This window comes from Bidens hawaiensis, unplaced genomic scaffold, assembly GCF_021521415.1.
Source record: "Bidens hawaiensis isolate Kalapana, Puna unplaced genomic scaffold, B.hawaiensis_p1.1 tig00003570_1, whole genome shotgun sequence".
NCBI classification, from domain to species: domain Eukaryota; kingdom Viridiplantae; phylum Streptophyta; class Magnoliopsida; order Asterales; family Asteraceae; genus Bidens; species Bidens hawaiensis.
Genome location: NW_027491203.1, coordinates 1,550,882 through 1,621,267, shown reverse-complemented (window position 1 = coordinate 1,621,267; position 70,386 = coordinate 1,550,882). Strand labels below are relative to the sequence as shown.

At 36.5% G+C, this 70,386-nt stretch overlaps 1 protein-coding gene and 1 long non-coding RNA gene across 2 annotated transcripts; one reads left to right on the top strand and one right to left on the bottom strand.

Annotated features, from left to right (window-relative positions):
* Positions 1 to 28,341: 28,341 nt before the first annotated feature.
* Positions 28,342 to 28,533, top strand: LOC143623862 (uncharacterized). Its single transcript, XR_013151984.1, has 2 exons — positions 28,342 to 28,425; positions 28,474 to 28,533. It is a non-coding gene; the product is annotated as an uncharacterized LOC143623862 (long non-coding RNA).
* Positions 28,534 to 56,492: 27,959 nt separating this feature from the next.
* LOC143623852 (uncharacterized) lies at positions 56,493 to 60,206 on the bottom strand. The gene is made up of 4 exons (XM_077094662.1): positions 58,616 to 60,206; positions 58,111 to 58,520; positions 56,975 to 57,437; positions 56,493 to 56,920 (listed from the first exon to the last, which is right to left on the bottom strand). The coding sequence occupies exons 1-4, from the start codon at positions 60,204 to 60,206 to the stop codon at positions 56,493 to 56,495; spliced, it is 2,892 nt and encodes a 963-aa protein (XP_076950777.1).
* Between the last annotated feature and the right edge of the window lie 10,180 nt (positions 60,207 to 70,386).

Genomic DNA, 70,386 nt, shown 5'->3' with positions numbered 1-70,386 from the left:
CTGGCACACCGCGTCACACGGCCAGAAAGGAAGACACGGTCGCGCGGCGCCTAGCTACATCTGCAGTCACCAAATTCGTTTTGTTGTTATTTATCACATGTTTGACCCTCTAAACCAATCAAAATGCTTGGAAATATCTAAAGCAACCTTATGGATAACCCTAAGACCTTATCCTTCTTAAAACCAAGCCTCACCACTCATTTGAACCTGTTCATACTCACCAAACACACTCAACCTAAGCTCCAAACTTCATCTTTCAAGTTCTTGCTTGTTTGACCTTTAAGAGTCAAACAAGAACCTTTCTTTGATTCAAACTAACTCCATATAATTAAAGCTTCTTATTACAACATTTATATAATATTTACCCCTTGTTTCCTTCGGCTTTCACTTCTCTGGTCATGGTCGGTTGAGGTGAGATGCTTATAAGGCAAGGCTACATGGAGGATTAATGCAATCCTTGACTAACATTCTAACTTGTTTAATGCTTACTAACCGTGTTTAGTTTCTAGTTATTTTAGTGTGTAAACTCATTTTTGTAAGTTCCATGGTATTGGGTATGTGGTGGCTAGCCTCGGGTTCGTCCTGAGTTGATAACCGAACTTTCGTTTAAATGCTTTATTGTTGACTTATTGTTTGCAAAACTCGAACATTATCATTTCTAAGTTTATTTAATAAGTTCTATGGTATTGGGTATGTGGAAACCATCCTTGGTTTCATTCCGAGTCAAGGACCAAACCAAAACCGAACTCTTGTTTAAACACTTTATTATGTCTTTGTTAACACTTTAAATTATGTTTAAGTTTATTATTATTGTTTAGTTCCTAACCATTTTAGTTTCCAAATCATTTTACATAGTTCAATGCTATTTCGGTATGTGGAAACCATCCTCAGTCTTATACCAAGTCAAGGACCGAACCAAAACCGAACTAAACCGAGTTCATCCGCTTAAGACACACTAAATGTGTTTTGGGCCACCGAATCTCATTTTTCTTTAAAACTATATTATGAAACTAATTTTAATTGTTTTCTCAAAATACTTGGTATGTCGGATCCAATTTGATCTTATAACAAGTTTGGACCGAAAAAGCCAAGCACTCGCTTAACGGACGTTGAGGTTCTTCCTAATAGAACTACACACTTGGTTAAGTTTCTTTAAATTTTATTAAGTTATCTCATGACATGTATCACTTTGGAAGTGTCGGGCTCGGGTTTGACTATTTATCAAGACCTGAACCGACTAACCGAACACTCATTAAAATCCCATTTTGGTATAACTAACAAAGGGTCGTGCACTATTGCGTTAAACCAATCCCCACATATTTATTTAACAAAGGTTAAGTAAAAACTAATGAGTAGAATACCGAGACCCGATTTCGAGCAAACTTACTTTTCAAAAACCGTTACTTCAAGTTCTTAATTATTTACGTCTTAAACCTCAAACTTTGATTCATTATTTAACTTGTCATTTATTTTATTTTAAAGTCTTTCAAGACCATCTTCTAAACCAAAACCCTTTTAACCTAGACCTCACTCGTTGAACTTATTATCCCGGTTTATCACAACAACCCTTCAAGTTATTTGTTTCAATTGAGTACTTTTCATCCCCCGTTTCTATCTTACTTTTTGGGGTGATATTGCATACTTATTCAAATTCAAATGTTTTATACTTGTGTCTCAAACCACAAACTGTTTAGTATATGTTACTTAAATAAATGCTCTATTTTGAGTTATATGCTTTAAATGATTATATGCTATATGTTTATTGCTTTAAGGCGGGTTGGCCTCTATGAAAGTTTTAAGTATGATCATACGCACCCCTAACTACTTTAGCCTCGTGCTAGTAGCATAGAGCATCTAGTCTGAGTATATTTGGTTGTTACCATTTAGAAAGGTGTCTCAAACTATTTACTATTTGCATATCTAAATTGTTGCTATTATTTATTGGTCCATATACGAGTTGTGAATTTCATCTATTATTGTAAGGCCCTGTTCCCATGTGTCTCACTTTAGCGTCGGATTTACTCATAAACGCAGTTCTTACAAATCAGAGGTAATTAAAACTTTCGCGGAATAAATAAAATTTCAATTATTCGTTACAAAATATTCAATCTTCTCTTTAAAACTATAACATAAAACATCACATTTAAAACATCCTTTCTTCCATCTTCAGATGCCAGCCGTTCCATTCATGCCATGTGCCATTCTCATGCTAGCTCCCCAGTCTACTCACCTGCGTGCATACTAAAAGTCAACTACGCTGAGTGAGTTCTAGTTAATCAAGCAACTTACCATACAACCATCACATGAAATTATATACGAGTCCGAAGACACATAGTCCACTGTCTGGCACGTTCACCTTACCGCTTAACCACTTAAATAACCCCTGCGTCTTAGCCACTTGTTTTACGGAAGTACATAGAGGCTTGCCCACCCACGCACTCATGTTATGCCACCTAATAACGAAGGCACGTATAGGCTTACCCTACCCGCACTCACGTCATGCCACTTAATAACGAAGGCACGTATAGGCTTACCCTACCACGTACTATCGTCATGCCACTAACACCCTTGCTAGACCCTTGCCACTGCTATCACACTTTACTCTACTTGTCTACAACACACTTCCTATCAGTTCTTCATTTATATAAAAAGCAAGTTATATCATAACATTCACACACACTAATAACCACTTATTAATCAATCCCATTGGCGGTACGTGCAATATCCGACGATCGTTCTTGCACTGACAAACATTCATTCGTAACAATATACTTACTATCACATCAATCATTATAGCATACACTTACCACTTAAGGTAAGTGTATTCACACTTCACATCGAATATGCACACAGCCCCGAAAACATAACAAGGAAATGGGGCTAGAAACTCACCTGAATGCGGTTACGTTCACCGTCAATGGTTATTCCTTTCTTGAGCTGTGCACGACTAACTTTATAACAATTACACGTATCATTTAACTATTACTACTCATATCGTATTTCTATCTTTATATAACCCATAACGAATGGGGGTTTGGGGCAGCGCCCCTGGCAGCGAGGTTCTAGGGGCGGCAGCCCCTAGCGGGGTCCAAGGGACAGAGCCCCTGGCTGGGGTTAAGCTGCCAGGTCAGATTGGAAAAATTTTATTTTCATTAACTGTCTTAACACATTTTTCACTAGGATTTTAAGTTATTCTTCTAATTCGTTAACTCACTCTTCATAACGAATTAAGTCGGATTCTCTATCTGAATCGTTACCTTTTATTTATGAGCGGACATAAATGTAAGCGAACATACACGTTAAGCGAACTTCACTTAAGCGAACTTAGTATTAAGCGAACTTAGTATTAAGCGAACTTAGCATTAAGAAAACTTTGTATTAAGCGAACTTGGTATTAAGCGAACTTAGTATTAAGCGAACTTAGTAGCAGGCAAACTTAAATGAGGCGAAATTATATACGTGTGAACTTATAATGCATGCGAACATGTTGGTAAGCGAAGTTATCTACAGTAGCGACGGGTTTTTGATTTTAACCCCATAAACATCTCTGTTCAACTCGTAACCCTTCGATATGATGTTAATCAATCCCGTGAACATTCCCATGGTCATTTTTAGATAAGATTCGGCCCGAAAATGCATAAAGTTTGGACCTTTAAGCTCAAAAACGTTCAATACTAGATCTAAGGTTTATTTTAAACGAACCGCACATGTTTACGGGTTTATTAGTTTCATTTTTTACAACTTTACGTTTCGTTTATACCCGATCTATTCCCTTTCTAAGTTTCAAGGCTAAACGTTTACAAAAACGTAAACTTTAATATCAAAACATACCTTTATGTGTTCGTTTGGTCTCGGTTAGCTTGGTTATGATCCTTAAACCTTGTATTTATGTTGTATATGTAAGGTCTATTAACATTCAACGTTCGATCTCACTCCTCTTCTCTTTCTTTCTCTCGGCCGCTAATAGTGAGTGTAGGTGTGTGTGTTTTTGAGTGTGTAGAGAATAAGATGGATAAGATAGGTGGAAAATGGAAAGGATTAGGGTTTAAGGGGCATTTATACTCTCTTAAGCCCATGGACCTAAGGCCCATCTTTCCTTTTTGGTCTATAATTAATCTCATCTAATTAGCCTACTTACTCTTTTATATTCTATATTATTATTATCGTTCCACTGACTCATTTATTTCACCCGGCGCAAATAATATATTAAATATTATTCTAGAAATTCCGGGATGTTGCAATTATATACTTATTGTTCAAACTATTAAAATTTCTCACCAACATTCGTGTTGACAAAGTTTATTTTATGCAATGTTACAGGTTTGTTACTTGGTTGATTTAGAGACTTGAAGAACTATTATCTTTTGACTATTTAGGTTATTAGTCGAATGCACAATATATATTTGTATATTTGTATTCAAATTTGTTTTGTACGAACAAGATGTGTTGTGTATTGATTTATGAAATTAATGAGTTGATTAAATATTGTCACTTTAATAGTGTCTTGTGTTCTTGGGCAATCCGTTTCACCCTGGCATGTTCCGCCGTCTTTGGTCGGGGTGTGACAGATTGGTATCAGATAGGTTGTTAGACGTAACGTCTTAGTATAGTTTTTGCTTTAGGGTCCTTATACGTGTTACCTATACGTGTTTACCCAAATTTTTTATTTATTTATTCGATCGTCTTTACTTTTTTAAACCAAATTATTATTTTCACCTTGGTCTATATCTCAAGATTTTAGTTGTTTCAATTATTTATCCCATTTTCCAACTTATTTAAAAGCAACCTCAAAACAAATTTCAACCGCTAGTATTGGTTTGTCAATATTGCTAAAAAGTTTCAACAGATTTTATTTGCGTTTCTATTATTTAAAGATTTCAAAATAAATATGTCTCTTAAACCCACACAATGGAACGAACCATGTGGACCATACGATGATCCAAATAATTATTGTGCACACTTAATTGGCGAAATCCTCGTATGAAAGCCATTGTAAGTGCGGTTGTGTGCAATAACTCGGACCCGAGAATGATAGAAGAAAAACAGTATAAATGCAAGATGATAAAGGCATGGTGGATACACCGCCGTTACATCCTATGTAAGTGCCTTTATTACGTTTCTCATTTGTGGCGTTTTTCGATTCATGCAAAGATTTGACGTTATTCTTTTGCTTAAAAATTTTTCATACAATTGATTTATTAAAAACGACATTTGTTAGTAATTACCTCTTTACTTTAAGTTTATTTTAATTTCGGGACGAAAATGTCCAAAAAGTTAGGGATACTGTGACATTAGTCATTTCCTGATTCGATTCGTTTTTGCCTTCGTATTGTAAATCGACCCGATTTGTATCCCAAACCCTTCGATATTATTAAAATGATAGATTTTATGTTTCATAATCATCTCATGTTTGTCGGATCGCGAAAACACCTTTTACAGCTCTTAAAAAGCTCCTATAACGCTCAAAACACCTCGAAACGAACCACGAGGACCAAATCTGAAAAACAACCAAAGATGGGAGACCAGCCCGCCACTTGGTACGCCGCGCGGCCAGAAAGAGGGACATGGTCGCGTGGCGCCTAGCTACATATGCAGTCACCAAATTCGTTTTGTTGTTATTTATCACATGTTTGACCCTCTAAACTAATCAAAATGCTTAGAAATATCTAAAGTAACCTTATGGATAACTCTAACACCTTATCCTTCTTAAAACCAAGCCTCACCACTCATTTGAACCTGCGCATACTCACCAAACACTCTCAACCTAAGCTCCAAACTTCATCTTTCATGTTCTTGCTTATTTGACCTTTAAGAGTCAAACAAGAACCTTTCTTTGATTCAAACTAACTCCATATAATTAAATCTTGTTATTACAACATATATATAATATTTACCCCTTGTTTCCTTCGGCTTTCATTTCTCCGATCACGGTCGGTTGAGGTGAGATTCTTATAAGGCAAGGCTACATGGAGGATTATTGCATGATATTAATGCTTACTAACCGTGTTTAGTTTTTGTTTATTTTAGTTTGTAAACTCATTTTTGTAAGTTCCATGATATTAATTGGGTGATGTACATAAAATTATATATCTTTTCGGCATCAAATAATCTCTAGAAACTGCAATTTCTATTAAATAACATAGCACAAAAAGCTACTTATCATAATAAAGTGTAACTTCAGGTAAAACCAAGCCCCAAAAGAAGAAACAAGCAAAAAGACGAAGAAAAACAGAAGAAAACACAAGAAAAGCAAAGAAACACGCCCCCATGCCTCAAGAAACACGCCTCCATGTTTCTGAACACCAGAAAAGACAAAAATCTACTAGAAAAGACAAAACTGGGAACAAAAGCACGGGGCCGTGCTCCTCAACCATGGGGCCATGGTCGTCTACCAGAAAAGACAAAATGAACTTAGCACATGTCACTAAAAAGCACGAAGACGTGCCCACGTAAGCACGGGGCCATGCTTCACACTCCAGATTGCCTATAAATAGTGGCTCATGTTGCACTCATTTGGTGTGCCTTGAAAAAATTTCTATCCGGTTTTCTCATATAAAAAACACACACTAACACTCATATTGAAGATCTAGTGAAGAGTTTGAAGGCTTGGAGTTCATCACCATCAACCATCATCATCAACCATCATCATCGTCATCATCATTAAGAAGGAAGATTCATCTACATTTGGTTAGATTGTTCTAGTTTAATCATGTGTTTGTTATCATCATCCATCCTAATGTTCATAAACATGCTCATTATGAGCAAACTCCATTTACCATCTAAAATATATGAAGAAGCTTTGTTTTACTTAATGATTATTTAAAACATATGGTGTAGTCTAGTAAAGTACATGGTTATCTTACAATTATCTTTTGATGAGAAATGTTTCACCATCTTAAATTACTAATTCAAAGTTGGTGATTGTCAATTATATTGGCAATCGTTCATGATCAATTCATGCTCTTGAAAGACAGAAATACTTTGATACATTATCGAAACATGGATCCTTATATTGTACTTAGAAATGATGAGATATAAGTTATGATGTATTTCTCTAAGTCTCGGTAATCCGAAAATGGCTTTGCTTAGGATATCATGCTAGTTAAAGAAATCATATGTTAACGGGATGTGTAATTATAACATACATAAATCAACCAAGGGGAGGTTGTGTGAATTAACTACAACCACCCGAAGTTGTTAGAATTGGTATTTTAGAAATCGAAGTCAATCCTAATCTTTCTACTTTACGAAACTACTTGCCAACTTAAATTGACATTCTTGAGGTAACACGACATCAGGAAAGGATGGACTTTAAAATGCGCATGTTACCTCCTTTATGCCAAAGATGCTCACTTAAGGTTTTGAGCTATCTATCATATATTGTTATGGCAAGTTTACCACATGTTTGAATATTAATTATCAAATCTAAAATGGAGTGGATTCTTGATCTTAGATGGTAACCTTCACGTAATTGAACTACTCGTTTAGAATCTCTCGTCTTGTTCACCTATATAATTTATATAAGTATTTATATTTTATAAAAAGTTCAAAAATTAACCCCAAAAAGATTAAAACCTCCGATTAAAGTAAAACAACGATTTATCATTTGAAACATTTGTGTCCACGGATCGATACTTAGTTCTTACCAATACTATTCTACATATACGATAGGTACACTTGTCTATTTTGTGTGTGTTTTTTCTTTGTAGAAATCACTTTTATAAATTTAAAACACGATCTTCTGCAAAAGAAAATTATCCTGTCCTTTATATTTCATACCACACACACGCACACATCATTGGGTATGTGGTGGCTAGCCTCGGGTTCGTCCCGAGTTGATAAACGAACTAAAACCGAACTTTTATTTAAATGCTTTATTGTTGACTTATTGTTTGCAAAACTCGAACATTATCATTTCTAAGTTTATTTAAAAAGTTCTATGGTATTAGGTATGTGGCAACCATCCTCGGTTTCAATGTGAGTCAAGGACCGAACCAAAACCGAACTCTTGATTAAACACTTTATTATGTCTTTGTTAACACTTTAAATTATGTTTAAGCTTATTATTATTGTTTAGTTCCTAACCATTTTAGTTTCTAAATCATTTTAAATAGTTCAATGGTATTTGGGTATGTGGCAACCGTCCTCGGTCTTATACCGAGTCAAGGACCGAACCAAGACCGAACTAAACCGGGCTCACCCGCTTAAGACACACTAAATGTGTTTTGGGCCACCAAATCTCATTTTTCTTTAAAACTATATTATGAAACTAATTTAATTGTTTTCTCAAAATACTTGTTATGTCGGTCCAACTTGATCTTATAACAAGTTTGGACCAACAAAGCCAAACACTCGCTTAACGGACGTTGAGGTTCTTCCTAATAGAATTACATACTTGATTAAGTTTCTTTTAATTTTATTAAGTTATCTCATGACATGTATCACTTTGGAAGTGTCGGGTTCGGATTTGACTATTTATCAAGACCCGAACCGACTAACCGAACACTCGTTAAAATCACGTTTTAGTATATCTAACAAAGGGTCGTGCACTATTGCATTAAACCAATCCCCACATCTTTATTTAACAAAGGTTAAGTAAAAACTAATGAGTAGAATACCGAGACCCGATTTCGAACAAACTTACTTTTCATGAGTAAAAACTAATGAGTAGAATACCGGGACCTCACACGTTGAACTTATTATCCATGTTTATCAAAACAACCCTTCAAGTTATTTATTTCAAGTGAGTACTTTTCATCCCCCATTTTCCATCTTACGTTTTAGGGGTGATGTTACATACTTATTCAAATTCAAATGATTTATACTTGTGTCTCAAACCACAAACTCTTTAGTATATGTTACTTAAAAAAATGCTCGATTTGGTGTTATATGCTTTACATGATTACGTGCTATATGTTTATTACTTTAAGGCGGGTTGACCTCTATGAAACTTTTAAGTATGATCATACGCACCCCTAACTACTTTAGCCTCGTGCTAGTAGTATAGGGCATCTAATTCGAGTATATTTGGTTGTTACCATTTAGAAAGGTGTCTCAAACTATTTACTATTTGCATATCTTAATTGTTTATATTATTTATTGTTCCATATACGAGTTGTGGATTTCATCTATTATACACTTATTGTTCAAACTATGAAAATTGCTCACCAATATTCATGTTAACAATGTTTATTTTATGCAATGTTACAGGTTTATTACTTGGTTGATTTGGAGACTTGAAGAACTATTATCTTGTGACTGCTTAGGTTATTAGTCGAATGAACAATATATATTTATTTACTTGTATTCAAATTTCTTTTGTACGAACAAGATGTATTGTGTATTGATTTATGAAATTAATGAGTTGATTAAATATTGTCACTTTAATAGTGTCTTGTGTTCTTGGTGTAACATCCTGAAAATTCTAGACTAATATTTAATATAATACATGCATCGGGTAAATTATTTGAGTTAGTGGGATAATGATAATAATATAATAATAAAGCTTAAGGGGTAGAGGGCTTGGTTAATAGAATTAAAGATGGACCAAAAATGAAAGATGGGCCTTAGTTCCATGGGCTTAAGGTAGTATAAAAACCCCTTTAACCCTAATCCTTTCCATTTTTATCTATCCACCATAGCCTACACCTTGGAAAACACACACAAACATTATCCTATAACCCGAGCCAAGATCCGAAGACGAGAACCCGAGCTTGTTGGTGCTAGATCGTCGTGATGAACCAAAGCAAAATCAACGACCAGTTCGTGTTCGTAGTTTGACTCGTTTACGGTACGTTTATATCGAGATCTTGTTCGTTAGGTTTGGATTTAGTCTAGAAATCATAGATCTGTGCTAGTATGGTAAAAACGAATCCAACAAAGCTAAACTTACTGAAATTGACTACAGTTTGATAGGTTAGTTGTTAGATGAAAAACCCGTATGTATATACATAAATCGCACCATGTAAACTCAGATATTTGGATGATTGGACCCTTGGGGTTTGTAGGCGCTGCATAGACGATTCCAATTATACCAAAATCATGATATTTCGTTAAGAATTGAAGGTTTAATTGCAGATCTAAGATATGTTGACTGTTATTGTTCTTGACGATTTTGACTTTGACCCTTGAGTTAAAGTCTGGATAAGAACTAGATGATTCGTTATAATTAAGATAACGAATCAGGTAGTTCGTTACTCGCCCATTAGTTCTGTCAAGATAACAAATTAGCTACCCAGTTCGTTATGATTCAGATAACGAATCAAGCGGTTCGTTACTCACCATTCGTCATAATTCAGATAACGAGTTAGGTTGTGTCTGGGTAACGAATCAGTTGAAGATAAGGTAACGAATCAGCTAGTGTTGGTTCCCGGTGTATCAATTCAATAACAATAATAGATCTCAGATCTGTGTATATATGATTAATACCTTAATAATAGATCTAGCTCATAATTACTTTAGATTAAGTGTTATATATGTATATGTATTATCAGTATATGTATATCAATAGTTCGTATAATATTAGGATGAAGATTGAGAGAGGATTTGGACAGGGTTTCGTTAATTAACTCTCAAAACTTTACTTAAGCGTGAATAGTGTTCACGTATAAATAGAAGACGAACCTAGTTCGTTAATATCCCCTAACGAACTAGAGTTCGCTTCGTTACATACACTTAAATAACGAAACACCCCCTGATTCGTTAACATCCCCTAACGAATCAGGAGGGAATAAGCTTAAGTCTTAGTTCGCTAACATCCCCTAGTGAACTAGACCATACATATAGCGAACCGGACAATAAATAAACTAATTATTACATTAAATATAAAACAAAACCGTTAACGATAATTACAAAGACTCAAGATGCAAAACCGTGCACTAACAGACACCCCCTCGTCTTGAGCTCTTTGTCTTTAAATTACTTGAAGAGCTTGGACTGCCATTCTCAGCAACTATGAATTCCATTTTCATGACAAACACGCACAACTCGTTGGAATTGCATAGCCAGATCATAGTCTTCATGGCGCTCGAACAAAATCTGTTTCCTATGGAGCACATCATTGTCTGTCTCTGATAAATTAACCAACCACATCGGGTCGATTATCTTGATGAGCTCAGTCTTCAGTCCTCCACCAAGAACAATGACGGCCTCGCCGGTATGATTGTCATAATACCAGCGGTTGAACGAGAGATGCATCTGTTGGGGCATCGTCTTCACAGGAACCTGCTTCATTGTCTTTGGCGGCTTCACCTTTAGGACAAGTTTCCTCCAGCCAGTCCTCGGATCAATCTCGTCAATACGCTTACGTCTTGGGACCTAGGGCTTGAAGAACTTGATGCCATGATTGACCTCGAACAATAAGTGTTGATGAAAACACTCAGCTGTTCGGTAACCCCCACGATTGATAAATGGACGTCTCGTGAGGGGACGAACATCCCAACGCGGCAAAGTAAGAACATCCATTATTGTCTCGTAGTACTGGATCCCCTTTTCCCATTTGATTATACATACTTTAAGCTTAGAATCATAAAGCCAGGAGACAGTATCACCATGTACCTTGGAGACAGTCTTGAGGGAGGTCACTTGGTTTTCTTTAATCCATGCAGCAGCAGCTGTGTCTTTACGTTCTTGATCAACAAACCGATACGCCTTGATAATCTTACCCATTGCTTTAAATCTGAACCAACTTATAATCTCTTCAACAGACGGATCATAAGGCGAACCAGAATAAAAACCCTTTCCTTTGGACTTCTTTTCAAGATGGTCTTCTGCTTCTTTAATTACTTCTTCATGAAATACCGGAGCACCTTGATCAACATTCGTGTGTTGATACAAGTTCGGATACTCCTCAGCAGTTACGTCTTCCATCTCAATGTCCTCATCTTCATAAATAACCTCCGTATTCATCTGAATAGCCGGATCATCTTCTAAGCCTTCCTCATTCACCACTTCAACATCAGGCTCAGTTTCTAATACGGTTAACTGTTCGTCATTCAACCCAAGCAATATGAAAATCTGCTCCCGTGTCAGAGACCTATCCACAAACTCACCAACCTCTATCTCATCCCTGTTCACCACACTTTTAACCACCCCCGATCCATCCACAAATATCACAGTATTAGCTGCAATCATCTCAATTGGCTTAGCAGCAGTTGGATCTTGATATATAATAATCTGTTTACCCGAGTCTTCACCGCCACTTGTACCAGCACCATAAGATAAACCATACGATTGTTTAGGCTAACCTCCTACACCAGACTCGTCAGGATCTTGATCGTCATTTTTGACTTTCTTAAGGGCATCTTCTTTGCAAGTTAACTGCAAGATCAACTCTTCTTGTTCTTTCATTTTCACCCCCTGAGACTCAACAATCGCCCGCAGTGCTTTAGTCTTCTTCTGGCAAAATGAGATATAACTCATCATCCGTTTTTGATTCTCCATAAGACGTTCTTGATTCTGACGATCAGCTGCCATTTGGTTTTCATACAGGTGGAGAAGATTCAACAGCATCTCAGTCTGACGGTTTGGTGGCAAGTTGTATAGTGATGGATGAACAGGTTGAATCGGTCCCTGAGGCCGAGTGATTCTTATAAATGAGACATCACTTGGAGGAGGTAGAGTAGGAGGACTAGGAGGAGGAGGCCTCATAGATGGTGTTGAAGGGACGGTAGATAATGTAGCAGGAGGCCTTGGTATCTCAGATAACACCATTTGAGGGATTAAACCAAGCCTTTCATGGGACACCAACGTCATTATCAAGGTAAGCATCGGAGTGGTAGTAATAGGCGGCACTGCCGAGCGTTGAGGCGTTGATTGACGTGGTGGTGGTACACCAATAATTACCCCAGCCCCCGCTGAAACACGTCTTTTCTTTGATGGCTCACCAGTTGCCACCGCTTTCCCTTTCCTCTTCCGTTCTTGTTGAGCTGCAATGGTGGCAGCTAAAGCAGCATTTACTGCCTCTTGTTGCTCTTGAAAGGCAGCGTCACCAGCTCCACCATCACCATCATATCCGTCATCATTCCCATCATCATCGTTCCCACCTTCTCCCCCTTCACGCTCAGAATCAGAGTCTTCGTGGATCCATCGTTCATTAGGAGGACATACATAATTAGGATTAATTATATGACCAATCATTCGTTTATCCCTTGGCTTCTCCTTTCTATACACCAACATCCTATGTACTGTATCATCTTTCATATGTTCCATAGCTCATCATTCACATGAGTTTGATCAATGACTAAATCGAGAATCAAGTCTTAAATAATCAGCTGTAGGAAGTGAGGATACATTAAAAACTTCTTCTTTTGAAGTGTTTGCTGAACTTGCTCTTGAAGATGATCATAAACTAACTCAGAGTAGTTAAACCGCTTGTTGAGAATAAGAGCAACGAAAGCTGATTGTATACTACTTCTACACTCTTCAAATCCACCACGACGACCACTCATACAATGAATTAAAACATGAAGAAGATACTTGTATGGTGGGCATAAAGCATTCTTGTTCAACATAGACTTATCAATATCCACCATAACGTAGACGAGTAAATAAACCCTTAATCAATTGCTTGTCAAATTCACTCGGGTTGTCATCATTGTCACCAAATTGAAGCACGCGGCGAATCACTTCCACATCAATTGTAATAGCAGTTTGATTAATCGTGGCTTTAATATGTTTTTCCGCCTCCACAACCTCAGCAGTATCCCAAAACTGTCTAATAATACTTAGAGACACTCTGGCTCGAGCAGTGATTGCATAACGTATCACTGAACGTCTTAAGAATCCTAACATGTCTCCGAATACATCAACGTCAGCAATATCTTGATCAATATACGCACAGATGTTGTGTTTCGTGTCATAGGGTAATAAAATAACATCTTCCTGCTGTATTTGAGGTGGTTGCTCTTGTGGTGGTTGTTCTTGTTGCCCTTGATCGGCAACCGGTTGATCTTGATTTACTTGATCATCCATTTTAACTGTATAAGTATAACAAATGTAAGGAATGGGAAGATGTAATATATATTTAGCACAAATATATATCTATTTATTTATAAATGGTGTATTTAATTTCATATGATATGTGTAATTAGTGTATTTACGCGTTTAGACGGTTGAAATTCTTTATTTAATTTAAAAGTTAATTTAAATTTAATTAAATAAATAAATTAAATGTCATTCGTGTAAATATCACTCTGATTCGTTACCATTCAGTAACGAATCAAGCGATTCGCTATCAGGTAAATAAGCTAACGAAGTAGACTTAGCGAATTACTATTCAAAATGACGAACTATGGATCTAGTTCGTTATACTTTTAACGAATCCACATCTGATTCGTGAACTAATTTATTCGTTGAGCTAGTTCATGTATTTCTTTAATGAATTGGACACGAATCAGTTCCAATTCGCTAAAGATAACGAATGGTCCATAATTTAGACTTGATCTTTGACTCGCATAGTCAAAGTCAAAATTAATAAGAACACCGAAGGTCAACAACACAAACCCAGCTACAATTAGCGCATGATTATCGTCGAACAATCAAAATAGCAGGTCTATGTCACTCGGAATTGCAATACAAAGCTCACGGTGTTAAGATTGAGGCTTAACACCGTAATATAAACAAGAACAATCATTTCAGTAAACATAGTCTAAGCCGTCAAACATATAATCATTCAATCAACCTAGCAAACTATAATCGAACAATGATTAAAGTCTACCCAAGGTCTCGGAATCACATTCCGGTGACTTTGAATCACACATAAGCAATTTTAACATGATAAATCACAAATAAATCAGTGTTTATAAACTCGGAAAACCCTTAGACCACAAAAATCCATAAATAGTCTATCAAAACACAGTCATTTTTTACCAAAATCACATCGCGGTGATCATCGATACCTTAGAAACACAATGGTATCCTTGAAATGTCAAAAATTGAAGGTCGAATTTCAGAGAAAATTTTGAATAGGGTAACTTTAGGATGAAGGAAAAGATGAACAGTGAAGGATTGTTCGTCTTTTTCTGTCTTATATAACCTAGCACGCTACCCGAGGTACTCTTTGTATGAATCAAGAGATTCGTTTGAATTATAAATAACGAATTAGATAATTCGCTTTTCCAGTTCGTTACCTTAGAGTAGCGGACAAGACATGACTCGTGTCTTGATTCGTTAAATATGTATAACGAAGAAGGAATGATTCGTTACAGAGTGCAGAAGCGATTTAGGTGAGCGAACTAGAAACCAGTTCGCTAAAGAATCACCTAGTTCGTTATCCATAATTAATGAAGTAGCTTTTTCTGAATTAAAACTTTATTTAATTTTAACATAATTAATTAAATGAATTAAATAAATTTCAACAAATAACTAAAAATTTTAACCTAAATTAATTACCGAGAACCGTTTATCCTGATAACTAAATAACTTAAAAACGTTTCATTTTTACGAAACATAACTTAAAAATCATTAAATAATATGTAAAGTACGAAAGATAAAATATTTTTGGTATTTTATAAAAATGAAAGAATGTATTTACAAATGAATATCCGAACATTAAAAATAGACAATCTTTTTGTGTTTTTAAATGATTTATCAAAAACAAGACATATTTTTGTATTTTTGTTAAGTTTGAACAGAGAATCATATTCACCGAAATGCCCTTCCATCACAGTTTTATATTTCAGCGATATTATGACTGGCGTTAAGTCGGTCGTTGATATTGTTGTCCACTTAAATCTTATAACAAACCTTCGAGCATTTTTGTGATATGATTTATGGTTCAATTATCGCACAGAATATCGGAAACTATCAGCCCCTAATCTCGGTTCAAGCTTAATTTTATTTTTGCCAAATCACCCCAACTTGACTTAAACCATTATAATGTTGATCAAAATTTGAAATTTTTTGAATATTTGAGCAATGCATCAAGTTTCCTTTACTGTGGGTGAGTATGCACCAGTCCATCTGTCGGCTTACATACATTGTATCCCTTGGGGTCCGTTTATTATTGGTATTGAGACGCACGCAAGGGAGGAACAATTGTATGACTAACAGCGGATTTTGATTAAGTCAGTAATTTAGATTGTACAAAGTACAGCGGTGATCAAGTTTAATGACTTTGGGTTTGCTCTAGAAAGCGAGTGAAATATTCATGCTTATGAATACCCAGATGATTAAGCCGCATAAAGACTCACAGTGTCCAAAATCCTAACGCTTGTTATTTGCTTTATTATATTTTTGGGTGATCAACAGTTATAAGGCTTGAGTATGACCGGTTATTACATTTCTGCCATCTTTACCGAGACTTTTGCTAGAGCCTAACACCTCTTTCAATTTGGCTTTTCTTTAAGTTTATATCACTTACTTTACTCTAACAGCTTGTTTAAGACCTATCAATGCACCAATGATTAAGCACACGGTCTTTTAAGCTTATTTCTTTCTGAGTTTGGGGTCAAATCATCAATGTACTATCATATTCTCTTTTTGCTTAAAAAAAAACTCAAAATTTTGAGGAGCATAAACAAAATGATTTAAATTGCCCCAGTTAATTTAAGTTTATAAATTAATGGCTATCCTATCCATCTAAAAATAGAGAACATAACCAAAACATGCAAGCACGCTTCACAGATTCACCCCCTAAAACCTAAAAAACACAAATAAAAAGCACAATATTTTTGTATTTTCTTAGATTCACCCCCTAAAACCTAAAAACAAAAATTTTACACTAGAACAAACTAAAATAAAGATAATTATCCTAATTTTAGGATCTCAGCAAGGGTCTTCAATCCATTTAAACCAAGCAAAAAAGTTAAAACGTGTTTTATCAAACGCTTTGGTAAATAGATCGGCTTTTTGAAAATCAGTGTGCACTTTCTCAAGATCAATTAATTTTTTTCATAACAATCCCGTATAAAGTGATATCGAATTTCGATATGTTTCGTTTTAGAATGTTGTACGGGATTCTTGGTGATACTAATATAAGCAGAGTTATCAATCAAGATAGGAGTAGTAAGAAACTTCAAACCGTAGTCGCGAAGATGTTGTTGTATCCACAAAACCTGGGAACAGCAACTCGAGGCTGCAACATATTCAGCTTCGGCAGTTGAAGTGGAGACCGTTGTCTGCTTCTTACACTGCCAGGAAACAAGCCGGCTTCCTAAGAATTGACATCCCGCTGTAGTAGACTTGAAATTGATCTTGCATCCTCCATAATCTGAGTCTGAGTAAGCGATAAGATCAAAAGTATCATCTTTGGGGTACCATAACCCGATGTCAGAATTTCCCCTTAGATATTGCAGAATACGCTTGACCGCTGCCAGGTGAGTCACTCGGGGACTAGCTTGGTACCTAGCACATAAACAAACAGCAAACATTATGTCGGGTCGAGAAGCAGTTAAATACATTAAGGAACCAATCATGGCACGATAGATGGTCGGATCAACGGTATCCTCCAATTCATCCGGTGATAAATTGTGACCCACGGGAAGAGGAGTAGAAGGGATTTTTCCGGCAGTAATTTTGAATCGGCCCAAGACATCGTTCACATATTTTGTCTGATGAATGAAAATTTTCTTCGCAGACTGATGAACCTGCAACCCTAAAAAGAAATTCATCTCTCACATCGAGCTCATCTCGAACTTGGTTTGCATAGACTTCTCGAACTCCTTACACAACATGTCGTTCGTAGACCTAAAGATTATGTCATCAACATAAATCTGAATGAGCAGAAGATCATCACCAATATTCTTTTAAAATAAAGTGTAGTCAACAGTTCCACGTTTGAAGCCGTTGTCCGTCAGATGGTCGGCGAGCGTGCCATTCCAAGCTCTCGGGGCTTGATGTAGAACATATAATGCCTTGTTTAAACGGTAAACACGGTCAGGATAATCAGGATCCTCAAAATCGGGAGGCTGTAAAACAAACACATCCGCGTGAAGTTCACCATTGAGAAAAGCACCATAACATCCATTTGATACACCTTGATATTCTTGTAAGCAGCATATGCCAGGAAGATTCGAATCGACTCTAATCTTGCAACTGGAGCATACACCTTAGTGTAATCAATACCCTCTTGCTAATGAAAACCTTGCACCACTAAACGTGCTTTGTTTCTCACAATTACCCCATGATCATCTTTCTTACACTTATATACCCACTTAGTCGGAATTGCTTTCTTGACTCTAGCAGGTTTATCAATAAGATCCCAAACACCTAAACGTGCGAATTGCTATAACTCTTCTTGCATGGCTTCTACCCAAGACGGATCTTGAAGAGCCACACGAGGAGTTGTAGGCTCAACTTGGGATAGAAAGCAAGTAAATTTAGCAACAGTTGCAATTTCAGATGAGTGTAAGTCAGCATAAGCACATAGAGCATTATTGTCACTTGAAGAAGCAACTTGATGTCGTGTCTGAACCCCTACATCAAGGTCTCCAATAATGTTTTATTGTGGATGGTAATTATGAATCCTGAGAGTAGGATTTTTAGAAACAGCAACGTTTTCAAATAAATTAGTGTAATGTTCACCCAATTCAGGAGATGAAACATCACTGTCAAGTGCAATAACTTGATCCACAACTGTATTATCATCAGATGAAGTAGACGCATTATCATTATGAACAAGAGATTCATTATCAAGTTCTTCAATTGGAGCAGCAATTGGAGATTCAACATCATTTGAACTGGTAAACCTTGGAATATCCAAATGTTCTTCAAAATAGGCACGAATTAAATCTTCATCTGGATGATCAGTGGATGGAGTTAATGAATTAAATAAGGCATCATAGTCAAACATCCAGTCGGGACCTTTCCCTTGTAGAGGAGTAGTGTACTTTTGACAGTCAACATGGTACCACTCTTCAACACAACCAGACGTAAAATTGAAAACCCGTTTCTTAGGTGACGCATACCCCAAGTAAAACCCTTCAATGGATTTTTCATCAAATTTACCCACATCCTTTTTCAGCATAGTACAGGGACACCCAAAAGGTTCCAAGTACTTTAAATTAGGTTTACGATTATTCAATAATTCATAACTGGTCTTCTTGAGTCGATTAACAGTTAGAACTCGATTGAGGGTATAACAAGCCGTATTCACAGCCTCATTCCAAAATTGGACAGGAAGCTTAGAATCAGCAAGCATAGTTCTTGCAGCTTCAATCAAGGTTCTATTCTTTCGTTCAACAACACCATTTTGTTGAGGTAAATACGGTACACTATATTCACGGTGAATTCCCTTTTGGATACAAAAGAAATCCAATATAGTGTTTTTGAATTCAGTTCCATTATCACTCCGAATTCTCCTCACCTTTTTTTTGTAAAGTGATTCGATTTTAGTGATAAGGTTTTGTACCAAAACAGGTGTTTGATCTTTCGAACTCATAAATAAGACCCATGAATATCGTGAATAATCATCTGTAACAACCAGGCAGTACCAGTCTCCAGAAATACTCGCACGATTCACTGGACCTAACAAATCCATATGAAGTCGTTCAAGTGGAGTATCAATGGAATTTAGTAACTTAGATGGGTGCGATTTCTTCTTTTGTTTGCCTTTCTTGCAAGAAATACAGTGATCGGATAACTTAAACTTCTTTAACGACACCCCCTCTACCAAGTCGTTTGCCATTAAATAATTCATCTTTCGAACATGTATGTGACCCATTCTTTGATGCCAAAGTACGGATTCTTTCTCGGTTGCTTTCGAGACAAAACACGTTTTGATCGATGTAGATACTTTAGAATTCATATTCAAGACATAAATATCATTTGATCGTGGTGATCGCATGACAACCATGTCCTCGGGAATCACATAACCCGGTTTCAGAATCAGACACTCTTTATCGGTAAATACTGTAGTGTATTGCTTATCACAGATTTGCGACACACTCAATAAGTTATGCTCCACTTTATCACAATAGTTAACTTTCTCAAATGTAATCTTCCCATTTGACACATCACCTTCTTGTGTAATCATACCCCCAGAATTCCCAGCAAACGCCACAAAACCACCTTGAATATTTCTCACGTTTGATAAGAGATTGAGATTTCTAGTAATATGACAAGAACATCCACTATCCATGATCCAGTTTTCACCAGAAATGGTCTTGGATGTACCCTACACACAAAAGAAAATGATTAGTTCAAAAAGGCAGCCCAGGCCTCAGTCTTGGGCACCTTTTGGTTTTCTTGAGAAAAATTAACCTTAGTTGCATTCAATTGTTGTTCAGCAACTTGAGAATAAGTTACAGGTTTCTTCGACTTTCGTCTTAGATACGCAGCTTGAACCACATTTGAATTAAAATTTTTGCATAATGGTTCAGTAGGAATAAACTTAGGTTTAACGGAACCATGAGTTTCATTCACATGAACAACTTTTCGAGGGTGTATCTTCGAAAACATAATATGAGTATCATCAGCACACGACACAGGTCTTTTCAGAATCTCCTTTACCACTGGAACCGGTTTAGAATGGTCCTTGATAAAAGGATGAAGAGTCTGATAGTTCTTCTGACCACATTTTTTTACTACATGACCTTGTTGACCGTAAAGAAAACAACTTCGCATGTCAACATGATGATGTTGAAAATTTGTTGGAACATGTGACACAGATGATGTCTGATGACTCACATTTTTGGTCATGCTCTTAGTAAAATCAACGGATAATTCAGATTTCTTTTTCAAGTAAAAATCTAAATTAGAACAGTTCGAAAAACTTTTCAACGTATCTGTCCCAGTTGACTTCACAAATTGAATTTTCTTAGCTTGTTTTAAAACTTGTTTTGCTTTAGTCAATGAATCAGATGAAACTGATGTTTTCGCTTGAGCATATTGACGTTCAAGTTCACAAACTTTGGAGGTTTCATTGTAAAACACACTCTCAATCAGTTCAGGTTTAATGATACTTATTGGAATGTCTTTCTCAGTGAACATTGTGTCCATACCCTTTAACTTACACACACGAGCAGATGACGGCTTAAGTGCATTAGGATTTATAAAGCGCAACAAATCCTCATAAGAAATTTTGGGTTTTTCTGGTTTCTTAGCCTTCACTGGTTTGACAAAAACATCTTGTTTCATCTTAGTTGTGTGCGAACCATACACAGCCTCCTCAAATTCATGAGGTTCACACAGTATGTGATTAGAACTTGGAATGTTTTTGTTCTTGTGTATAATTTCAGGTTCAAACACATCCTCAATGATAACTTTGTCAACATTTTCAACAAAAACTTTGTTGCTTTGAACATGAGGTTTCTGAGAAACAGATTGGGTTTTAACAGTTTCAGACTTACTTGGTTTAGATTTTTCTAAAATCACAGGCTCTTTAAGAATAACATCTTCTTCAGTTGGAGCAAAAGGATTAATTTTATAATCATTGTGAAATGGTGGTGGAATTTAAACAAAACCTATACCTTTCTTTGAATCCTTTTGTTCTCCAGAAACTTCAATAATTTCATTCAACAGAAAAGATGAATTTCGAAATTTACCCAATTTGTTCTTTAACTCAAGAACCTCATTTTCAAGATCGGTTATCTTTGAAAGGTGTTTCAAAATTTCTTGAAACTTTTGATCATTAATTGTCATTTTCACAGATAACTCAACCTTAAGATCATGATTACTTATAGTCAAAGCCTCAATTTTCTCTCTTGAATTTATTTGAGAAGTCAAGGATTGCCTATAAGTATCTTTTAGTGAAGCAAGTTCTCTTACTAAATTGTCATTGTGATTCTATAAAGATTCTAACTTAGGTTTGTTAGATTCACAATTAGCACAATTTTCTTTAACAGATGAGGTAGCAGAAATAGAATGACTAACCTCGTTTATCTTAGCCATGCATGCAAAGACTGTTGCAGGCTTGTCACAGGAATCATCAGAATCCGATCCAGAGTCATTATCAGAAGACACCTCACTTCCATGGAAATATTGAGTCAACCCGAACAAAGCCAAATTAGCTTGATTATCATTGCACAGTAATCGTTGTGACCAATCATCTCCATTAGCTAACATTGCTTGTGACCCGGAACATGATGGTTTCTTCTAAACATCATTACCTCTTGGTACTGAAGAATTTGTACTTTGACCACGAGGACCATTATACTCCTTTTTCGGTTTGTCACATTCTTTTGCAAAATGACCGAATTCTTGACAATTATAACATTTTACCTTCAACTTGTCAAATCCCAACTTCTTGTTTAGAGCGGGAAGATCTTTTCCAGTTCTTTGCATGAATCTTTTCACCTTTCGAACAATCATTGCCATGTTCCATTTTAAATCCATGATTTCTAAGTCGTCTGGATCAATCTGATCATAGTCTTCATCGGTCAGGTCACTAGTGGCAATTTTACTACTCACCAGATTTTTATAAGATGACATAAAAGCTGATAAGAAAGCAAAATTTTGTTCAGCTTCTTTCATGTTAATGTTTGGAGGTGATGAGTATTGATTTGTCGAAGACGAACTGCCTGAACTAGAAGAAACATTTGGTGATCCAGAATTACCAGCAGTATAAAAACATGCTCTAGGATCACTATAAATAGTTGTTTCATTCTCTTTTGCGTTCTGTGTCAGAAAAGCAGTGATCGGTGAAATTGTTGAACTTAAAGGCATGCTACCCCCATAGAAAGCAGGATCTTGACTTTCCTTTGATGGTTTTTGACATTTGAGATCATACTCACGAGCTTCAATATTTTGTAAGAACTCACTTGCATTCAAGTCTTCATTGAAATAACTGTTTTCTTTTAATACCATTAGAAAAGTAGAGTACGAACTTGGTAATGCACTCTTAATAGTATCAATCTTGTCAACCTCAGAAATTTCCAACTTCATTTTATCCATTTCAGCAATCAAGTGATTGAATCTCGTTGTAATCTCTTCAACTGTTTCACCTTTGAGTAAGTTAAAGTTTCTGAATTGAAACTTAAGCATCACCTTTTTGCTTTCAGCTGTATTTCCCATACTTTTCATTCGGATATGTTGAACAAAGAGGCACATATCTTAATACTACCCACTTGGTGAAATATATTTTCAGGTAAAACCATGGTTAGAGTAGAATAGGCTTTTGTTTCTATCTCTAATGCTTTCTTCTCTTCTTGTGATTGAGATATGGCTTTAGGTCTGAAGCCGATAGTCTCATCCCCAATCATAGGAACGGTATAGACTTCATCCAAACAATACGAGCAGTCAGGATGAACTGAACCTAAATATGCACGAAACCGAGGTTCCCATTTGGAAAAGTCACTGAACATCATCAATCTTGGACATTTCAAATGTGAACCTATGTCGGTATCAAGTTGCAATATTTGTTGCATCAACATGTTTTGAGACGCCAATGCATACATACCGGCCATCTTTGACAAGTTTCAAAAACTCAAGGGTGTAACGAATCAAACAACGAATAAGGTTAACGAACTGTAAACAGTTGTAGCGAACTGTGAACAGTAGAATAACGAATCAAATCTTAAAAAAGTTCAGATTGATCAGACAACAAATCACAATTGAGTTTAGTGAATCAATATAACGAATCAGAAAGTCAAACTAACGAGTTAACTAAGCGAATCACAAAGAATCAGCTTAGCGAATTAGAAGATAATCAATAACAAATCACTAAGAAATAGATAACGAACCAGCTACAGTTGATTAACGAATCAACTATAACGAATCAGGTTGTTACAACCGTTTGTAACAAACTCTGACACCTTATGCCACTTGGCAAAGGTTGTTATAACACAAATCCCAAAGTGTACGCGTGTCACACGAATTAGTTAATCCCAAATAACGAATTAGATCACACGAATCAACTATTATAGCTAACTGGTTAGCGAATCACTTGAAATGAATGACGAATTAACAAACTTAATGAACGAATCAAAGGAAACAAGATAGCGAATCACCATAAATATGATAACAAATCATATTCATTTTTGAATCTTCAAATCTTCAACACAAGATTTCCAGAAATCTGGAAATGATGAACATCAACCCAGAAACTCAGAATTTGTAATACACTCTCGATACTAAACCAAATCACACAAATGACCAACCAAAACACTCGGAACACAATCGCGAAACCAATACGCTAATCCTCGATACCAAACATCTAAGATTACCAATCCAATTTTACCAAAACACTAACCCTGTTTCGGCCTTAAACCAAAACCGATACCAATCCACTCAAAACCAATCCAAAACTCAATTCCAATTCACAAAACCATACCAATACCTTAACCAACTCGGATTCAATCCAATTCGTCCATAATTCAATCAATTCAACTCAAAATTGATTCAAATTCACTCAAACAGAATATTAACAACATCAAAAACTAATTAAACACCAAATCAAGTGTAATTGAGCTCCAACGGCTTTGATACCACTTGTTGGTTCGCAGTGTATCAATTCAATAACAATAACAGATCTCAGGTCTGTGTATATATGATTAATACCTTAATAATAGATCTAGCTCATAATTACTTTAGATTAAGTGTTATATATGTATATGTATTATCAGTATATGTATATCAATAGTTCGTATAATATTAGGATGAAGATCGAGAGAGGATTTGGACAGGGTTTTGTTAATTAACTCTCAAAACTTAACTTAAGCGTGAACAGTGTTCACGTATAAATAGAAGACGAACCTAGTTCGTTAACATCCCCTAACGAACTAGAGTTCGCTTCGTTACATACACTTAAATAACGAAACACCCCCTGATTCGTTAACATCCCCTAATGAATCAGGAGGGAATAAGCTTAAGTCTTGGTTCGCTAACATCCCCTAGCGAACTAGACCATACATATAGCGAACTGGACAATAATTAAACTAATTATTACATTAAATATAAAACAAAACCGTTAACGATAATTACAAAGACTCAAGACGCAAAACCGTGCACTAACAGCTAGCGAATCAGACTCAATTCGTTATAATTGAGATAACGAACTAGACCATTCGTTATAGCGAAGGAAGGAGGATTTTGTAACGAATTAGACTGTGAATTGATAACGAATTAGGCTTAATTCTTTATAGAAAATGAGTTAACGAATTAGATAATAATTAAAAATCCTAATGGAAAATGTGTTAAGACAGTTAATGGAAAATGTGTTAAGACAGCTCGACCCCAGCCAGGGGCTCTGCCCCTTGGACCCTGCTAGGGGCTTCCGTCCCTAGACCCCGCTGCCAGGGACGCTGCCCCCGGACCCCCATTCGTTGAGAGTAATAATTTAACTAGAAACGCGATATGAAAAGTAATAGTAATCAATACGCATAATTGTTATACAGCTAGCCGTGCACAGCCAAAAAAAGGAGTAACCATTAACGAAAGAAGTAACCGAGTTCAGGTGAGTTTCTAGCCCCATTCCTTGTTATGTTTTCGGGGTTGTGTGCATACTCTATGTGACAGTTAATACACTTACCTTAAATGGTAAGTGTATGCCAGGTATGATACATGTGATAGATACGATTGATTGCTTGTCGATATGTGAACGATCTTCTCGATATTGCATGTATTGCCAAGAATAGTGATGATTGTCTCCTTATATGGATATTAAATGATAGCTTATATATAGAGTTCCCTCTACGGATAATATATAGAGTGTTCCTTAAATGGAAAGCATAGTGTTCCTTCTATGGATGTATATAGGATGTTCCTTCTATGGAGAATATATATATATATTTATATATATATATATAAATAGAGAGAGAGAGAGAGAGAGTCCTTCTATGGAGAATATAAATAGTAGGGGTAATAGTAATAGTTATTTTAATAGATATTATGTGATGTTCCTCTTATGGATATTTATACAAGGTTAAGATACGTATGTATGTAAGATATGTGTATGTATTGTATGTCGCCTGATTAACTAGAACTCACTCAGCGTAGCTGACTTTTAGTATGCACGCAGGTGAATATGATTAAAGAGCTAGCATGAGGTTGGCACATGGCATGGATCGAACGGCTGGCATTTGAAGATGGAATAACTGATGTTTTAATATGATGATTTATGTTATGGTTTTAAAGAAAATATTAAATGTTTTGTAATAAACGGCTAAATTTTTATATTTCGCGTAAATTTTAATAAACTCTGATTTGTAGAACTGTGTTTATGAGTAAATCCGACGTTAAAATTAGGCACCGGGAACAGGGCCTTACACTTGGGCAATCCGTTGCACCCCGGCATGTTTCGCCACCTTTGTTCGGGGTGTGACAAGCTTCCCCGTTGGTTCCACAGGTACGAGTTCCGGTCGATTGGTAACACTGCGTTTGAACAAGATGAGGTTCGGTTGCGGTTATTCCAGTTTTTCTATATGATAAAGCAAAACACTGGTTTAACTCGCTACCGATGTATAGTATTTGGAACTCGACTGAGATGCTGCAGGTGTTCTTAAACGAGTACTATTCAGAGACGAAGACGAGCGAGGCCCGAATGTAAATTCGCCACTTTTCACAGTTATCTGGTGAATTATTTCATGAAGCGTTCGCCAGGTTTAAGGAGATGATCAAAAAATGCCCACACCACCAGATTGAATTGTGGGAATTGGTGAAATTCTTTGTAGACGGAATGGCATACGAGGACCGAAAGCATCTAAAAGCCTCGTGTAACGGTCAGCTGCTGAACCAACCCGAGGAGGATGATTGGGATTTTCAGGAGTTTATGTGTGAAGATTCTAAAGCCGAAGCAGCAACTGAAATACGAAGACAGATACTTCTTTCAGGTCAATAAAGTCAGTCACGAGTGAGTCTAAAAGAATTGCTGAGTTAGAACGTGAACTGTTCGGGTACAGAAAGGGTTAGAAGAAAGAAGTCAAGAAAGTGGGATTGAAATTCCCGGTTTGTGAGTATTGTGGTGAAATCGGGCATAAGTTAGAAAATTGCCCCGAGTTATATGACGAAGAGGAGGATGAGCCCGAGGAGGTTAACTATGCTTATGGGGATTCCAAGGGTCAAGGGCCTAATTCAAACACTTATCACCCAGGCCTGAGGAATCACCCGAACTTTTGTTACGGGAACACGTCTACACAGTTAAACCCAAACTTTCAGGGATCGAACCAAAACATATCGCAGGGAAATTACCGCCAGAGCAGTTATCAGCAGGGCTCGTATAATCAGAATCGGGGGTATAACAAAGACGGTAACCGGGGTAGAAATTCATCGGTAATTAGGACCAGCAGATGGGGTCCTCGGGAAATGCGGATTAGTCGGTGCACTAAAAGTTGGATGCATTGATGAAGATTATGTCACATAATCAGGCTGAAACGAAAAAACATTTCAAGTTACGGGATAAATCAGTGGAAGCAATGTCAAAGCTGATTGGTCAGCTCGCAGCAGATATGGCAAAGTTTCAAAAGAGTGAGGGTCAACTCCCGAGTGATACTACAGTCAACCTAAACCACTATTGCTCTAGCTCCAGGAAGGGAAACAATGTGCACATCAATGCGGTAAGTCTTTTACCTGATTTTGAAATTTCTAGTGTTGAAGTTGATTCACCACCACAATTTGTTGAAGGGTGGTGGAAGATGTTAGTGATGAGAGTGATTGTGTTGGCCAAAATGAAAGGATTTTCCAAAATAACACAAAATTAAAAGCAAATGAAACATCTTTTCATGAAAATTGTTCATGTGATAAATGTTTAATGGGTAAATCGACCAACATAAAACTTGATGAGATGGAGAGTAACACCACCCCAAATAAGCTCCAAGACTCGGGAGTGCCACTTTTATCAATTCAAATTGGGGAATTTAAAACTGATCGAGCACTTCTAGATCTTGGAGCATGCATGTAAGGCCCCGAACCCGGTAGCCCTACTTTAACGTCGAATTTACTCATAAACACAGTTCTACAAATCAGAGTTTATTAAAACCTTTCGCGGAATATAAAACATCAATCATTTATTACGAAACGTTCAATCTTTGCTTTAAAACCATAACGTAAAACCACATATTTTAAACATCATTTCTTCTATCTTCATATGCCAACCGCTCAATCCATGCCATGTGTCATCCTCATGCCATCTCGATAAACATGTATACCTGCGTGCATACTAAAAGTCAGCTACGCTGAGTGAGTTCTAGTTAATCAGGTAACATACATTACATACACATATAATATATACTTACGTATCCGAAGATACTTACTCATACTTGATCACTTACCCTACTACCACACATATCTACAATCACAATCCTCAGTCTATCGAGAGTACGTTCATAGTCCACCGTCTATACCTATACTCAAGGTCGTGAACACGTAAAAGGTCCGCAGTCCTTACCTATGTTCACAACTTTTGGTACGTGCAAGGTCTGCAGTCCTTCCCTATACCATCCTATTATAACAACACGTACAAGGTCCTCAGTCCTTCCCTATGTTGCAACCTAAACCATAGCACGCACGAGGTTTGCAGTCCTCCCCTATGCTACCACAACACAAATACAGCACGTATAAGGTCCATAGTCCTTTCCTATGCTGCTACCTAAATCATAGCAGGTACGAAGTCCGCAGTCCTCCCCTATGCTACCACAACACAATTATAGCACGTATAAGGTCCTCAGTCCTTTCCTGTGCTGATGCCTATCTACAATACGTATAAGGTCCGCAGTACTTATCTACGTTGACGTCTATACCTACAACACGTATAAGGCCCACTGTCCCTATCTACGTTTACATCTATCATCTATATCACGTATAAGGCCCACGGTCCTTAACTACGCCATCACCTGCCTAGTCTATGTCCAACAAAAGTTAGAGGAATTTGCCACCCTAACTTACTACGTCAGACGTAGAACTGACGTACCATTTCCGTACCTGCATACACTTATTTCGCATTTACAATAAACACATCATAGCATATGAACACTCTAGGCGTTTTTCACATCATTCAATTAACAATCATGCTCCTTGTCGGTACGTGCAATATCCGAAGATCGTTCACGCCCCGACAAGCATTCATTCATAACGATCATACATCATCCATATATAACATTCATATCTTTATTTACAACCTGACAGTACGCGCAATATCCGAAGATCGTTTGCGCACCGAAAATCAATCATTCATATCTATCACATATATCATATATGGCATACACTTACCGCTTAAGGTAAGTGTATTAACTAAACACATCGAGTATGCACACAGCCCCGAAAAACATAACAAGGAGTGGGGCTAGAAACTCACCTGAACTCTGTTCCTTTCTCCGTTAATAGTTAATCCCTTCTTTATCTGAGCTCTGCTAACTGTATAATAGTTACACGTATCAATACTAGTCTGATCTAATCTAGTGGCCTAGTATTAGCTTAATTTACTTAGCATTTTTAGGGTTTTTCCTTTATTTTAACTTCCTTGTATTTTGATCTCTTAAGTCTTTACAATGCATACCATCACGTGTGTACACATATATGTCTACATATACAGGTTGCCAGGTATCCGGGTCTCAATATAAGCGAAGTTAGATGTATAAGCGATCTTAGATATACAAGCGAACTTATATATACAAGCGAACTTAGATATATAAGCGAACTTATATTAAGGAGAACTTAGATAAAGGCAAACCTGTACGTCAGCGAACTTACCTTAGCGAACTTACATAAGCGAACTTGTTGTAAGCGAACTTATGTTAAGCGAACGTATATATCAGCGAACTTATATGCAAGCGAACTTGCTCGTACGCGAACTTACTGCAGCGAACTTGCTGTAGCAAGCCGCTGTCCACGGTTTCGTTTCATCGGTCGTTTAGCGACCTTAATACACTTGTTATGGTCCAGCCTTAGCCCTGAACGTTCCCTTAACCGTTCTCGTCCTTACTTGACCCGAACGAACGTAAAGCTTGGATCTTTTAAGCTTAAAATGTTCCAACGGGATCTATAGTTCATTTTAAACGAACCGTTCATAACCATGAGTTCGTTAAGTCCATTTTAATCTTCAAGTTTGCAACTTTACGATTTGTTTAGACCCAATCTATCATCATACCAATTTTCATGTAAATTCGTTCATGTAAAGTAAACATTTTTAACAAAAATGTACCTTTGAGGTTTTTGTATGAAATCACTCGAGATGCTCAAAACCATATCAAACGAACTCCGATTAGGGTGATTCAAGAGGCCACAGAACCTACTCGTCCCGATTTACAATCCCATTAGCTCACCTTCGCCGGAAACCGCCGCTAAAGTCGCCAGAACAGCTGAACAGTTTCCGGAATCTTCACTTTTGAGCTGTTGTGGTTTTACTGATAAAATCCGGACTTACCGACCTCCGATCGAAGATCCTTTTGGTGGAAAACTTCATTTATATGTCAGTAATACTCTGTTAATATTTGAGACCCATCCGACGGCTAGATCTCTAGGAATCTTTGTGTCTTTGTGGGTGTTTTTCTCAAAAACGGGAATTGGGTTAAGTGTGTGTTTTAATGGTGTAGGCTATGGTGTGGAGATGTATGAAAATGGAAAGGATTAGGGTTTTAAGGGGTATTTATACTCTCTTAAGCCCCTAGACCTAAGGCCCATCTTTCTTTCTTGGTCCATAATTAACTCCATCTAATTAGCCTACTTATCCTTCCATCCTTATTATTTTATTAATTCTCTTCTAATTCAAGTAACTTTTCCATCATAAATAAATAATATATTAAATATTATTCTTAGAAATTTCGGAAAGTTACAATGCGTTAGTATTATGCCCGGTAGTTTATATGATCGGTATGAATTTGGCCTGTTAGAAAGAATAAATACAACTGTGGTGTTGGCGGACCAAACTCATACACTTCCTCGGGGCATGATGACTAATGTAATGGTTCATGTGGAAAGTTGTGTATAGTTCAAATGTTTCTAATAACAACAATCCAAAAGTTAAAACAAACAAATCATAGAAACCAACAAACTTTGAGGAGGATTTAATGCGGTTCATTAATACTTCTGCTGGAAAATTAAACACATGCGGTGTGTTTAAATTAAAGGGGGTAAACAAAGTTTTCGAAGAGAAAGACATTACCCTACACTTAATCAAACCTGAATTGATTGAGTGTCTTTCAAAACGAGACCTCTAGTTTACATAATATTGAGCAAGCTTTTGCAAGATCTAAGTCATTTAACAAGCCTATCCTTAAACCTAGTTTGAAACATCATTAAAACACTATTAAACCAATAAAGTTTGTTAGTTCTATTGGAACAGACACTATACAAAGTTTTTCTAATTATTCAAACTTGGACTTTTATAAAAAGAAAAAGGCTGTGACGTTTGATGATGAAGATGTTAAAGTTTCAAGTGATTCTTCTCAACAAAGTGTTGCACAATCGTCAATCAAATCACAACATGCGTTTGTTGATATGAGAACCTGTTTCTTGTGTGGCAGACGTGGGCATGTTGTAAGAAACTGTGGAACACGAAAAGTGAAGAATGCTCATCCAATTACCAGGGATTAACCCAAAATAATTCATGTGGTTAAAGAGATTCTTAAGAGACCAATGTCTCATGTTGACGAGACCCATATCATGTTTCACAATGTGAATCCACGCAAGGTGGTTCATGTTAATGAAAATTCAGTTAAATTAAACCACAAAGTGTTTGTTCCTACACAACCACTTTGCAAGAATGTTCACACAAAGGTGATTCAAGATGCTTATCTAAGACGAAATTCGAACAGACCAGTGACTTATTCACAAATGCATGGATCAAAATTTGGGTCAACTGACATTAAATCTTCTGTTGAAAAGAAGAGCTGCCTAAGACTGAGGCATGGCTGCCTTTTTGGTCTAATCATGTTTCTTGAATGTGCAGAGTTTATCCAAGTCTATATCTGGAGAAAATTGGATCATGGATTATGGATGCTCTCGTCATATTACCGGCAATATTAATCTTCTAACCAATGTGAAGAGTATTCAAGGGGGTTATGTAGCTTTTGCGGGTAATTCAAGGGGTATGATAACCAAGGAGGGTGATGTGTCAAACGGTATTATTAAGTTTGAAAACGTTAACGATCGTGACAAGGTGGATCACAATTTGTTGAGTGTTTCTCAAATTTGTGATAAAAGGTACACCACCATATTTACAGACAAGGAGTGCATAATACTCAAACCAGGATGTGTCATTCCAGAACATATGGTTGTTATGCGATCTCCTTGCTCGGATGATATTTATGTACTAAATATGAGTATTAAAGTATCGACTTCGACATCTGTGGAAACATGTTTTGTCTCTAAAGCAACTAAGAAAGACTTGATTATGTGGCATAGGCTTATGAGTCACGTTCATATCTAAAAGATGAATTATCTGATGGAAAATTATTGGTGGATGGGGTTTCACTAAAACATTTCAATTTGACCGATCACTGTGTTGCATGCAAGAAAGGCAAATTGAAGAAGAAGTCGCACTAGACAAAGTTATTTAATTCCATTGATACTCCGTTGGAACGACTTCATATGGATTTGTATGGTCCTATGAATCGTGCGAGTATAGCTAGAGATTGGTACTGTTTAGTCGTAACCTGATGACTATTTGAGGTGATTGTGGGTGTTATTTATGAGTTCTAAAGATCATACACCAGTTCTTGTACATAACTTAATCACTAAGATCGAATCACTTTACAAACATAAGGTGAGATGTATCAAAGTGACAATGGTAAAGAGTTCAAAAACATAGTGTTTGACTTTTTTGTGTTTAGAAAAGTATACATCGGGAATATAGTGCTCCATATGAACCGCAACAGAATGGTGTGGCTTAACGAAAGAATCGAACATTTATTGATGCAGCAAGAACAATGCTTGCAGATTCAAAGCTTCTTGTTCAATTTTGGAATGAGGTTGTAAACGTTGCTTGCTACACGCTTAATCATGTTTTGACGGTTAAGAATCTTCGAAAGACGAGTTACGAGCATCTGAACAATCGGAAACCTAACTTAAAGTTTCTTGAACCTTTCGCGTGTCCTTGCACAATGTTAAAAAGTGATGCAGGAAAATTCGAAGAAAAGGCTATTCAAGGATACTTCTTGGGCTATGCATAGCCTAAGAAATGAGTTTTCCATTTCTCTTTGGGTTGTGTTGAAGAATGGTATCATGTAGACTGTCAAAGCAAAACAACACCTCCTACTAGCATGGGTCCTGATTGGATGTTCGATTATGAGAGTGTATTTAATTCTTTTACTCCCATAGTTAATCTCCCAAATGAAGACTTGGTGCGTGCTTACTTGGAAGATCAAACGTTTTCCACACCAAGGGCTTCTAATTATAGTGATGTAGTTTCTTATGATCATCCTCATATTCTGATGTAATTTCTAAATCGTCGAATGATGGTCATTTTGTTGATTCTTTTTCTGCACCATTTACTGATAATCCTGAGGTTGGGGAATCATCTCATGATGCTAAAGAGAATCTAACTAACTTAAGAGATCATGTTGTTGTGCCTCAGAATCCGACACATTGAATTCACACGTATCATCCTCAGGACAACATCATTGGTAATCTCAATGATGGTGTTCATACACGACATCAGATTACTAATGCAAGTGATTCTAATTTATTGTGTGCTTATGCTAATATGCATTCATTAGTAGTCATGAGTATTGCGAAATACACTTGCTTTGTTTCTCAAATAGAACAGACAAGTGTTGTATGATGCTTAAGAATTCGTATTGGGCTGAAGCAATGCAAAAAGAATTGCAACAGTTTACTTGACTGGGTGTTGGGGATCTCATCGATAACACTGATTGGGTTAAGAAGCCTATTCTGACTAAATGGGTCTATAAATGTAAGAAGAATGACCGTGGGGTCATAGTGAGAAATAAAGCATGTTTGGTCGTGCAAGGGTTTCATCAGCAAGAAGGCATAGATTACATCGAAGTGTATGCTCCTGTTGAAATACTGGAAGCTATACGCATATTTTTAGCCTATGCAGCCTTCAAGAACATTAAGGTATATTAGATGGATGTTAAGAAAGCGTTTCTTATGACTATCCAGACCGTTTTTACCGATTAAACAAGGCTCTTTATGGTTTACATCAAGCCCCGAGAGCTTGGTACGGCATGCTTGCTAACTATCTTACGGATAGTGGCTTCAAATGAGGGACTGTGGATTGCACATTATTCCACAAGACAGTCGGAGAAGATTTGTTCCTCGTCCAAATTTATGTCAACGACATCATATTTGGCTCAACAAACGACAAGCTTTGTAATGACTTGGAAAAGTCGATGCAGCCAAAATTTGAGATGAGCTAGATGGGGGAGATGAGTTTCTTTCTAGGGTTTCAGGTTCATCAGTCTGATGCTGGAATATTCATTCATCAGACGAAGTATCTGAACGACGTCTTGAGCTGACTTAAAATAATTGCCGGAAAAGTCTCTTCTATCCTCTTCCCGTAGGTCACAATTTGTCACCAGACGAATTGGAGGATACCGTTGAACCGACCTTATACCGAGCTATGATAGGTTCTTTAATATATCTAACTGCGTCGCGTCCTGATATTATGTTTGTTGTTTGCTTGTATGCCAGGTACTAAGCCAGTCCCCGAGTGACTCATCTTGAGGCGGTGAAGCGTAAATTTCACTATCTGAGGGGTAATCCTGACATCGGGTTATGATATCCCAAGGATGATAGTTTTGATCTTACTACTTTTTATAGATTCAGATTATGGAGGTTTCAAGATCAACTTCAAGTCAACTACACCGAGTTGTCGATTTCTAGAAAGTCGGCTTATTTCCTGGCAGTGTAATAAGCAGACAACGGTCTCTACTTCAACCGCAGAAGGCGAATACGTGGCAGCCTCGAGTTGCTGTTCACAGGTTTTATGGATCCAGCAACACTTGTGGGATTACGGTTTGAAGTTTCTTACTACTCCCATATTTGTTGATAACTCTGCTGCTATTTGTATCACGAAGAACCCCATGCCACTCTAAAACGAAACATATTGATATTAGATATTACTTTATTCCTGATTACTATGAAAAGAAATTAATTGACATAGATAAGGTGCACATGGATTATCAGAAGGCGGACATTTTTACCAAAGCATTTGTTAAAACGATATTAAATTTTTTTCTTGGTCTAAATGGTTTAAATTTTAGCTTGGCTTACATCCAAAAACATTGAAAAATTGTGCTCCTCAAAAATGAGTTATGAAGCAAAAGAGAAGATGATAGTACATTAGTCATTTAGTCCCAAATCCAGTAAGAAATAAGCTTAAAAGGTTGTGTGCTTAATTGTATTAGTGAATTGGTAGGCTTTAAAACAAGCAAGTAAGGAAAAGTAAGTGATACAAACATAAACACTAGCCGAATCTAGCGGATTAACATCTTTAAGCATGGTTAATGTTTGTTTTAAGTTCCAAAATGTTTTCAAGATTGCTTTGTGTACATGCGTTCATTTTGCTAAGAAATTTAACTTATTTTTCTTTTCATTTTGCAAAGAAATTCGAATTTATTTTTTTCTTTATTTTTGCTTATGTCTTGGATCCTCTATGCGTGTAGAAATACCGATCTAAGGGTTAAGGCCTAAGCATTCTTCTTTATTTTCTTGGTGCTTCGTACAAGCCTTGGACCTTCTCCGCGTATACTATAAATGTCATGTATCGAACTCGAGGTTAAGGCCCTGTACAATTTCAACTTATTTTATCTTTTTATTTTGTTAAAATGGAACCTTATCTGCGTGTAGTAATATCGATCTGAAGGGAAAATTTTAACCTTCTGCTTTATGTTCTATTTGTTATTTTTCATGAGTCAAAACTAATCAATTTTAGTAAAGAAAAGGACATGAATGATAAGCTTCACTGAATGAGATATTTCAATTGTGTCAGAAAGATGGGGGTCACTTATGATTCGTGCTTAATTGAACAAATTTAATTATATCACTGAAAATTCATAAAAATTTGTTGTTAAAGTGTAAGTGGACAAGAATATTAGTGACTGACATAACACGAGTCATAATAACGTTGAAATATAAAACTGTGATGTGATATATATATATATATATATATGATTGGGATCATGTGAGAACTATTTGAAATTGAGAACTTTGAGAACCATTTTAGAAAAAAAAAACCAAAAAAAAAAACCATAAAACAAAAAAAAGCAAAAATTAAAAAATTAAAAAAACAAAAATTCTTACTTATCATCCCGGTTTCATAAAAAACGTCTCGGTTTTGCTAAATTATACATATATGTATAATATGTCTATATATGTACATACATGTTTTTTTATTATACACATATGTACAATTTAAGGTAAATGATAATGAAAATATATGTACATTATGTAACTAGAGATTAAATGAAATTATACACGTGTATAATACGAAGTTTTTTTTATGAAACCGGAATGAAATATAATAATTTTGACTTTTTTATTTTTTTTAAGTTTTAGTTTTAGAATTTTTTTAAAGGTTTTTTTAGTATTTTAAAATGGTTTTCAAAGTTCTCAATTTTCAAATGGTTCTCTTAGGATCCTTACCCCATATGTGGTAGGTTCCCTGGACGGATCGCACGAGATATCTCGGTCTACTCAGGTGCGGAATCCCTGCGTAGATCGTTATGAGTATAGAATACGAGTCACACAAACACACGAAACACGAACACACGTTATATTATAACTCAAACACGTGATGTAATATCACCGTTACAGACTCTCGTCCTCACGTTACAATGAACTCGAACCACTGACACGAACTTAAACGACGATTACAAACCAAGCCGTAAGCTAGGTATATAAATACACGACAACTTCGCCTGGCATGTTCAGGCGAAGTTGTCCATAACTTCGCTTGACTAACAAGTTCGCCTGTTAAGCGAACTTGTCAGTAACTTCGCTTAAACATACAAAACATAATTAAACATTACAGACTCGATTACAGACATTAGACTATGAACTACTGACATTATGCACCAACAGACTCCCCCTTGGCAGTAGCTTCATATCTTGATCTTTAAGCACTTGTCTTGTAATCTTCAATCTTGTATCTTCACGCATTCACTCCTTCTCTAACACAAACTGACACAACTCTTTGATACTTCCTCGCTTCGTCCTTCCAAGCAGGAATATAAAAGATTTTCTTCTCATTAAGCACCTTCAGATCAGCTTGCGATAAGTTTACCAAATGCATCGGATCGTAAACTTTTAGGAGCTCTTGTTCATCCTCGTCTTCCATCACCGCCTCTGCTGTCTCACAATCCACATACCACCACTTTAGGTCTTTAAGCACATCCTTGGGCATTAGCTTCATCGGTACTTCTTTAAGGCACCGGATCGGTTTATACTTCATGACCATCCAAGGTTTTCCATCAGCTCTCAAACCTCTATCCTTGTCTTCAACAAGTTTTCCCTTCTGCGGTTTCAACAGCTCAAACTTCTTTTCTTTTATACTCTCTCTCCATACAATTTTCTCAATGACTCTAGCCATATTATCGTCATTTCGATTGATTAACCCCAATCTGGCTAAGTCTTTCACTTCACATTCCGGCAGTGTATTCAACGACCTTAACATTCTTTTAAAATACTGAACGCCGTCATACCGTTTAATCACAAAGAGCTTCAACTGCTCATCATAGATCCAGCAAATAATCCCTTTCTTCGCTTCAGCATAGCCTTTAATATTGTAACTCTTCTTAAACATTTTAGGGACCGCTGGTTTCTTCGTTTTGACGAACCACTGAGCATAACCTTCCTTCCACCTAGGCTGCTTCTCCCATTCAGTCTCATCATTTTCCATCTCATTACCCATATCGGCTTTCTCAATATCTGGGATCTCGTGTTCAACATTTTCTTCTACTATTTCACCTTCTTCAACATCTTCTTCAATCACAATCTGTGCGCCAATCTTCTCAATCTCCTCAATAGGCAGCACATCATCATCAAACATCACATCATCATCTAGCATATCATCATCTAATTCTTTCAAAGCATCAATCACATCATCTTCATCATCAACCATCACCACCAACTGCACCTGCAGACTCCCCCTGAGCTGTGGAAGTCCCAAGAGCTTGAGTAGTTCTTGGCAACTCACCACCTGCACCTTTCGATGCATTGGGATCATCGTCTCTATCATTTCTCTTCTTTGTCCTTAACTCGTCGCCTCTACAGCCTGTCTCCCCCTAAGATGCCAAGAACTCCTTCATAGCATCTATAATTCTCCCATGTTCAACCAGGAGGGATGACTGTAGTTGATTCTCTGCTACAAGGCGCTGAATAGCCTGGGTCTGGATAAAGTTTATCCTCGATTGCTCTGCCACAACCCGTTCAAGTGCAGCTATTCTCTCCGAGTCTGAGAGGGTTGCATCGAAATCAAACCTCATGTTAGATGTGTCTTGAGTATACTCAGCAGAGATCTCGAATGTAACCAGGAAATCAGAAGCAGTTGTGGACGTAACCGCAGGTGGTATCGTGACCGACAACCCTGCAGTTGCAACGACTGTCGACTCTACAAATTGTGCCACCACCTCTGAAGGAGTAAGCGTTGGAGGTGGTAAAGACACAATCTCCGGAGTCGTCAGCTGGATAGTAGTGATTGATGGGATGCCGACAGCTGATGTAGCCACCACGGGAACTTCCGCGGCGCTTAAACCTGTGACCTGTACAGATGTAGGAACAATCGACATACCTGACAGTGCGGATGGAGCGAAACGTACAACTCTTGAAGTCTCTCCAGCTCCCATACCTGCACCTGTCCTTTCCTGTCTTGAACATCTAATCAACTTGTGAATATCCTCTTCTTCTTCTTCTGACTCAGTATCATCAACTGTCCTCTTTCTCTTCCCTAACGTCCTTTCTCGTGTCACCAACATCCTTCTCGCCTCATCCATAACATCATCAAGATCTGAGTCAGCCACCGTCGTAGCTGCTCTAGTAACATTCACTTCCCGAACCTGTGCAGCAGAGACCTGCACCTCTTTTTGCGAATCAAACCGGTCCATGTCGAAGAATCCTTGGCCGCCAAATGCAGCATCAAGGTCTACATCCTCCTCAGCCGACACAACAGGCACAGCAGGTACATCTCGAGGTGCTCCTACCTGTCGTGGTTGAGGGTCTCTGAACTCATCCCCACGAGCTGGCACATACCCCGGGTTTATTAAGTACCCAAAGAGTGGAGTATGCCTTGGACGCAGTTCAGGCTTGCTCCTCGCGTTGGATGTGCGGCATTGAGCGAAGATACGTTTGCTCACATTCTCCACGTATCGTATTGGGCGTCGTTGAGGCAATGTGGGAGCAACATGATTCAAGATCATCTGAATGAATCTTGGATACATGATGAACCTCTCATGAGCCATCGCTCTCCTCTGTCTATCGATCTCATAAAAGACCATCTGACTGAAGCTATAACGTTTGTTATAAGTCAGAGCAGTCATTGCGGACTGCATGGTCGCACCCATCCCGTCAGTGCCCGCCTTCCTCCCTGACATGCAGACAATCATTACGTGCATGAGGAAGCGCCACTGATCGAGTAGGAAACCCTTCCTCCTCTGAGTATCACCTAATGGACCAGAATAGCCCATTCGGAGAAACGCTCCATCACGGAACGGAGCCACAAACTCTGTAGGGTCATCCCTAGTCTCCTCACCGAACCGTAAAGCCACCCGTATCTGTTCAGATGAGAACTGAACCTCTTGATTGTTGACGGTTGCTCGCATAACCGGGGGCTCAACGCGGCAATCGTATTCCACAGTCTGCTAGAAATACTCGATATTGGGTAAGGAAATCGGCAGAGTCGTAGTGATTGCGTGGAATATCCTCGAGCGAAGGAGGAATGTGATTATCTCGCGGTAATCCTCCACACCACTCGCTTCCGGGTCTAAGGTGATGAACATGTTGTGACCTGGGAAGAATTGCCTCTGATTATCTCCATCGTCACCTCCAGCACCTCCAGCACCTGCTACTTCAGCCATATCTGCAACAAACGAACCAAGTTAGATAAACGTTAAGGCGTACCACAAGTTCGCTTGTTACCATGTGCGAAGTTGTGATAAAATCTGTATAGGCGAAGTTTAAGTTGGGGCGAAGTTTGGAACAACTTCGCTTCATCTTTAAGTTCGTCTACTAATTAAAAAATTAAAAGGTCCAGGCGAAGTTACGGATAACTTCGCTTCACCACAACATCGCCTCAGGCGAAGTTTAGACTCAGGCGAAGTTACGGATAACTTCGCCTAAACCTTAAGTTCGCCTGAATCTGAAACGGCGACAGTAAGGTCGATTCAACATCGAAAATTTGGTGTTTCGGTCAATTTTGACGATTAAGAAACCCCAAACACAAGATATTAAGGATATATAGACGATTAGGTTGTTCATGAACACGTAAAAACAAGGTTTAAAATCCGGTTTAAAAATCCGTCGGTCCGAGGTATCCGAACAGGTCAAAACGACCTTTGATAAGCATTGACAACACGATGCACCGACACCACGAACCTTGAAATCGAAACGGAATCTGGAAAAAAGAACACAGAATCGGAATAAACAACAAGTTCGCCGGAAAAACTTGATAAGTTTGCCTATAAATACGGAGGATAAGTTCGCTGAGTTTGAAAATAATGAAACTGTTGACCTTAAGTATTCTTTATATAGGGGCGGAGTTACACAGGCGAAGTTACGGTTAACTTCGCCTAGGCGAAGTTATTCACAAGTTCGCCTGTTTAACAACATCGCCTATATTTACAAGATCAACCCTTATAATTCGAAAATTTTGCAATTAAGTTCTAAAACTTCCCTTTAAGAATTAAATGACACGATCAAGTCCAAGTAACCAGTTATAAAATCATAAACTACCTAAGTACGAAAAAACTTTTTTAAAAAATTAAAGTACAAGGGATCAAATTTCAGTCTCGATAGGGACTACTACGTTTTAGAAAAGATCCGAACATGAATCATACTAATTACGTGACTGTCACATAGATCCGTGTTTAGCTGTATTATGACATAAAGAAACAGGTTGTAAGCAGGTAAATAACTTAAGATGGTTTTCATCGTTTCTGTGATACGAGTTAGGTTCAATTAAGCTCAAAAATTAAGTGGGCAACAATTCAGAGATTATGATGCCTCCTATCTCTTCTCAAAGCATATTTGGCTTTCCCCAAGTCACCCCGAATTGACCTCGACCCATAGTGTCTGATTAAGTTTGTAAGTACTCTTCATCTGCTTCCCGTTCTCTTTCTTACTCCATGATTGAGAAGTCTTGACATTTTCAGCTCTAAAATGTTTTCATAACTCATAATTTTTTTTTATTATTATTATTATTTTTTTTTTATGATAAACATTTACATAGACTTCAGAGTAGTAAACAACTTCAAGTCCCGAATCTGGATCACTGCAGTTTCTTGAAACGCTATCTTCACGGGAATCAGAACACTTACGGGCTCGTGTATGACTGGGTAATCGCTTTTCTGCCTATCATTCGGAAAGATATATATGGAGACATGCAAAACTCATAAGGAGTTTCCACGTAAAAGCAAGTAGATTTAGTTTGTATCACATCTACTTTTACGCACCATAAAAAGCTACCATGACATACAATAACTGTCCTAAAGCCTTTTAAGCCTAATAACTTCACTAGTTAAGCACACAGAATCAGTATATCTATCATTTTCCAAGGTTGGATCAATTTTCTGTTAAACATAGCAAACGAACTTCTTACGAAGTAGCAGACTTGAAAAATAATCTCATTTCCCAAAAATTTTTAACATTAATCGCCCCGACCAAAACAAAGTCTTCAGGTAAACGGCTATCCCGAAGATCCAATGGATCAGCTGGACCGACCACATACAAGTATGTGTCCTTCTAACTAAGTATGATGGACTAATTTTAAGCGAAAGAATGAAAACTCATCATAAACCGCCCCGGTCACTTTCAGTCATCTAGTTAATGGCTATCCTCAAATTCTACAAGCAGAAAATGAGGACCAAAACATATCCGAAGACAAGTCCTTCAAACTAAGGCAACCGACATATTGTTAAGCGATAGTGACGTTTTTTTTTTTTTTTTTTTTTTTTTAAACTCAACATGAAAAGCATGGTTACTCGGGATTGATCATCCCATTTAGCTCGATAAGGTTTTGAAATCTTGTTTTGTCAAACGCTTTAGTATAAAGATCAGCGAAATTATCAAGCGTATCCACCTTTTCAAGCACAATCAGTTTCTTCTCAGCACAATCCCGTATAAAATGATGACGTATGTCAATATGTTTAGTTTTACTGTGCTTCACGGGATTGTTAGTTACTGAGATAGCAGCTGTGTTATCAATGCAAATAGGAGTAAGTAAGAAATTCAGACCATAGTCGCGAAACTGTTGTTGAATCCAAAGAACCTGGGAGCAGCAGTTGGATGCTGCCATGTATTCTGCTTCACAGGTTGAAATTGCGACCGAAGTATGTTTCTTGCATTGCCACGACACCAATCTGCCACCAAGAAACTGACATCCTCCAGTTGTTGACTTCCAACTCTGATTGCATCCTCCATAATCAGAATCTGTGTAAGCGACTAGCTCCAAGTCTCCTCCTCTCGGGTACCACAACCCCAGCTTCGGTTCGCCCTTGAGATACCTCAGTATCCTCTTCACACCCTTCAGATGAGATTCTTTTGGGTTTGCCTGAAAGCGTGCACAAAGACAAACAACAAACATTATATCAGGCCTAGAAGCAGTTAAGTACATTAAAGAACCTATAATAGCCCGATATTGAGTTGGGTCCACATCTGCATCACCGTCTGACTCAGCACCTAATTTGTGATTGACGAAGATTGGAGTGTCGAATGGAGTGTTGTCCTCCATCTTGAAGCGTTTGAGCACATCATGGACATACTTGGTCTGATGAATGAACATCCCATCCTTCTTCTGATCAACCTGCAATCCTAAAAAGAAAGTTAGTTCACCCATAGCACTCATTTCAAACCTCTTTTTCATGACGGCCTCAAAATCTTGACACATGGAGACTCTTGATGCAGCAAAGATAATGTCATCCACGTAGACTTGCACCAGCAGGAAGTCGCTTCCATCTCTCTTGAAGAACAACGTGCTATCTATCTTCCCTCTTTCAAACCCATTTTAAAGCAAGTAATCTGATAAAGTTGAATACCAGGCACGAGGTGCCTGATGTAGTCCATACAATGCCTTGCTTAACTTGTACACGTGATCAGGAAAGTCTGGGTCAGGAAAACCCGGAGGTTGCTCAACATACACTACCTCATCAACTTTCCCATTCAGAAACGCACTCTTCACATCCAACTGAAATACCTTCATCTTCTTATAAGCAGCGAATGCCAAAAACAATCTAATGGCTTCCAACCTTGCGACAGGAGCGAACACTTCATTATAATCAATCCCCTCTTGTTGATTAAAACCTTTAACGACTAGCCTCGCCTTGTTTCTTATGATAATCCCTTTCTCATCTCTCTTGCACTTAAACACCCATTTTGTGCCTATCGCATGCACATGCTTCGGTTTTTCAACCAAAGTCTAAACTTCCATTTTCTTGAATTGAGCCAACTCTTCTTGCATTGCTTCGACCCACGAGCTGTCCTTGAGAGCCATTTGATAATTCTTCGGTTCTATCTGGCTGATAAAGCAGGTGTACAAGCATTCGTTGATTATCCCTGTCTCCTTGATGCTTGTGTAAACACAGGTGTGCTCATTCAAGCTACGTCTTGTTTGTACACCGGAGGACACATCACCAATCACATTCTCCAAAGGGTGATCTTTATGAATTCTCGTGGTCAGAACAGAACCGACATGCAAATTGTCTTCCAAGTTAGAAGAGATCTCGTCAATGGTTGTTTCATGCTTAGAGTGAAATGGATTGAAAAATTCTTCTTCAGTCGAGGCAGCAGGGGTATCGACAGCATTTGATGAGGAAGGTTGACATTTATCGATCAGCTGTCTTTGTAATAGGTTTTCTTCCTCATCAAGGATCATCTTCGTAGCAACTCTCTCTTCTTCTTCAGCAATATCCAAATACGGTATGTTAAAAGACTTAAAAAGTTTAACATAGTCGAAAAACTCAACAGTTCCGTTTCTTGGTTTTGGCGGTTGGTAACTTGTGATATCGGTGTTACACACCACCTCAACCTTGCTGGTCGATGTATTAAAGACACGTCTGTTGGGAGTCCCAACAACATAACCGACTAAGATTCCTTCATCGGCTACTTCACCAAATTTAGAATTTGTCTTCAAAATCGAACAAGGGGACCCGAATGGTTCAAGACCACTCAAGTTGGCCTTTCTCCCATGCATAAGCTCATAACACGTTTTACCAAGTCTATTAACAGTTAAGACTCTATTCAGAACATAACAGGCTGTAGCAACAGCTTCAGCCCAAAACACCACAGGAAGCTTCGAATCAGCCAGCATTGTTCTGGCTCCTTCAATTAATGTTCTGTTCTTCCTTTCAGCCACTCCATTCTGTTGTGGTGTATACGGAGCGCTGTATTGGTGTTCAATCCCTTTCTGAAGGCAGAAGATCTCCATCTCAAAATTCTTGAACTCCGTTCCATTGTCACTCCTGATAAACTTAACCCTTTTATCCATAACGTTCTCAACTTTGGTAATCAAATTCTTCACCATCTGAGCCGTTTCGTCTTTTGATTTTAGGAAATATACCCACGAATATCGTGAGTAGTCATCAGTGGTCACCAAGCAATAAGAAGTTCCTCCTAGACTTTATGCATTCACGGGACCGAAAAGATCCATGTGAAGCAACTCCAGAGTACTGTCAATTGAATTGACTTTCTTGGTGAGATGGGATTTCTTGTGCTGCTTTCCCTTCTTGCACGCTATACATTTATCTTCAAAATTTAAATTCTTCAAGGGAACGCCCAGCACAAGTCCATTCCTGACGATGTGGTTCATCTTCCGAAGATGAATGTGTCCCATTCTCCTATGCCACAATTCGGACCCGATTCGCTTGCTTTTGTCATAAGGCATGATTCTTCCGTGGCCATTTCAGTCAACCTCATATCCATAACATATGTATTCCTCTCACGTGGAGCCTTCATCACAATCCACTCCTCTGGTATCTGAAAACCAGGTTGCAACACAATCGCCTCATTTTTTGTAAAGTGAACGGTGTACTCCTTATCACAGATTTGCGACACACTCAGCAGATTGTGCTTCAATTCTTCCACAAAATTAACTTTCTCCAATGTCATCTTTCCGTTCGACACCGTTCCCATTCCTGTTATCTTGCCACCACTTTCACCGGCAAAGCTCACTCTCCCTCCTTGAACAGGTTTCAAATCGTGTAACAAGTATTTGTTACCCGTCATGTGCCGGGAACAGCCGCTATCTACAACCCAAAGATTGTTGGCAGCCCTGTTCAACTGTTCCTGCACAATAAAGCAAAAGATTAGAATTTAGGGACCCAAGACCAATTGGTCTTGGATCTATACATCCCAAACTTTGGCTTTCCAAAGTTAGTATCTTGATAATTCCTGTAAGTCCTATTAGGAAACCTCCTTGAAGATTGATTGTGAGGCCTTCCAAACCTTTGTGAATTGAAAGAATTATAGCTTGTGGTTTGGATATTAGCAGTGTAAAACTGAGATTTGTTTCTATGAAAACCTGAATTAGTCACATTTTTGAATTTTAAATGGTTTTCATTTTTAGGAGCATGATAATTACTATTAGGCTTATTCTCAGTTTTAGTAGGCCTCACACCTCTGAATCGCTGCTTCAGAGGGCAATTTGCAACAAGATGTCATAATTGATTACATCTAAAACAACACCTATGCTCAACTTTTTTATCAACCGGTGTTTTAGACGTCGAGGCTTTATTACCGCCCGTTCGTCTCACATATGGTGGGACGTACGGGTTTAGTGGAGTACTCTTTTTATTCATCTTATCTTTCTCTCCACCATTGGGTAATATCACCTCCTCTTTTGCCTTACCTGACTCGGATGACTTATCCGAATCTGATGAGACTGGACTTGGATCAGAAATTTTAACACTTGAAACAGGCGAACTTGTTTCGCCTCCACTAACATTTGGTTCTTTACAAGTTACTTTAACTGGTACTGTCTGAGCAACCTCAAAGTCAACAGATTTCTGAACACTAGGGTTAAAAGTGTAATTGTGATTATAAGGTGGTGGAACCTCATGATAACCGATTCCTCCTCTCTTAGCAGAGGAACCTTGATCAATAACAAGGTGATCAAGAATAGCAGAGGAATTTCTGAACTGTTCTAGTTTTCTATTCAATTCCACCACTTTTACCTGGTGATCAGCAATCTGTTTTTCTCAATCAGCTTTTTCCTCCAAAACTTCATAGCTTAAATCAATCACTTCAATTTTTTCAGCAAGTTTTGTTTTTAGACTTTTAACATCTTTTTCACAAGCTTTTATTTTGACTTTATAGCTATTTTCTCTTGCTTTTGTAAAATGATGATCTTCTTTTAGGGTTTTAAATTCAGCATCCAACCTAACATACTGATCGGTTATAGTCGCTAATTGCTCAGACAAGTTTTCACATTTAAAGCATGTAGGTTTAGAACATACCTCGGAGAGCTGGTCATTAACGTCTGCCATAAGAGCTTTTTCTTCTCCGGTAACTTTCTCATTATCTTCAGTTTCAACCTTCGCCAAATTTGCCTGCTCAAAAGTTTCTTTAGAATGCAGGTTCCAGTTGTATTCACCATCTTCTCTGGACATCATTGCACTATAATCTTTAGAACCCCCACTTTGCTGTGGAGACCTGCCCTGACTTCGTTCCACACGCTCATTCCTGCATTCCTTTGCAAAGTGACCGTTTTGCTGACAATTGTAGCATCTCACCTTTGTCTTGTCAAACCCTGGCTTTCCACCGACAAACTTTCTCCCGGTCTTCCTCATAAACCGCTTCACTCTCCTTACAATCATGGCCATCTGCCATTGCAGATCCATTTCCTCCAGATCATCAGCATCAATCTGGTCATAATCTTCATCCAACATAGCTGGATCGACAACCTTCCCTTGAATGTAGTTCTCATAGGAAGCAATAAAAGAAGCATAGAGACCAAACTGCTCTTCAGCAGACTTGACACTCATAGGCATCTTGGAGTAGTTGTTGCTGGGAATACTTTGAGAACAACTACTCTTGCTTACCTGGGGTTGAGAACCACTCGATCCACCTGCTACATAGCAAACATCACCATTTGTGTTGACTGACACATGACCCTCATGTGATGAGTTTGCGCCCGACTCTCCCTTCGAGTAGTAGGCAGCAGATTCAGTCTTCGATCCTGAGCTAGTGTTGACTTTAGCTCCATACATACCTGGATCTTGAACCTGATCCATAGGTGTCTCTTTTCTGACCATGTTAAGCTCAAAGGTTCTGAGCTTGTTGACTGCCGTTTCTAGATCATATGTGGGAAAGTCTTTGTCTTCCCTCATCAGCACAGTGTACATCTCCTATTTTGGTGGGAGAGCATCTAGAAGCTTCTCAACTATTTCTTCTTCTCGGTATGAAATTGAATAGTTACTCAATTCAGTCATCAGATGGTAATATCGAGTGATAATATCATCTAAAGATTCATTCTTCAAATACTTGAAGACTGAGAACTGGGTTTTGAGCAATTTTATCTTTGAAGCACGGATTCCTACATTCCCTTCAAATCTGTTCTCAAGAGCTTCCCAAAGCTCTCTTGCTGACGTGTACTTTCTAAACGTATGAAGGATCTCTTGTGGAAGAGCCATAGTAATAGCAGCATGAGCCTTGCTCTCGGCCTCATACATCTTTTTCTCTTCTTCTTCCATTTTGCTATATTTTTTGATTTGAACACGACCTTCATACTCCATAACTGGTGGAATATAACCATCCTGGATGCATACCCACATCTTCGCATCCTGGTACTTGACATATTGTATGAACTGATCCTTCCATGCAACGAAATCAGTTCCCTTCAGCAATCTTGGGGCCTTAGTAGCTGACCCTGCTTCAACTTCCATCTTCACTAACTCAGAGATGTTAATCGACGACATCTTTCCCGAAAAGTAAGAAACCCGAAAAAACCAAAAATTTTCTGAAAAGTACTGTAGGCGAAGTTACGGATAACTTCGCTTAAGCCTTAACTTCGCCGCTGATTAACTTCGCTGAAGAACTTCGCTGATGATTAACTTTGCTTAAGGTAAGCGAACTTAGGAGGTAGGCGGAGTTGTAGAGAACTTCGCTGAGTTAGGCGAACTTGAGAAGGTAGGCGAAGTTGTGGATAACATCGCTTAACCTTATATCTTCGCCGAAACCCTACGTATCCTGACGGCAACTTCGCTTGATGAACACGGACGTTTTTGCAGATCTGAAATCTGGATTTTACGAGGTTTTTGATGGTGCAAAGGCTTGAACACGATGGTAGGAGGTAAGATTGACTCAAAAACACAGAAAACACGTCCCGCGAATAGTCGAAACAGAACGAATTCTACACCCGCGTGAATATCCCGAACCACACAATCGAGCAAATGCTCTGATACCAATTGTAGGTTCCCTGGACGGATCGCACGAGATATCTCGGTCTACTCAGGTGCGGAATCCCTGCGTAGATCGTTACGAGTATAGAACACGAGTCACACAAACACACGAAACACGAAAACACGTTATATTATAACTCAAAAACGTGATGTAATATCACCGTTACAGACTCTCGTCCTCACGTTACAATGTACTCGAACCACTGACACGAACTTAAACGACGATTACAAACCAAGCCATAAGCTAGGTATATAAATACACGACAACTTCGCCTGGCATGTTCAGGCGAAGTTGTCCATAACTTCGCTTGACTAACAAGTTCGCCTGTTAAGCGAACTTGTCAGTAACTTCGCTTAAACATACAAAACATAATTAAACATTACAGACTCGATTACAGACATTAGACTATGAACTACTGACATTATGCACCAACATATGTCTATACTATATATAAAGCATGAGTTAAGTAGCTCTTAAATTTTAAGAGGTACAATCACTCTTGCATAAAATACAATCACTAATGCATAAAATTTTGAAAATTTGAGGGCAATATGGTATTTATGACATTATGTACGGTTAAGAAAATATTTACGTTAGAAAATAGTTACAAAAATGATCCTTCAACTTTGGTACAACTTTGTTAATTTGTAAAGTAGTTACACATAAACTCTCTATCTTTACCCATTTAATTAACAAATTCATTTAAAATTTTTATTTCTTCAATATCTTTTAATAAATTGTGTTTTAAACAAAAAAAATTACCATTGTAATATGCTTATTTTTGTTGACGTTTCAATGTAAATTTTGTTTTATTTTGATGTGCTAATTATAATGTACAAGTCAATTAAGCATAAGAGTACAACTCAAATATACAATTATGAACCTAAAATATAATTAAAAATTTAACACTTCAACTATAATTAACTTTTATAAATTTAAATAATAATTGCTTATTCATCCACTTAAGTTTACCCATATAATCATTTATATTCCTTTTCTTTGTTTTTCATATATATCTTTGAATATAATACGTTTTAATAAATTTCAAACATACAATCACGACTTGTTTATTTTTGTCGACGTTCCAATGTAAGAATATTGATGCGAATGTTATAAACTTATAACCAAAATGATTTCGTGTCATTAAAAGAATATATCAATTTTGGTTCAATTCAAAATGCTATCAAAATGAGTTTTGATCATTTTCAGTAAAATTAGTTTATTGTTTCGGGTCAACGATTTAGGACTTTGACAGGTCAAAACGCCTTCGAGTTTTAACTGGATGTAAGCCAAATGAGTTTAGGTCATTATAAAAAAAAGTTTAGAATCTTGTTTATGCCAAAACATGCAATAATAAAAATGAGTTTGAGTCATTTAAGAAAAAAAAAAGGTTGTCAATTTTGGTTCAGGTTAAAACATGTTATAAGCATAATGAGTTCGATTCATCTTTAAGTAAATGGTTTTGGTTTGCGTCATATGTTTAAAAGGTTATAACTACTAAAAATTAGTTTAAACTATTGTCGTTATCTGGTCATTGCTGTGGCATCGTGCGGGTATACTATATATATGGTAAGGATCTTAAGAGAACCCTTTGTAAATTGAGAACTTTGAGAACAATTTTGGACCACTAAAAACACATTTAAAAAAATATTTAAAAAAAATCATACAACAAAAATTTTTAAAAAGTAAAAAAACCAAAATTCTTATATTTTATTCCGGTTTCATTAAAAAAAACATCGTATTATACACATATGTATAATTTTATTTAATCTTTAGTTACGTAATATACACATATCATTTATCTTAAATTATACATATGTGTATAAAAAACATGTAAATGTACATGTATGTATATATTATACATATGTGCATATAATTTAGCTAAACCAAGGTTTTTTTTTTATGAAACCGGGATTATAAAATAAAAATCTTGGTTTTTTTTTACTTTTTTTTTCATTTTTTGTTTATTTTTATTTTTTGATTTTTTTTATTTTTTGGTTTTTTGTCCAAAATGGTTCTCATAATTTTCAATTTTAAAAAAGTTCTCTCATGATTTTGATCATATATATATATATATATATATAATATTGTTTCAAAAAGAAACATATACTCTATGAAATAAGATTTTTATTTTAAATTACTATATTTATGACTAACATCTATCCTATTTTTGTGTTATTTTTTAAACGAGATATGTAAGGTTTATGATACAGATACACCACTCGTTAAGACACTAAGCTATAAATAAGAAATCTAACGAAAGTACTATACAATATACCATGAGAGGAATGATAAATTAACAGAAAACAAGTATCACATTTTAAATTGTCGTCGTTGCCGCATCGCGTGACTTTCCTACAATGAGAAGTGCAGTGCAAATGAGATCTGGACCATTTATTTATTTATTTAAACGAGTGTTTTGCCCGGCGCGTTGCGCCGGGACAAGTTAGTAAAACCCAGACGGTGATAAAACCAAAGCAGGTGGTAAGTGCACACGAATTGTTAGTTTTGGTTACGTGCATTATGATATCGAAACTGAAACAAAAAACATAAAACAAAACAATATAAAAATTAAGGTTGACCAATGAGGTGACGTCGGTCAGTAAAACTCGGGCATTGATAAAACTCGAGTGTTGTCGATCCCGAGTGTTGAGGTGATGACTCTACACAAATTGGTTGGTCCCCGTCACGTTCGTTACTGTGCCGAAACTAAAACCAAAACAAAATTTGGCCTTCTTTTTCGTTAAGTTCGTTGGGGTTCCGAAACTAAAACAAAACACGAATATTCTATGCGAATTCGATCGGTTTCACTTATCATCCGGCCCATACCAAAATTAATTTGATAAACAATTCTCACGTTTACATAAACATATGTATACATAAACATAAGTGATACACTTGGAAAAAAATAACCAAAATCATAAGTAACACACTTGAGAAAAAAATAACCAACTTTTTGCTCCATTAGAGATTTGATCCCTAGTTACAATCTTGAAGAAACATTTACCACAATCAACACAACCATCCAACCAACACCAACGTATATGTTTAAAGACAAAACTCTTATTACTTATATAAAAACAAAAATAATACACTTTATATGTTTGTGGCACCAAACTTCTAATTTATACTAACTAGATTTTGACTCGGCGCGTTGCGCCGGGTTGGTAGTTGGTTATGCATATGTTGTGCTTATTATGGTCAGGTTTGATCACGATTCCGTATTTGTATTTGGAGATGTGCAGTTAAGGTTTTTGTTGTTACAGTTATATCTTATAACTACAAGATAGCAAGAGCAAACCATATATACATTGATTTGATAAAAACATTGAAGGAGTGACAGAGACAAAGTTTATACAAAAAGTTACATAGTTATAGGGTAGCGTTTGGCGTGACGGCGTTTCCTTGTCATGTCTTCGATTACATATGTCTTCAAAAAGAATTTGTGCCGGTTTGCCTTATGTGATCTGATTATGGATCATACTGCTTGGCTACTTTAGTCCTTTACCAAGCTTGTCCTGCAATATATAGTTATGAGTGGTTTATTATTTTTGAGTGTAAATTATTTGTTTTTACCTTTAGTTGCCCAAAAAGAGGTTTGTTTGGTGGGGTGGGATCAGTTCCTGGCCTCCTTTGATAGAGGTGTTTCATGTTCTTCACACACACACACATGTGTGTTAGATCATTTCTTTGTTTGTAAATAATATTAGAGTTTGTTTGTTTGTTTACCTGCTGTTTCTGGTTGAGGCCTTTTGTTGCATTCTTTTGCTGGTGTTGTTGGTGGCAGTTGTTTAGCTGGTGGAGTGGCTGGTGTGTCTGTTATGCGTGTGACGATTGCGGTGTTTGGTTTCATGTTGATTTCTTTATGTTGTTGCAAGCGAAACATTTTGCGGAATCCTTTGACCTGCTGGAATGGTTCCGGGAAAGTTGTGGGATCAGTGTACCCTTCTTTTTTAATGAGGTCTTCGCAGCTTTGACCCATGAGTGATGCCATTGTGTCATCGAAGAAAGTGGCTGTGATTTTTACAGATTCGTCTTCTATGGTTATACGCAATACCTGTGTGATGGCTGGTTTGTGAGAAAGTTTATGAGTTGTATATGTTTATTTTCGGTATACCTTAATTTGACATCAGTGATGATTGCACGATCTTCACATTTGTAGAAGTCCTTTTTTTCGCTAGCTCTTGTATAATTTCGCCAGGTCTTGTTGTCAGTGGGGTTGATTTCTGTGATTGTTCCGATGCAGTTTACCTGTTGTTTCTGTGTGAGTTATAGGAAGTGTAGTGTTAGTGTCGTTTTCATCACTTGATATTTTTGTAAAATCTTTCAAAGTGCGTACCGTGGTCTGCTTGTTGAACAATGCCATTGCTTCAGCTATTGACAGTTCGGGTTCTTGTTCTTGGGCCTGTTGGTTGTGTATAGTTGGAGCGGTTGTGTATCCTAGTTCCCTATACCTGTAATTGGTTGTAATAAAATTAGCAGATTTAATTTTTTGAATAGAATCACTGCTGTACCAGAATGGATGGACACTAAGGATCTGTCCATCCTAGTTTAGGACTATTGGGTTCTGAAATCTTAACTAGTTTTTTTATATATACTAAATTTTTTTTGTAAATATATTATAATATATAAAAAGTTATTGAAATTTAGTTTTTTATATATACTAAATTTAGGCTGTCTACATCTTATCCTCCTCAGACCCTACCATAGCTTTGCTATTGGTGGGATATACTGAGTACGATGACGATGATGATGAGTTTTGTATAATGTAGAGGTGATATAACAGTATATGTTGGGGATATTATTTTTCAGATCTTTACTCTTTTAAAAGGAGCGTTCTTATTCAAGTATCCACTGACCCACTCTAGAAAATAAATTAGTAAACGCCAATGATACTCGTATAACTTATGATACAAAATAATAACCTATTTAAAAGGATATTTATTCGTTTGGTTCGTTTGTTATGATACAGAAACTAAAACAAAAAAAACCATAAATAAACATACTTGAAACACTGGTTTAAAATCGGAAGTTATGACAGTTACGTTCGTTAAAATGACATTTATTCAGTTGATAAAACATGGGCGTTGTGATAGGGAGTCGACGCGAGTTTAGTCGGTTTCGGTTATAATTGTTATTAAAGCAATGAATACGTGCGAACTCAAAGAACAAACATTAAGTATATCAAAATGAGCAACAAAGTAAAACATAATCTAAAAAGTAAGTGATACCGAAACGTGTCTCGGCCTTGTGTACCTGTTTATTATTTTTTCCAGTTCCGGTATAGGAGGATTTATGACTATTGTGGTCGAAGGGTTGGAGCCAAGGTGGATATCACCTGTTGGGGAAAATGAAACTATACAGTCATATTGAATGATAAATACTTATCCGAAGTCGAAAAAACCGATAAATTTATACTGAAAGAGATGGTTTTATTTTATGTTTTTGTAAGAACCAAACTAATGGTTCAGTTTTGTTTTTGCATGAAATTAAACCGAACCGAATTCCTATTTTTTTAAGTACTCTATAAGAATTTAATAAAATACCTTTATTTTTTGATTTTTGCCAAATTTTTTTGTTCCAAAAAATTTAAAACCATAATGGCACAAGTGTCCGCAACCCCGCAACCGAAAAAACCGAAAGCTAACGGTTTTTAGAAATCCAAAAACTGAATTTATGTTTTTCGGTTTCGCACCATGCATACCCCTAGTTTGAAGTTTGGAAATAGATAGTTTGGTTTGTTTGGTATTTGGTAGGTTACTTACGGGTTAGATGCTGCACTTTTGTTGATGTTACCGCGATAACAACAGGAGGAACTTGGTTTGTTATTTTTGACTGATCAAAATCATTTGCTATTTCGGGCCACAATGTCGCGATTATTGAGTTGTCATTGGTAATAAGTAAATAGTTGTTAGCTCTAATGGAGTATTTATAGTTGTGTTACCAAGGTTATTTACCTGTCATTTTTTATGGTGAGCAAAGTTTTGAGATCACCTTGTTTGTCTCGTGTGTTTGTTACGTGCATAAGACATCCTATATAATCTGTCATTCGCCTGCTGTGTTAGTTTATTGTTTCCGTTTAGTATAAGTGTGTTGTGTGTGAATGTTATGTTTGGTACATGTTATTAGATCGTGGTTGTTTGTGCGGGTATGAAGCATGTGGTGAGGTAGGAAGTTAAAGTGGTAGCGTGGAATGTCTTCTTTCTCTATCAGAACTACTGATGTGTATCGCGCCAGTCTGATTGAGGCTTCATGGTTGACTGTCCTCATTGTGTATCGTTTTCCTGTGCAGATGTAGTTTTGTATGCAATAACATTGATCAATGTGAAGTGAGTTGATGAGGGATTCCGTGTTTTTAGCAGCTGCTACTGCTTCAATGGCGTCACCCTGAAACCAATTTTAAACATAGGAAGTTGTTAGCAAATGATTTTTGATCTTACGGATTCCAGTGCTAATATGATCAAGTAGTGGTGAAACAGAATTACTTCGTATAGAATTTATCTTACATTCATATCTGTTAGCAGGAAACATGTTTCTGGGCGCTTGAATGGCTGCCATTTTTTGATGATTCTTATCTCAAGTGGTGCACCGTTGCTGCCGTCATAGATGTCACGTATTTTCTGGAACCTCATCTTTTCGTGAAGTCTTTGTCAATCCTATGCTACATATGAACAACAAATGTCAGAATATACACAAAGTGGTTTTAGTAAATGCATGGTAATTATGAGTGTGTTGTTGTCTTATCTAACACACACACACACACACACATATATATATATATATATAGGGTGGGGTTAGAATAAGAAGTGAGTTATTTGTAAGAACTGTGAGAAGTAATATCGGGCGTTGGATGTGATCATCTAATGGTGGATATTGTTAGTGTGTTTTTTGTTAGGTGTGTTTTATTTTGTTAGTTCGGTGTGTTTTTTGTTCGGTGTGTTTTATTTTTTTAAGGGTAAAAAACACTTCTTACAGTTCTTAGGATAGTTTTACTTCTTATTTTAACCTTGCTCTCTCTCTCTCTCTCTCTATATATATATATATATATATATATATATATATATATATTATGTAAACATATGATAAAAAAATTAATAATATATATTATATATTAAAAATTATTGTTATAAGTATATATGTATATAATCATAAAAGTATATAATATAACAGTTAAATAATTAATAAATCACAAACAACCTGATCCTAAGCTCGAGGTTGACTGTAGGAGTTTGCTATTACCTAGGTTTTATCGATTTCATCAAGAAAGTCAAAGTATACAATGTTTTTCGTTTCGTTATTGTTATTGATTTCTTGGGGTTCGATTAGTATTTTTAGCGCGTCGGGGGATGTTGCTCTTGAGAGTGCGACGTATAATTGGCCATGGCTAAAAACCGGTTGAGGTAGGTAGATACCGATTCTGTTCAACAATTGACCTTGGCTTTTATTAATAGTCATTGCATAACATAGCTTTATTGGGAACTGTTTTCTTTTGAAGATGAAAGGTTTTTCTTTATCATTGTGGGAAATGCATATTCTTGGTATATAGAGTTTATGGCCTACAGCTGTGCCCGTTATTACTCGAGCTTCGATTAGTCTAGGTAGGAGCTGTGTTATTAGAAGTCTGGTTCCCTTGCATAATCCTTTTTTTTGTTGATGTTTCTTAGCAGAATTATGGGAACATTAAATTTAAGTTTCAATTCATGTGGTGGGAAGCCGGAAATGTTAAGTGTATTAAGATACTCAGATGGGTATAGTGTTTCCAGATCTGAATGGTTTTTGGTGTGTGGAACTGCCAGATCAGTGCTGTGATACGTGGTTGGTGTGCCTGGCAACATATTAAGAATGACATCATTGATTAAATCAGTTGTTCTATTTTTCGGGCAAACTATTGCTTTCTGTGCCAGTTCTGAATGGGTTGGTGATTGAAGGGTATCGTTATCGTATATGAACTGCACAAGTTTCATTATGGAATCTTTGTCATGCGGAATGATGTATCTTTCTGGTATGTGAACAACTTTTATCATTATTCATTTGATCGTCAGGAAAGCCGCATAAGCCATTGCCTATGTCCAACAACCAATTAGAGAAATCGGTGATTTCGACTGCTTCTTCGGGGCTCATATTTTGACGCAGAACACGCATGTTTTGCGTAAGCCTAAATATCTTGAAGCTGGACCATAAGTATGACCGAGGTAACGAAGACGATATATTTCTGACTTTGAAGCATTTTTTCTAATAGGAAGTGTTTGTCTGAAATCGCCGCCTAAAAGAATTGATTTTCCACCGAATGGATCTTTGTTGTTATCAAGTATATCTTTAAGTGACCTATCTAACGCTTCGAAGCACTTTCTATTGCTCATAGGTGCTTCGTCCCATATATTGAGTGCAGCCTCCACTAAAATCTTAGACAGTTGAGTGTTTTTACTGATATTGCAATTCAAGTTATCTGTTAGGTTGATCGGTATTTTGAATCGCGAATGTGCTGTCCGACCTGATGGGAGTAGTGAGGCAATACCAGATGCTGCAACTGTTAGCACAACTTTTCCTTATGATCGTAGATAACTGGTTATTGTAGTCCACAAAAACGTCTTTCCGGTACCTCCATGTCCATAGACAAAAGCAAGCACTTGATTGTTTGCCTCTAAAGACGTCGTTACATGGTCGTAGACTTCTCGTTGTTGTGGGTGCAAACTTTGTATGTAAAGATTGTGCTGCTGTGCGAGTTCTTCTCGATCATAATTCTTTTCCTCCATAAGTAGCCTATTTTGTAGGCTACGAATTAAATTTGAATTAGGCATTGGAAGACCATATTTCTTAAAAGATGAATCAGTTGCATAAGAATTTAGCAAAAATTCCAGCTCATACAAGACATATTGGTGCAATGTTTCTTCTGGAACACAGTCGTGTGCTTCAACAGCAAAGATTTTCGGTATTTCTTGTGAAGACTTCAACCATTGACCTCCACTGATTCTCCCAGAGTTTAACCGGATTCGACACCTCACAATGAAGTAATATGTGGGCGAAAAGCGTGCGTAACTCTTTAGGTGTTGCCCAGGACTTAGCTTCATCAAAAGTTAGCGACCATTCATTGTCGTCCATAAGCAAGCCCAATTTTTCACATGCCGAACGATAAGTGTCGTATACGGTCCCATTGACGGTTCGAACATCGGCAAAGGATGTACATCCGACTTGGTGACTCAACAACATGCGAAGGTAAAAACTTTCACCACAAGAAGGATGTATGTATACAAGTCTACCGAGGGTTGTAACTGATTTGTGTAAGCGTCGAATCAAACATTTCCCATTTTCGTACCATCTATATTCAGATAGGTAGTCGATGTACCGCAGATGACGACCGCTGGCATCATGTTCATTATTCGCGAACCATTTGGTTAGTGTAGTGCGCCTGGCTGGTGGGTAGTTGACAATGTTTTCTAGCTGTTGTTGGTCTCTGAAACTAATAGTTTGCATGTTTTCAAGGTACATGGCTAAAGTTTAAACCGCAGGGTATCTATGGTGTATATGAAAATTTAATATTCTCCAAGCAGCTTCATGAGGGCATATGTATCTCCCATCAACAAAATTATATATTTCGTTGCTGGTAGGTAACGTGGAGCTCTGCGTGGATTAAACAGATGGATCACTTTGACTTACTTTAAAACAAACACGATCGGTACCTTTAGATATATATTTGAATAAGTATTTAATCAACATGTTCCCCCCAAAATATTCTACATTAATATGCGCATTAAAATGCAAGCAAAGCTTTTTGTTGTAAGGGACAACATATGCGTTATCAAGATCTACACCATTTTTCTTTACACAAAACCCATTGGCAGGCCTCTTATAGTGTACATAACCGTTTTTGTCGAACGTGGTCCTGGACTGATAACGCTTTGGGAAGCTTTTAGAACATGTGCCCACCTTCATACACACTACATTAGGTTTTGCTAACCCACAAGGCCCATGCATCATTGATTCAGTAACTATTTTGTACAAGTCAGGTTCAGTGTTAGGATCTGGTACAACTGCAGAAATGTGACGATCAAGATCCTCGGGTATAATAATCTTGTGCACTGCGGAAACCCAAATAAGTATATGGCAGTGTGGCAACCCTCGTTTTTGAAACTCTAGTGTGTATAGATCTAGATAAGAACACAGATCTAAGTGTGAGTATGCGTCTTAGTATACATGTAGTACTGTATGACATAAGACGGTATAATAGATAACAAAATCTTACCAGCAATTACAGGCCCGAAAGGTTGTTTATGTTTGAGATACTTACGAAACGCCTCAACCTTTAACTGGAAGATCCTGCTAATAATGTCAGGTCGGTCCTGAGCCTTCAGACACGGAAAATGACTCATAAAGCGAACAATTTCTAGCCACTTGACGTTGCACGTAAAGGTTATGAAGTACCGAGGATTTCCGTACACACGACATATCGCCAACGCGTCGTGATAGTGTTTGTACATGTATCTTGGACCTCCGGTAAAAGACGATGGCAAAATAACACGTCTACCAACACTATGCCCTTCAGTGTCTCCTTTAGACATAACATCATATATTCCTTGCAAAAACTCGCTCCTAAACAAATTCTGATTTGAACGGATATAGTCAAGCCGGCTTTGCTCAATACAAATATAAGCATCTACTAAACACTGCTGAAAAAGACGGACGCCTCTCAATATTACTGAATAATGGGAATGCCTATCGTGTATCATAAAGCTATAATACATGTTGATTGTCAGATTCTTATTTGTATTATTACCATAAGATCTAAGACGCATGTTAGGAGACCAGCCACGCTCACCATAAATAAACAAAAGCGGATATTGTAACGGCATGTACAAACTGTTTAGCTTATTTATACGCTGTTGATGGTCGTCTTTTTGGTGTACAACTATATCAAAATCATTAGCACCCGATATGGTTTCATGTACAATCGCCCCTATAGTTTTAGGTGCAGGCATATCGTATGACATTTCCCTAACAGAATTGTACAGACGTACATGAAATTCGGGAACATTGTTCGAGGAACATAGATCCCGAGCAGTACGAAACAACTTCACTAACTCATTATGATCATCCAAAATACAAACTATAGATCGTACTATGTCCTCCTTGAGGTCACCATCCTCTCCTTGATTAAATTGCGTAAGCCTATTACGTATCACATTGGCCGTATCGTAAACATACATCTGTAAAAACCTTGGGGGTTGACCACTAAGTGGACACATACTACCAAGCCAATGAGAAATTTGACCCTGAACCTTCAACACATATGGAGCCGAACCATTATTAACTGAATGGTCAACTTTCGCACCAAATGAAGTCATCGCGAACATCGAATTATATGCACGAACGCCGTTAAGATAATCTTGTCGCTCAATAAGGTTTTTCATTCGCATCGGCGGATCAGGATGAAGTGGCAAACGAACACGACCACCTTTACAACACTGGTTATATCTAGGCCTTCTACTAAGGGGGACCGAAGTTATTCGTTCATCGTTCCAGAATAGAGCACCACAAAACTTGCACGACAAAGTACAGTCTCCCAGATCGTTAAAGCACGAACTGGTTGAAGTAGAGCCAGACAAAGAAATGCAAGGGTTAGGCTGGTTCCGCAGATTGTTACGCACATAAGTAAACAAAGACGTACTAAGGCTGGCTGCACCTAAACCCAAAACACAAGATATATGACCACTGATTGGGTTATTAACTGGTGTCGGATCAGACACGTTAGTCGAATGCACATCAGAAACTAATGCCGAGTGCCGTCTTTTTGGAGACAACAGAGGTTGGTTAAGATTGCTAGATGAAGACGACATTAATAACTTAAAAGTTCGCTCAATAATATTATGCTAAGACGGATTTATAAAAGCTTTCGATAAATTACTATTGTTTAAGCACTACATTTAATTAATATAATATCTATAAAAGTAAAAACTTTCAGTAGTCTAAATTAATTATATCACAACCACAAACATACCTTTACATGTAGGGAGTGAAAACAACAGCAAATCCAAACTGAAATTAAAGCCTACAAAAAAGCCAAAGTGAATTAAAAGAAAGAAAGTTAACTCACACGTTGAACAACCCATTAAACTAACAATCATACTACTGGTAAACATACAACATAATTCACCACACTTTTACCACAACTTTGAGGAGACTATGACAGGAATTTATAGGATAATTTTTAAGCAAAAATACAGCATCAATTCACGCCATAATATAGCACCAATATACAACAATTTCAGCACTAATTAACAGCACATTTCAGAACTACATACAGCATTTCACATAAGCAAATTTCAGCATATTTCATGACCTGTTAACAGCTTACTATAGTAAATTACGATACCACATTAACAGTAATGATTTAATAAATTTCAACACTTAATACAACAGGTAACATCACCATTTTTTACATACGTTGGTTAACATTCATAAAAGTAAAGAACGAATATGAGTACAAATATATTCAGTTTCTTAATTAGCGAATACAAACATGGAAACCAAGTTTCTTAGATATTTAACTCGTCAATTTTACCAGTTTAAACTTTGTTTACATTGGACCTCCTACTCCATCAAAATTGTTCATTTAGACATTTTAACAAACACTTGGCGTGCATTGATTCATTTGTCATATTCTACACTCAGTTAAACATAAAGAAGAAACATAGGTACAAACATATTCACTTTCTTAATGAGCGAATACAAACACGGAAACCATGTTCGTTTCAGTGTTCGTGCTCGATTGATTTTTCGCTTAAGGTCTCATGAATGAACAGGACATAAAGATGCTTGCCTGGAGTTATCATTGGTACCTGGAATTAAAATGCATTACTTCAAATTTGTTGTTTTGTTTATGTGTCATGAGCTTTGGTCTTTTATATGTTTGTATCATAGCCCAATTTTGAGCAAAGTATGTTTTGTTTTTTGAGTTTGTTGTTCATATTCGGTCAATGAAAAGGACTGTTGTTTTGTATCTTCATGTAATGCATATAATCCCAAGTACAGATAAGCCTTAATAAATGAAACCCCCCCCAAAATTTAAAAAAGAACTGAGAGGTGGCGGCGCAGCTTGTTGCCTGCCTACCTGCTATGTTGATGTAATATCCATGTTTCTACCATGAAATGAAATTGTGTTACTCTTCAAAAAAAAATCATAAAAGAAAATCGCAGTGAACCAAAAGAAACCCTAACCTGACACCGTAAACCAACAATCAAAACTTGAAGGATCAACCGGAGTAAGCAAAATGTAGTGGAAAAGAAATAAAAAATTGATGTTATAAACCCAAAGAACCAGGTGTCACGCGTGCAAGAAAACCAGGACAACATCTGTCCCACAAAAAAAAAACAAAAATTATTACTAATTAATTGCTTAATAGTTGAAACAAAAAACGAGAGTGACATTCGAACCCTCGCGTGCACCAACAAAAGATAACATAAGGTAATGGCAAAGACCATCTGAACTTCAACACAAGTAGTCAGTATGTCAAAAAAACAAATATTATATCCTATAACAAAAGCAGACAAACAGCTTTGTGTCACCAGAATTGGATATTTATCTAATTAGATAATATAAAAATAGTAATTGTAAGAAGGTAACATTAAATTATATTCTATATCTGCAGTTAACTTAGTTAACCAAACAACAATAATTAATTTGACAGCATAATTTATTTCTCCGCTCTCTTGATTGTAACATTTCATACATAAATTCGTATTAACTATTATTATTTCTTAATACACAACGTTCATTTTCTTCCTACGCATCCTTAAGTATTTCTTACACGCCTTTAGTTTCCTTCTACAAGTTTTAAATTTCTTCGTTTACATCCTTAAATTCTTCTCACATGACTTCAAGTTTTTCAAATATCTCAATGAAGGAATACTGAGATCTTTGTGATCTCTAGTTCGATCCTGAAGGCGTATGGGTTTTACCACCAGTTGGCCTTTGGACCCATGGGTTTTCGCCTAAACTAGAGATAACTAAAATGCGCTTAAAGGCTCCATACAAAATACCTACACATTTCTATGTTTGTTGGTCGTTAAAAAGAATAAAATATGAACATATAAAAAGAGATTCTCATTCAGTTGTGTTTAGCTAACACATTGTCAATCAAGTATTTGTATACTTGAATTGAGTATAGGAGAATTATACTTGAAGATAAAGCTGATATTGGAGAATGGCGAAGGTATACAACTTCAAATTAATATGCGAGACTGAGAATGGATAAAGGTATGCATTGGAGTGTAGGAAGAAGTAATCTACATTCCGAGGATTAGTTATAAAGAATAAAATTAATAAATAATTAAACCTCAGGATGCAGATTACTTGTCCCTAGCCCAATATGTCGATCATGTTCAATCAGAATTTTGATCTTATAAACGAATACAAGTTTGTGACAAAAGAACTGACTGTGATGTCCTTAAGTGTCGTGATTGGGATCTATTTATAAATCCCTGAGCAATAGTTTAAGGATCAAAATGGGTCCCTCGCACATGAAATTATTTTAACATGCATGTTGTGGTGTATCAAATAATACTAGACGGGTGCCCGCTCGATGTAGCGGGTGTTTGAACCTATTAATCACGTATAAATATAAGTGTTTATGGTTCGGTTAAAACCTTGAAATCGTTTAAACCGGTCATTGGTTTGACTTCTTTTTTCTTTTTTACTTTTGGTTTGTTGGTCGGTTTCAAAATTTTCAAAACGTAGTGAACGGTTGGTTCGCGGTTTATATCGGCAACCGGCCATATAAAACCAGAAAAGACTGTAAATTAACCTAATTGCAGTATGATTCCTTTTGTAATATTTGTTGTTATTATTTTACGTCCTAAATCTTCCATTAATATTTACCATTATGTGGCTAAAATTATCATTTTTTTATTTATGATCATCTCAAGTATCATATTATGTTGGTTTTTAGTTAACATTGACGGTACATTTACATTATTAATTATTTTAAACTAAATTTATTATTAAAGTTTAAACTGTGAAACCAAACCAGAATCAGGCCGTTAGTAACGATTCGGTATCAACTTTCAATGGTTGAGTTTGGTTTTGGACGACAAAAAATCAGTATTAACGGTTGGACTCACAAGTTTAACTTAAAAACCATCAAAACCGACACTGAACACCCATCGTAACATTATTAATTTATTTAAAATGAAAAAAAAATTGCAACAATATTATATCCAAATTAAAGAGAATAAAATGCTCGTTTTTATGGTGCAATTTGTTTATAAAAAATATTAGCGTATGAAAAGGCTATAGTCGTTTAAAAATCATGGGTGGGAAGTTAGTTTACAAGTTAAATTAAAAACATAATATGGTTAAAGATGAGGGACCAAACTTGTAAGTTGAATAGATTGTGTTTAAAAGACATATTTACCCTTACTAAATATGTACCTCATGCTTTAAGTGTTGTAAATTACTTAAAAATGCGTGTCTTAATTTACCCTTGTTTTGTGTATTATATATTGTATAGATAACATGAATGAGTAAGGTTAAAATACAAAGTATAATAAAATGAGAAAGACGAGAAGCATTGAAGTAATCTAATTCATTAATTTTAAAATTGAATTGTGGAGATTAATTTAAGAATAAAAATTAATAATAATAAAACTAAGGTAATAACCTACTTATGATGACTTTCTGTCTCCACATGCAAGGCACATGCTAATTCGTCATCATTTTAAAATGTCCATAACTTTTCTATACAACATTTCCATAATAATAAGCATTTTTTATCAGTAATATTAATATCATAGTGTTATATGAAAATAAAAATTAGTGGGTTTTTTTTATATTTTGTTAATTGGTTGTTCATTGTGTTTTTTAATTGGGTGTTTCTATACATTGTGATATAGATTTTGGTTATTGTGTTTTTCAATTAATATTCATATTAAAGATAAAAATTAAAACAAAGATTAAGTCATTGTGTCTTTTTGTTCGTCATTGTGTCTTTGTGCTTAACATTTGTCTTTTTACTTATTATTTAGTTTTAGTCATTTTGTGATACGTTCATTGTCTTTTGTTCGGAATTGACATGTTGCATTCACTTAATTTGAGAAAAATAGTATTATGTCATTGTATATCACGTTCAAGTCATTGTGCAATATGTAGTTTCCATTTTTTTTACGTTTCAGGTCATTGTGTTATATGTATTCACCATTGTGTGTTACATTTCAGGTTATTTTGTAACATGTATTCATCATTGTGTTTTATGTATTAGGTAATTTATTGGTATTTTTCATTATATTTACATATTATTATTACACCGCAGTGTTATTAGTATTTAAAAAAATACAATGAGTTGAAAGACACATTGACGAAAAAAACACAATGACAAACAGGAAGACACAATAATGAAAAAAGACACAATGGTAAGCACAAAGAGACAATAACGTAATTTTTGTTTTAATTTTAACAAAATTATACTCATACTAAAGATAAAAAAAAACGCTTGTTATTATGGTGAATTTTTTTTATTTTTTTAAATATCATATGATTATATACGTTTTAAAATGATGGAAGAATTAACATGTGACTTGCATGTTGAAAGAAAAATGTATAATATTACTTTTATATCATTTTTTCTTTGGTTCTCACTTGATACATGCGATTTAATTATGGCTTCTCACACTATTTATTTTTATTAGTATTTGTGGTATAACTCAACCCTAACATGAACATCTATGAAAAATCAAATCAGCTTTTCAAAAAGATTTCAATTTGGATTGTCATAAACTATTTTATTGTTATATATACGTAAATAGAAACTGATAAAATATAACTTATTTTTGGTAAATGTTGAGTAAAAATACAATATTTAATCATGATTTTATGTAACATATAGCATCAAAATTTGGAACATGATCAACTTGAGTGGAATAGGTTAAAGAGATGAATAATAAGGTGCTTGATCAATATGATGAAAAAGAAAGATTTATCTATAAGTAGCTGGATTCTGTTCTTGTGTAGCCAATTATGAGTGTTTTGAGTTGAGAACCTTCCTTTAGTTTGATAATGATATTGCTTCTTAATTTGACTGCTTTTTATCTCCGAGCACATCATATACTTGATTCTTATTTCCAAACTGTTAGGATCATAAATATATTGTGTCATTATCCAATAGGTTTTCGAAACTCTTTAATCTTTAAGTAATCTTTAAGAAATTGTATAACAGAGAACATCACCGAATAACTAAATAGTTATTTGGTTATGATTACTAACCAAATGAAATTACCGGATAAGAATTCAGTTCATTTTTTTGTTTTTTATTCTCTTTTAGGTTAAAAACAATCTTATTATTGTCAACAACTTTGAGTTTAGTCAAAATATATAATGGATTATCAAATACAATATGCACACCATTATTAAAATAAGTAATGAAATAGTGAAAATCAAATGTTATTTTCATATTTTCTATTATAAATATATAACTGCAACTCTAGAAGCTAAGTTTATTATCTAAATTGTCATCTTCATTGGCATTATCGGCTTCCTTTGTAAGGTGTCAAAGATTAAGAGTTTTTTTACGATAAATGTAAATGAAGATCAAATTTAACATAACGTTTATTAGAAGAGGGCTAGCCATTTGATTTCTTAAATATTCATAAAGTGTTTGTTTTATTTTTAAAATGAACTATATAACGTTACTAATGTACATAGTTATATTACAATCTAATTTTTTTATGGTACTTAGGTAATTAAGAAATATAAAATGGATGATGTTCAACTTTTAAATATTTTAATCTTCCCTAAATATATTCTAATCACATGAATCTATTTCAAAGATGGCAGCTTTCCCTTTTAGTATGTTTCGCGATGACTATAAACAAAAGCCAAGGTCCATCATTATCTGGGGTTGGTTTGAATTTGAAAGCAGACATGGACCTTGTCAAGTGTTACAAGCAGACGTGAACCAAAGATCTTGATTCTTTGATAAACAAGGTTTATTGAACAAAACTACCGCAAATATAGTGTATAAGGAAATTTTTAGTTACTTATCAAATATTTGTGTAATGTTTGCTTTATAATTCCTGTAGTTTTAATTTTTAGTTACTTATCAAATATTTGTGTAATGTTTATTTATAATTCCTGTAATTTTAATGTAAATTGTAAATATATTAACAATATGCGATAATTGTGTTGTTTATTGTATTTTGTTTTATGTTTAAAGATTAAAAATCTCATCAATTTACGTGTAATACACGGGTCTCGAACTAGTTTATCTATAAATAGCTTGATTATGTTCTTGTTTAGCCAATTATGAGTATTTTGAGTTGAGAACCTTCCTTTAGTTTGATAATGATATTGCTTCTTAATTTGACTGCTTTCTATCTCGGAGCACATCATATTCTTGATTCTTATTTCCAAACTGTTAGGTGTTAGGATTAAACGCACACACGAACCGAACACGACACGAAAGCAATAACGAACACGAGGATTTAAGGTTGTTCGGTCTAAACTAACCTACGTCCACGGGTGGCAATTAGGTATTTCTTTTATTGAGTGACAACAATTACAAGTACATAACGTTAAATATATATATAGAGATACGACTAGGTTTTGTATCTTATTAAACAAGAAATCAAAACTGGGTCGGGCTTCGGTCTACCCACCCTACACCCGTCTACCCTTTGGACTTCATATAATAAACCGGGCTAACAAGGCCTACGAACCCAACAATCTCCCACTCGGAGGCCTTGAGTACTCTCGTCTGCACTCCCATTGTACTTCTGCAATCTAAACATTTTCTAGTTGCCACTGCCTTCTCATCAACTAAGCTGAAGGCCCGTTGAAGCTCTCAGTAGCTCCAACACGTCAGTCACGGCTAAAACAGCCCCTGACCCATTCTCTGTCCCTATCAGCTCCCACTGAAACAAACTACCGGATCCTGAGATACCCTGAGAACAAACACTCTCCATATTCAGCAAGTAATCCACTGGAGAGACTTTTACAGCTTGAATACTGGTTTTCTTAATCCACTGTCGACCTGAAACTGTAACTGAAACACAACCTGTGCTCCCACTGTCACGATGTCCTCTGACTGATTTAACCTTCCTAGCTCATTCATCCTGAATCTTCACTTTGGCTCTGGGTTTGTTACTTTCAAAATAGTCACACCCCGACCAAAGGCGGCAGAACATGCCGAGGTGTAACGGTTGCCCATAAGCGCATAACACTAATTTAAAGCAACAATATTTAACAAACTCATTTCATTTCACAACATCGAAAATGTCACATAACAATATTCAAGAGATAGTCAACAACAAGATATAACAAAATATAGCAAATCAAATATTGTTCATTTTTGGTAAATAACTTAAAGGTCTTGGCTTTCATTTCCTCCACAATCATCAAATCAACCTAGGTGCAAACCTGTAACATTTCATAAAATAAAGTTTGTCAACACAAAGGTTGGTGAGCAATTCATAAGTTTGAACAATAGTTATATAGTATGAAAAGCCACAAAACTAGTATACAAAACCATAAATAATAGCTATAAACTTGGATAAAATAGTTATCGCTAACAAGTTAGCGACACCCAACTATAAGGGGATGCTAAATAGTTTAGGATTTTATAGTTATCGTTAATTGCATTACGTTAACGACACCTTGCCATGAGGGGTTGCCAAATGGTCTAGGATTTATAGTTCCACCATCCAAAAGCGATAAACACGTAGACAATTAAGCATAGAACACCAAATCGAGCAATTATTCAAATAAAGTATACGACAACGTTTGTGGTTTAAGACCCAAGTATAAAGCATTTAGTTTAGATAAGATGAAACGTCACCCCCAAAATAAAAGATAGAAAACGGGGTATGAAGTTACTCACGTTCAAGTAATAACTTGAAAGATTGATTATTTGGAGATTTGCCGCAAAGACGAGTTAACGTATGAAGCCTAAAATAAAAGAAGTCTTGGATTTAGAAAGGTTGCCTTGAAAATCTTTAAATAAAATAATTGTTGCAAAAAGTAAACAATTTAAAGTTCAAGGTTTAAAATGTAACTATTTAAGAATTTATAATAATAACCCTTTAAAAATGTAAGTTTGCTTGAAATCGTGTTAAAGTATCTAACCTCAATATTTACTTAACCCAAATTAAGTAATAAGGTGAGAAAAATGCTTAATGCAAGCTCTATTGGGACAAAGATACTGAAACGGGTTTTTAACGAGTGTCCGGGTTGTCGGTTCGGGTCTTGACAAATGGTCAAACCCAAAGTCAACTTTCCAAAATATTAATTATTATGAAATAACTCATTAAAACATAATAACACTTAAACAAGTATGTAGATCTATTGTTATAGAACTAACAACGTACGTTAAGCGAGTGTTCGGTTTTGTCGGTCCAACTATGTTATGAGACCAAGTTAGATCCAACATTTCCAAGTACTTAAGAAAATGATTAAAATCAGTTTGTAAACTATTTTTAAAGTAATATACAAATCTTGATAGCTAAAAACACACTTGTGTATCTTAAGCGAGTAAAACCAGATCGGTTCGGTTTCCATCTCACAACAAGTTCATAGATGGATTCTACGTACCCATATATCATAGATCTTGTATAAAATGTACAAATGAAAATATTTAAGTTCTACTACTAAAAAGGTCAACAAGAAGTCTTTTTAACAAAAGTTCGGTTTGGTTCGGTTTCCATCTCACAATGAGTTCATAGATGGATTCCACATACCCAAGACTTGTAAATGTGACTAACAAACTAAAATGAGCAGAAGTTAGCATAATTAATATGTATAAATAAGTTATGTGTGTGTATATATATATCAAGAACACGAAGTCCTCCATGAAGCCTTGCCTTATGACGTTCGAAACTTAACCAACCGGAGTCGGTGAAGTAACTAACAAAGGAAACAAGGGGTGTGTATTATATATATATATATGTTGTACCACCATAAACAAGTATTAATAAGACTACATAAGCTAAAAAGAATGAAATATGAAACTTGGTTTGACATTTGGAAGTCAAACCTTCAAGAATACATAAATAAAACAACCTTGGATCTATGGAGGTTTGAGAGAGTTTTTGGAGATGTAGTAAGAGTAAAATGAAGAAGATGGGTGTGTATATATAGGGAAGGAGTGAAAGGTTGGGTATAAAGATTCTTTTATGGTTTGCACAAAAATGGGTATGTTTAAATGGTCAAACAATGCATATAAAAATCCAATATTTTATATATTTTAAATGACAAGATCCAATATTTTATATATTTGAAATGTTCGGGTTACAAACGGGTCGGGTTTACATAACAAAAATGACCCGAAATTGACGAATGTCACAGTATTCCCTACTTTAGGAAATTTCATCCCGAAATTAAGTTGATGACGATGATGCAAACAAATGTGGATAGTTCTCTTTTATTGCGTCTTCTCGTTCCCAAGTAAATTCCGTGCCACACCATGATTCCCATTGAACTTTGACTAACCGATTACGACTACGCTTGGTTTTCTTCTCGTTGCGATCCATGATTTAAACGGGTCGTTCAACCTTGATTATCGACATGTAATTCGTCGAGAGGTATATGGAGATTACCCTTGGCTATGCACTTTTTGAGATTCGAAACATGAAATGTCGGATGCACACCGGCAAGTTCTTGTGGTAGCTCAAGTCGATACGCTACTTTCCCAACACGCTCAAGAATTTTAAAATGACCAACGAAATGAGGAGTTAGTTTACCCTTCTTTCCAAAACGGACTACCCCCCTCCAAGGGGATACTTTTAGAAGGACAAGATCGTCAACATTAAATTCGATCGGTTTTCGCCGTTTGTCGGCGTAACTCTTTTGACGATTTCTAGCGGGTAGGAGATTTTTACGGATTTGATTAATGACATCGGTGGCTTCTTGGACCATTTCGGGTCCCGTGATTTGAGCTTCACCGATTTCGTTCCAAAAAATCAGGGAACGACATTTACGAACGTAAAGAGCTTGAAAATGAGCCATATCAATGCTAGAGTGGTAGCTATTGT

What these genes read in the sequence shown, in the direction of transcription:
- LOC143623852 (XM_077094662.1), bottom strand. Translation starts at nt 60,206, where the DNA reads ATGTCGTCTTCATCTAGCAATCTTAACCAACCTCTGTTGTCTCCAAAA. An exon ending in TTTCGGGCCTGTAATTGCTG is followed by an intron (nt 58,521 to 58,615) that starts GTAAGATTTTGT and finishes GTTCTTATCTAG; the next exon opens with ATCTATACACACTAGAGTTT. An exon ending in TTTTGTCTATGGACATGGAG is followed by an intron (nt 56,921 to 56,974) that starts GTACCGGAAAGA and finishes TACGATCATAAG; the next exon opens with GAAAAGTTGTGCTAACAGTT.